General features: G+C 40.1%; 1 protein-coding gene across 9 annotated transcripts; it reads right to left on the reverse strand.

Moving 5' to 3' along the window:
* Positions 1-5,475: 5,475 nt before the first annotated feature.
* Positions 5,476-60,604, reverse strand: ptpn12 (protein tyrosine phosphatase non-receptor type 12). 9 transcript variants are annotated; one of them, XM_042222987.1, is made up of 18 exons: positions 60,012-60,604; positions 35,697-35,805; positions 34,199-34,275; positions 33,957-34,052; positions 32,315-32,353; positions 31,944-32,015; positions 31,601-31,660; positions 30,643-30,785; positions 29,821-29,887; positions 29,658-29,735; positions 27,863-27,961; positions 25,121-25,206; positions 14,536-14,725; positions 12,458-13,412; positions 9,075-9,146; positions 8,074-8,124; positions 6,184-6,267; positions 5,476-5,868 (listed from the first exon to the last, which is right to left on the reverse strand). In XM_042222987.1, exons 1-18 carry the CDS (start codon positions 60,111-60,113, stop codon positions 5,807-5,809), a joined length of 2,442 nt encoding a protein of 813 aa, XP_042078921.1. In that variant the 5' UTR covers positions 60,114-60,604; the 3' UTR covers positions 5,476-5,806. The 9 variants fall into 9 exon arrangements, with proteins under 9 accessions (XP_042078921.1, XP_042078923.1, XP_042078925.1 ...); XM_042222989.1 differs by having other exon boundaries at positions 6,180-6,267; XM_042222991.1 differs by lacking the exon at positions 9,075-9,146.
* Positions 60,605-61,872: the final 1,268 nt, after the last annotated feature.

Genomic DNA, 61,872 nt, shown 5'->3' on the forward strand with positions numbered 1-61,872 from the left:
GACCTTGTTTCTGCTAATGAAAAACAAACAAACAAAAAGAATCAGTAATAAAAAAAAAAAACTTGCCATCCCTAAGTAAAAATTTAATTTTCAGTGATATTAAATCACTTTGAAGTTTTCAGACATGTCATTAAAAAGACTGCATTAATCCAACATCTTAAAAGGTCCTGCACAGACTTCACTGTAGTCTATGTGCTTATATTTTGGCAGAATGGCCATAAGCTGACTGGCAGAACTTGTAGGGAAGTGTACAGTAAGTGTCGACAGTGTAGGACTGCACATGCGACTGCTCCCATTAAAGAGATAAATATGCCCTCTTTAATCTTTACAACTGAATGAGCTTATCACTCTCCCTCGCACAACACATCATTAGACCGTGTCATGAATCCTCTGGCGTTGTTTACACTTTGATTTACTGAGATGAAAACATTTTCTTCAATCAGACTGGCAGAGTTCTCAGTACAAGGCCTGTCAGCGTGTGACAATCAACCATGAATAGCAAACATGATTAGCAGCTGCACGAGGGGAATTGTAAAGTTACAGCTGGTTATAAATATTGTGACAAGATTATTGCGTGATGCAAGTCACGAGCAGAGATTTGATGTCTGTGCATGCAGTGACAGAAGAGATGTAAGCATGTGCTGAGTCCAGCATCGACTTTATGTGACTCATATAGCTACAGTAAATCTGTATTTTAATATTACAGGCTTTAAAAGAGAGCTGACACAGTTTCTTCTGTGCAGCCTGCTGCTCACATATCCAACACTGACTGGCTATATTTATAAGCCATTACATAACATGTTAAACTGCTCATTGGGAAAACTGAGGTGACCCAGTTAAGACAGCAACCTGGCTTAATATTAATACTCAGAGAAACAGAGAGAGAAAGAAGGGTGCATGGTGCATTCTGTGTTAGTGTGCAGCCGAGAGGAAAACTTTGCACAGATAATCAGGTGGTAGTAGAAAGTGTGCATAAAGTAAATAAGCACTGGGGGTGAGAGACATGTGCACTTTATTATGCTGTGTATACAAATATCGTGCACGTGAGCCACAAACATTTAAAAAGGGTCAAGGACGTACTTGTATGCTGTGCTGTGTAATCTTTTCAAAGTAACTTTTTAAATATGTGAATGGAAGTCAAGGTGGAACCAAAAGCTACTTGTTTATTTACATTTCTATTCTATGAAAATATACAGGAAACATCCTCATGCATGAGCTATACTCACCAGCCACTTTATTGGATACACCTTGTATCAGGTTGGACTCCTTTTGACCTCCAGTTCTGCCTTCATGGCACAGATTCAACAAGTTTCTTGAAACGATCCTCTGAGATTTTAGTCCACATTGATGTTGCTGCATATTTGTCATCTGCACATTCATGATGTTAATCTCTGGTTTCATCAAATCCTAAAGATGCTCTACTGGGTTGAAATCTGGTCACTGTGGAGGCCATTTCAGTGCAGTGAACTCCAGAGATGTTTCGAGGTTTGTGACGTGATGTGTTAACCTGCTGGAAGAAGGATGGCTACACTGTGGTTATAAAGGGATGGATGTGGTTAAAGGATGCTCCATTGACACTAAAGGGCTACAATTGAACCCCCACCACCATTCTGAAGTGATGGCAGGATGGATCCACGAGTTTCTGTTGTTTATTCAAAACTCTGCCCAAGCAGCTCGAATGCTGCACTTGTTACCTGTCACCTTTAAAGGTGGTCAGCCAAGTAGAAGCTCCAGAGGTCCAGATGCCTTCACACAAGCTCTCAAGACTACCATGACCTGAATTACTGAATCTATATGGACTTCTACATATTTTGGTCATAATGAGTGGTTATTTGAGCTGCTGTTGCCTTCCCAGCAGTGCATTGAGTTACTGCCATGTAACTGGTTGATTAGATATACATTAACAAGCAGATGTACAGGTATAAAAGCAGCTGTGAGTATCACACAGCTACAAGGGTTTCATGTACTGCATGTGGCTCAATGTAAAGTGTTTTTAACCCTAACCCAGGATGACTAGAAAAACCCATCAGTGCCTGAACCACGGAAGTTGTACTGTCCATGATTGCATAATTAATTTGAAGTGAGCATTGACTACCTGTGAGCACCAGCGAATAATTATAGTACGAGTGCCCTCCTGCTGTGCTTCTCTGTGTGTAAAGTGAATACAAATGCAAAGCCCTCAAGGTCTCTGAGAAAGCCAGTGTGTGTTTATGACCCCTGCTGTGATTAATTGTCATATTAGTCTGTGTGCGTGCTTGAGTGAATACAGTAGTCTTGGCAGCTCCACAAGGTGTGTGAGCATTTCCTGCTGTGACAGCGTACACACAGACACACAAAACTCACACTGACTGAAAGTTCACGAGTTCATTTTGAAGTCAGTCACGTCTGAAAACATCAGATTACAAGTCAGCAGGCGACTAAGTCAAAGTGATGCATTAGCCATTTGACTGGTCTATAGTATAAAATAATGCTTCCTGCTGAGACGCACACATTCAAACTCACAATTATTCAGGAATATTTACATGAATGAAGGCGAAAGAGGCACATCTTTACTTAAGGTCATTTTTACTGATTGATTTCTGCAACATACAAACGTGTGTGTGTGGGGCTGAGGGGGCGTGGCTGAATGAGAGTCCCACAGGAGGCGATGAGCAAGCAGCAGCGAATCACATCGCTTATGGTCATGCCGCTAATGATGATTGGAGGGCAGAGGGAAAGGGTGAGTGCGGGCAGGCGGGCTCTCTCTTAAAGGCACAGGTGGGCTCTTTACTGAGATCGAGGCGTGTGCATGAGAGTGTGTGTGTGTGTGTGTGTGTGTGTGTGTGGAGTGGAAGTAAACAGAAAAATGAGGATAACGAATTATAAGAGAATCAATAAAGTTAAAGACAGTCTCTTCTGTTGTGCGTGGGCATACAGATGTGTTGGAAATGACAGCCTTTCTCAAAAAAAAAGAAAAGGGAAAAGGCAGAAAGGAGGGCAGGAGTGGGCGAAGATTAAAGAAGCAAAAACAAAATGGGAAGTAAGTAGGAAACGACAGATGCTCCTTGTAGAGGACAGGACATTCATCTCAGTTGCGCCTTTTAAAAAAAGAAAAAGTTCAAAAAGAATAAGAAATGATGGAGAGGAGAGTGAGTGAGAAACGTTGATGTTTGGGTGGGGAGGGGGGGCAGTGGACTTGTGTCACAACAAACAACTGCATATACAAAAATAACTTTTCAAATACCATTTACAAAAACAAACAACCAATATTATCATCATTATTAATATTATTATTACAATCTTGTTCAGAGCCCGTTGTAGTTATCTCAAAGAGGGCTGGGCTGGCAACCTCTGCTTTTCCTCTGCCAACCAATTAAAACTTTGTTTTTAATCTAAGCATATAATTCCAAAAAAAAACCAAAGAAAAAAAAACAAAAAAAACCAAACCCCTGAAATATTTGCCAGAAGCAAAAACAAGAGGGTAGCAGAATAATTTACAGTTTAAAGAAAAACATTGTGTAGAGGGAGGATTCATCATCATGCACTGATTTTCTTACATCTTCTGTTAATAGGAACATTTAGGAGATAGAAAAAAAGGAAATCTGAAGTATTTTATACCTAAACTGTCCTGTACAGCTCTTTATAAAACAATGCATATACTGTATAGTTATGGCAGCTAATGAAAGAGAACAAAAAAAGAAGAAAAAAAAAAAAGGAGTAAACAGTAGTAGTCCTGGGTCCCTGGCTGCTGTTGTCCTATTGGATCATTGTCTCAGAAGCAGGTAAAGAACAACACGCCGTCAGATGAGAAACCAAACAAGTCTGACTTATAGAGAAGGCTTGGAGGTTTAATTTCAATCTGTCGAGTCAAAGGTTCAAGCGTTTCAGGCGATGTGTAACATTCAGACTCCGAAACACCGGGGTTTGTCGTGAGCAAACTGGCAGCTGAAAGGAAAGAAACTTTCATGGTCGATCAGCTGAGGTTTGGTAGAAGGAAAGAAACCCGACAGAAGAACAGCAAATAAACGGAAGAAATACGAGTCCCGAGCAGACGAGCCAGAAACACAGAAAGAAGAAAAGAGCAAATAAAGGAGGGCTGCCATCAGCTGTCTTCTCTGAAAGGTGGACTAAGGCAGGCTCATGGTCCCAGTTGTGAGAGTCAGAGTCACAGAGCTAACAAGTTCGGCTTTTTCTGTGTTTAATGTCATTTTATCTCAAATGTGGGTAGCTTAGAAAAAAAAATTCTCCAATTCATTAATTTAAGGTGGGACTGTACTCTTTGGTTCAGCTGCTTGGAGCTCACACATATATACTACACTTTACACAAATTCATTGGCTTTAATCTTACCGTTTTTGCTTTCAGACTATAGACTGTATATAGAAGATGTAACCACCATCTGTTTTTGATTTCCGTTTTTAAAACCTCAACTTTTCTTTTTCTTTTTTTTGACAGGTCATATGATCCGTAAGTGCTTAGTATTAGATTAATAAAATGCTAGAATTTCACTCACTGACACTGAAGCACAAACTTCTTTGATATGTCTGTGCAACAAGTCAGATACAAAAATGCCCCATAAATCACCAGCATCGCAAAAATGCTTCCTGTTTGGGTAAACCTGTCAATCAAAACAACGCCCCCCACCCCAGCTTTAAGCCTCACCAGTACCCATGTGAATAAGTAATGTAAAAATCCACCCACCATATTCTTTATATAAAGAGGCAAATAAGTTATAGAGCCCAAAAAAATGCTGGAAATTCAGAGATTTTAATATGGGACTATGGACTCTATGAAGCCTCAAGTGGCCACTACAGAAACTGCAGTTTTTGCTAGTTCGTTCTCATTTTTTTTTTTTTTTTTTAAAGCTCAGTTAGTTGCCACTGAGACATTGACACAACTATTACTGCCCGCTGCCATAAAATCACCAGCTGCACTTTAATGAACACCACAATGGCCAAACTTTGTTAACCTGTCACTCTGGCAGAGAAGCATGGACGTGTAAAATAGCAGAGCTAACAACAGCAGTGAGAAACGGGTAACAGTGAGCTCTAGCGCTTTTGTTTCCGTGACGATCCTTTGTAATGTAGCACCAGCACTTTGAAACAGGGAGAGAGAGACAAAGAGAGAGCACCCTGGCAACCTGTGCATACCCAACAGAAATGGGTAACAGATTATCTAAGTTCGCTTTCAAGATTGTTGTTCGTTCAGTAGGAGGCAACAGACAACTTCTGGGAGTTCAGCCTCCCACAGTAGTTTTTCTAATTTAAGGTAATTCCTGATATAGGAGGGAAAAAAAATTCTCATTTGGCTTTAAACAAAGCGCTCAGCCTGAACACTTATTATTTATATTTGACATGTAACAGCCTTAAAAGTGAGGTGTCTACAGCTCATGGAGGAAAAACATGCCCGCTCTTAGTCTTCTCTCCAGTCACCCCCCCCAAAGAAAACAAACAAAAGAAAAAAAAAAAAAAAAAAAAAAAAAGGTGAGAAACCCCCCCCTCCCCCCCCAGGAATTATCCTTTATTAAAACAGGGAAATAACTGATCCCAGTTCAGCATCTAGAGTAGTCAAACCTGCCAACATCAGCAAGCTGAGGAGGAGAACATTCTAGCCTCTTGACTGTCCCTGCTCGGCACAGTGGCACTTTGCAGGGAGGACTGAGGAGGAGGAGGAAGAGGAGGGTACTGGCAAACAGTCACTCAGAAGGTTTTTTCTATGAAATGCGTAGCATCTATCATCTTGGTTTTTGGACCAGCCAGGTGAGGTCTGTAGACCCCATCTCCTGACAAGGGAGGACAGTGGTGGTGGACGGGCAGCTGGACTGTTCCATCATGTCCACTCCAGGGGGGGTTGTCGAGGACCTTTGGGCTGAATGCAGCGGTTACCGAACCCTGGAAGGAGAAAATGTCTTAGCTCAGTTTGTTTTACCTCAACACCAGAGGGAAAACCTGCCTGTTCTCAAGAACCATCAAACGTTTTCTGCACATGTAGCCCAAAGCGAGCTTTCTGATCAGCAAAATCAGCGGCACAAATCAAAAAATGATGACCTTAATAGAAACCATGTTTGTCAGCAATATTTCCTGCACAGATTCACCATTTATGTTCCTTCAAAGGCTCAACTAGTAGAGACTTGAACAACAACAGTATCCAATCACAATTACAAAATAAAAGCAGTCTACAACAAATGAGACAGTAGACTTACCCACCCAGCTCTGGCTTGCTGTTGTTGCTTGTTGTGGTGCCAGCAGATGGAAGGTCGGCTGGAGAGGTTGTCGCACAGTCAGACGCATCTACACATAATCAAATGCAACAAGAAAGACAGATTAATGGGGTGGAAGTATTCTTGAAATAACAGTGGTGTATATGCTACTCATAACTCAAGTCAATTACATTATAAAGCAGATTTTAAAATGAGTTCGTTAGAGTGATATAGGATCATGTGAGAAAATATAAAAAAAACCTGAAGTCAAGAAGACAGAAAACATGCTTAACAACAAGACAGTACAGGATAAACATACAAGACTCTTAAAATAACTGAAAACAAAATGAATTACAGTGAAACCTTAAATGTTAAAATAGTGTAATCATTAAAAACTACCAACAGCTGTAGAAAGCGGATGTAACAAGTAGATATATGATAGCTTACAGCATTTATTGCTCAAGTCAAAAGTATACTAGTCAAAATAAAGAAACTCAAGTTTTGTGTTTTAAATAGATTTTAGTTTAAAAAAATTTTTTATTTTTTTTTTAGGAGATATGGCCTCTGGACGTGATTCAAGCAGTCACTTGTCTGCTCACGGACCACACAAGTATTTTGTTTTGCTGTTGAGGAGCTGCTCTCCATTCCTGAATGAGTGCAGCCACCTGCTGTGCAAAGATCATTGATTGTGGATGCCTCTCATGAACACATTAACCCAGCATCCAAACACTTGTATTGTATGTTCTGAGACCACCGGCTTGAGAATACAGAAAATTTAACAAACACTACAAGAGAGGTTATTTGTATCGGGTAAACAATCATGACCAACAAAAGTAAATGCAGTAAGAAGATGTTGTGTTCTGGTCTAGTGGAGAATCTACATTATTGTTACAGCTAGCTGCTAGCCCATTATAACCGTTTGTGCACTTTGCACATCTGTGGTACCCAGCTGTATCCCAGAATGCAAAGCACACCTGACCACATGAAGGACTTAGCTCAAACCTGCAGCATACACGTGGATGCAGTTTGCTCGGATTGCGTTCACACCACAAACAAAGTGCTCTGGCGTTCTGAGACCACCTCAGGGTCTCGGTGGGGTTGCTTTGGTATGCACCCGAGCCTGATTACTGCGTTCACACCTGCACACCAAGAGGGGGAGGGACCGAACCAGAGAATAATTTAAACACACCAAATACCACAGGTGGAAAAAACAGCCTACCAGGTTAAAATGTTGTAGAGAGAAATAGATTTAAGACAAAGACGAACACACAAAATGTGTTTTTTTGACGAGGGCTTTAAATGTTTATGTATCAACATGTCCCACGAGACAACATCTGGTTCACTAGGTAGTGTTACATCTGTGCAAAAATTCAAACATTTCTCTCCCATGAAAGTTTGATGCTAAAAGCCCGGCTTGCAAAGCAGCCTTTTTATACTTAAGAAATGCTCCTAGTGAGTTATACTCATAAAAAGGTAAAAAAAATATCCCCACTGAATTAAAGTCAAATAAGCTGTCATAGCCACAGTAAAACTACTGAAGCAATAAATTGGCATTAACCATCATCACACAATCCTCATAGCACAGATAAGCATATGCACTCATTATAATTGCAGCTCTCTCTAGACATGTTTTATCTTTTTCACTCCCTTTTCCCCCTCCTCCTGTATCTCTGTTACTCTCATCCTCGCAGCGGTTTTTCTGACCAACGCTGTCAGTGTTATCATCGGCAGGCTAATTTGTAAATCACCAAAGGTCCCTTTCCTGCTCCGCTCTGCTGGCCAACTACTGTGAGCACAAAAAAAATATCGGGGAACATGCAGAGAGGCAGGGACGGAGAGTTCAAACAGAGGTGAGAGATGAAGAGAATTAGTGGACTAATGATTTGCGCGTTCGCACCTTTATGTGAACTCCACTCGGCTGAAGCTGATGTTTTCGCTTCCAAAGGGTCTGGCGGAGAGGAAGACAATCGGTGAATTTAACACAGGATGGGCGTTTGAGGACAAATGATCAAAAGACACACACAATACAGCACAAACGCACACGCATTCCCACATTCAGACACGCTTAAAAATCACAGTCAATCCTCAAAAAGGTGCTCCCAAGTTGTGCCTGCATTTATGTAAAACATTTGAAATAATTAATTGAACCATAATGATCCAGGCGCACACAGCGGACAGCCTCTTAAACGGCTTTCTTTAAATTAACCTCATCTTTCTGCCCTCTTGTATCCATGTTTCTATTTGTAACTCGCCTCCCAAAGCTGTAACTATGACCGTCTCCATCTCTGCATGGCTGAAATAAGCAATGCTGACCTCTAGTGTTTCAAAACTGCCAAAGTACCTCTCAGCAGTGGTTTAATTCTTAACACAAACACCTCCTTTTCATCTCATGTGCTCCCTCGTGGCGGAATATTTTTAATACTGTTTTCTTCCACTATCAGAGGAGCTGTGCAGGGAGGAAGGAAAAAAGAAGAAGAACAGCAGAAGGCAGCAGGATGGTCGCGCTAATGGCGAGTCAATCCTGTGAACGAGAGGCCTCCTACCTGCAATATGCGAGTCCATCTGGTTGTTTGAAGTGAGGATGACAGAGACTGAGGCCCCTACCTGTTCATACGCTGTACTAGGCAAGAGAAGCAGAACACAGAAAACCAGTTTCCTCCTGTTTCAGCTCACATCAGAGGCTGCCGACTGCATCAAACAACCACTGCTGCCTGGCTTTACTCTCACTACCAAGTTGGCGAAAATATGGCTAAACCACACAGCAGCACATGAATCTTTGATCCAACTGCCTCTTTCCCCCCCCCTTTTGTTAAAAGAAGGACAACACAATAACGTGGCCGCCCAGTCAATCCACACCACTGGGTACACACCTGTGGAACTTGACCAATGCAAACGCACCTGTGGCCAGTATGAAGGACTCAGGGGTTCGCTCGGGGAGAGGGGGAGGGGAGTCGTCGCTGTCCCAGCAGTCTGGGTTAAAAAGGTCAGAGGTCAAATGAGAAGCAAGGTTAACTACTGGCCGAGAAGAAAGGCAAAAAGATCGGCAGTCATATGGAGACAAAAAGGCAAGAATGTTAAATGTTATTTAATTTGTCTGCATATTGTTACTTTTTTATACAGATATTCACTGGTTCTATTTGGTGTATATCGTATTATCATTACTTCATTTTAGGGATCAGAGAAATGTCCGTATAGTCTCATGTTTGCCATGCTGGCTGCCACTGGACTACTGGCAGATAAGATGACATTGACCCTTAGTAGTGTCGCTTACTGATCTGCTCATTTTGTCCTTAAAAGATCTGGGATCCAGTTTTTGTTCAGCAAAGTTACATTTGTGCTTAAAGATTTTAAAACCGTTAATAATCTGTTAATTTCTCTGTCTGGCAAGAAACAATGAATAAATGAAAATAAAAACAATATCCACAATGGCCAATCTGTTATTTTTAGCGATGTTTTCAGTTTGTGGAACCGCCACACTTAAGTCATAGCTACAGTTTCTTAAAAATCTCTTCTTCAAAATTCAGCATCATCGTTACCCGGTTATAGTTAAGTTAGTGTGACATATGAAGGGGAAAATATGACACTTTAAAGTTTGGCTGGTTAAGATACTTCTGCTTTACACAAAGCCAGCAGTTATCCTTGCTATGAATTATAAATTAAACCCTTCTCATATGCCAACCAAGAAAGTTAAAAAAGAAATCAGCTGACTTTCTTGGTTGGCAAAAAGAGTCAAAGTCAAAATCTTAAGTTAAATATTAGGTGATGTCCCCTTCATCTAATATTCCACCATCTGGCCAAGGCCCACTGCCTTTCTGTGGATACTCCGGATGCTCGAGCTTCCTCCCAGAGTCCAAAGACATGCAATTAGTGTGATTAGGTTAACTGGTGATTCTAAATTGCCTATAGGTAGGGCTGTTCGATATAACGATATATATCAGATGACGATATAAAAACGTCTATCGTTTCATTTTACGCTATCGTTTGTTTCGTGGTGTCGTAAAATAAACCGTTTACGGCAATATTTTTTCATCGTTTTGATGGTCACTGTAGTGGCTATATTCATTTCTTAAAGTTCTCTCTTTCTCTTATATTTAAAATAACCACACTACTGACGGACAAGCGGCTGTTTTTACGCGTTGTCGTTAGCAACAACAACGGTAAAACCATCGCTTGTCCGCTTGTTTATTTTCCACACAAACCTTTCACAATAAAGCTCAAGATCCTGTTGAGACTTTTCAAAATAAACTGAATCACGCGAAAGAGCAGATTATTTACGGATGAGAAGTAAAAAAAGAGCCGCCAGGTGCTAAAAAATAAACCTTAGACTCAAACGTTAGAACAGGCTTTTCCCCGCAGCAGGCTGTGTAATAAATACTCACAAAGAAAACGGCGGCCGTTACAACTTATGTCTAAAAATGTATCGTTTCATGCATCGGTTAAAATACTCGACTCCAGGTACACGACGCGCAGCTGGAAACACTTCACGCAAGTCGAGCTGCCTGAGATTCACAGAATTTACATAAAATGTTACAATTTTGTGATTTATATGTTATCAGATGATAGATGTATTATATCGGGATATGAGATTTTGGTCATATCGCACAGCCCTACCTATAGGTGTGAATGTGAGTGCAAATGGTTTGTCTCTCTGTGTTAACCCTGCATCCCTGCAGGTGACCTGTCTAAATTAAAAAAAAAATCCCAAATGTTGTCTGAAGGTTTTTAGGTGTAGATGGGACACAACACCACCTCAGCATAAACTGTATGCTCTGGTAAATGTCATCTTGTTTGCAGACAGTCCAATCACAGTCAAAAACGCAAAAGCTTAAGAAATGTATTAGACCACCTGTGTTTAAAAACAAGAAAAACATTTTGTATTAGAAATGGATCAAAAACTGATTTTTTCTGTAAACTGTACATATAAAAACTCATGAATAACGTGATAATTATATTTCAGAATTAAAAACACTGTTTTGATTATTTTTATAATTATAAACTAAAACATTAGCTGTATATATATTTGATCCCTCCATAATTTCCTGCTCATTTTGCTTAATAATTCTTTGTTTGCTACAGGCTTGTAAAGCACTGTGAGCTGCACTAATCTCTCTAAAATGGGCAATTACAAAAGGTGTGAGTGATTCATTGGCAATGCAGTCAGCAAAACAGGCAGCCACCAGCTTTCTATTGACCAACCACAAAGCAGCAATTTGCTCAGTGCAACTCCTCAACAAAGCAGCCATTAGATGCTTGCAACCAATCAAACAGCAGCTGTTAGCTTTTCATAACTGAAGCACTGCTGCAGCCCAGACAGAGTGTGAGAGAAAGCCAAGCAGACTGAAACAGTCGACGTCAAAACAGACACATTTTCACACCCGATTTTAATTATTGGAAATACTTGAGGAGAGCGTGACATCAGGAATAATGCCAGAGATTCAATGGCATATCAGTATATTTTGAATTTAAACTGCACAGACGATTTAAGCCCAGTCCACTCAATTTCACGTGAGCTCAGATCAAAGAAAGAAGAGCAGCAGAAGTCTCAGTCCTCACACCCCACCAGGAGATTAAAACCCACTTCTCCTTGTCACAATCACATCAATCCCAAACAGCGTGACACTGTCTGTTTGACCCAACGTGCACCAAAGTGGCGTAAGTGCATTCATCAGTATCATGCAGTGTTGATCTTTCCCCATCCAACATGCACACAGTTTTCTCGCCAACACACAAAACAATTTCATTCATCCTTTCTCCCATTCACAAATTCCCTCACTTAGACAAACACACATAAACAAGCTGAAGGAGGAAGAGTTGTTTCCACACATGTCCATATTTGCAGCATTCCTCCCAAACCAACCAATTAGTCAAACAGTCATGCTTTGTGTGAGACTCACTGGAAACTATCTCTCTCCGATTTTGTCGTCATTTCCTCTTATTCCTTTCTTCCATTCCTCCTGTTTTGCCCTCTCCTGGCCTCTAACTCCTCAGCAGTGAGAACACAGTGTGTGTGTTGACAGATATAGCTTGTCATTAGATTGTTGTTTGAGACCTCTGGCTCCTTACCGACCCAGAAAATTACTCTACAGTGTGATTTTTTTTATTTCCTGAGTGTGCAGTAGTTGAGTGCAAGCTTACTTGGTGCCTTCATGTGCATTTCAGGGAGATTATTCTTGACTATTTGCCTGCTAAACCTCATTGTTTAGTTTTCATAATTTCTTAATTAATTTCACATATTTTAAAGAATTGAGAAGGAAAGCAGTTCAAGCAACTGATCGACCTACTTGCTAAGGATGGAGAGACCGTTGGTGTGATCTGCCCTGCAATTGACATCGGCGACACCTTTCTGACCGGCTGCTGGTCTCCATGTTGAGAGGATGCCGTTACGGTGGCAGTCGCTGTGGATACGCTTGTACGAAAAGCTTCCTTTCCTCCTCCAGACATCTCCTCGGACACCTTCCCCTCCTCGTCCGAGTTGTCAGAGTGCAGGGGGTTGGTGAAACTCAGGGCAGTCCTAACAGGTGTGGAGGAGGAGGAGGAGGAAGAGGAGAGGTGGGAGGAGGAGGATGAGGATGGAGCCACACGGTCTGAGGAGGAAGAAGAGGAGGTGGTCTTGGGGTACTGTTTGTCCGGGCTGTTGCTGTGTTGAGTCCACGCTGCATGGCCGGCTTTCAAATCCCCTCCCTGCTTCTCCACCTTCTCTCCACTCTTCACAGGAAGGTGGTTCGGCCTGGCGAGGCTGCCTCCATCTGCTTGACTCTCTCCACATCCACAAGCTCCTCCCTCTGTGCCAGAGTCCTCTGACAGAGAGGAGCTGGATGTCAGAAGGGACTGACCAGTGCGAGCTTTAAATGCGTGACTTCTTTGCAGTGCGCAGCTGTTGTTACTAGAACTGGAGCCTTGTCCGCCGGCTACTCCCATCGACGAGGAGGTGTCAAAGCTGCGAGGTCCTTCTTGCAGTGGCACCTTTTTAATCTCAATGCTGAGCTTCCTCTCGATTCGAGGAGCACCAGAACAATCAACAGCTGGGGAGAGGGGCGAGGATGGGGTCTGAGTCTGGCTTTGGCCTGATTCTGACTTTGAAGACATTTTGTTGTTGTAGTTGTCATTGAGATCCAGACTTGAGACCTGACTCTGCTGTTTTCGGCTTAGTTGCTCTTGATCTTTCTGCTCTGAGGGACTGGTCTGTTTGTTTGGACTGGGCTCTAGCTGATTCTGCTGCTGGTCTGTGTTCTTATCCTGAAATAAACGTAAAGTAGAACAAATGAGACATGTAATCTCCCCCCCTTCACAAAAAGCAAAACATTCACACGCCACCAGAAATCTTTGATGTTTAAGTTAGAGTTCAGAAAAAGCTGATTAAGCAGGCCCCACACACAAAACAAACATGAGCTGTAGGAGAACAAAACAACCTTATTTATATTCATGCATTTTCATACTTCTGCTGTTATTATAGACTGTGAGCCGGTTGTTTTCCCTTCTAGACTGAAACTTAATTCTTCTGAAATAATAATTTACTACATTTTACTTGCACAAAAACAAAAATCATCATAACAGACACATAGATCATGGAATCAGCTGCAGTTCTTTAGTGATGTTACGGTTTGTTTAGAACATAAATAATGTCAAAAGACAAAAATGCAACTTTTTCCACTGCTAAAAGATAAAGATTTCCTTTTTACAGCATCTCATTTTGATACTTCCTGTAAAGTTACACCTATACCTACATGATGGGAACTTTTCATTGGAACAAAAACAACTTAAACAACTCAACTTGGTAATGAACTTAATTTTCCACTTAAATGTGTAATTACGTGCTCCTAAACCAGGACCACTGTAATAACAGGGAGTACCCATGTCAGAGGGCTAACTCCTACTTTATGGTCTACGTACTGGCTGCGTCCTGCCCCATCTGTGATATCTTCACAACTATGTAACTGATGCCCCGTGAGCATGAACGAGTGGCACAACACACACACACACACACACAAAAAAACCCCAAAGCAAACAAAAGCGATGGATCAACGACAGAAAAAGCTCGAGTAGCCCACAGACAGGATGTACCACATATTTTTAACACTGCCCCTCTATCAGCCGTCCCTCCAAGTATATGGACATCTATAGCTGCCAACAGACTGCCCACGCACTATCGTTGCTAAATCACAGCTTCCCCATCATTCAGTCTAGGAAATTCCATAACCATTAGCTGACTTAATATATAACAGGTTTTACCAGACCAATTACTATTCTTATATCTGTGCAACTTCCCATGTACAATAAAAACCCTTTAGATACATACCATGCAGTTCTATACACAATAGTATCCTATAAGTTGCCAATTTTTAGTTTATGTCCAGCTCACCTCTGTCACGTTGTGCTGCGCAGTAGCGAGGACATGGATGACGGGTTTGGGATGGTAGCGGTCATTGTCCTGTCGCACGTTCGTGACAGTCGGGAAGGCTGACGGAGGAGATGGGGTCAGAATGGGTGGTACGGGGTGAGCCTCTGGGGGTTGGAGGATCTCTTCCTTTACGTCGCCTTCTACCTGCGTACTAGACCGAGAGAAAGAGGGAGAGGAAAAAAAAAAAGAAAAGCCCACAAGAGTTTGTTACTGAATAAATATTACAGTTGACAGTGAGAGTGACAGGCTTTTGATGATCTTTAATGAGACATTCCTGCAGAGCCCAAAATTCATAAAAAATTATTTTTTACTGTTAAACTAAACCCTGGATTTTCTAGCCTGGATAAAAAGTTAGTTTTGTGCTGCGGGTAAGAAAATCAAAATGATGCAATGGCAAGAAATTCATCCTGCTGATCAGGAAACGCCCAGAAATTCTGACATCCTAAGAAGGGCGAATTACAAGACTTATATGACGAAATTAACTTTTAATCTCATGTACGTATAAAACTAAAAGTAGGTCTGTGCTATGTTTTGTTCACCACTAGATGGCAGAATTTGAAAAAAAGTCTATACTTTTAGCCTTGTAGAGACAAATTCCATTTCTTATGTGATATTTTAAGACTTCTGCTCTCACCCATATTATGTGGCTTTAACAGTGACATAACCTGCCAATGTGCCAAAGTGAAAACGGATCAGTGCTAAAGAGTTTCATTTCTCAAAATATAAATGGTGCTGTAACCAACAGTCTAAGACAGCTTTCTTCTTAAAGTATCGAAAGTATTTTATTCTCTTCCGTGCAGCTTCCTCAGAGCACAGAAACAGAAAAAGACAAGTGTCAGTAACATGACAGCATCTATGGCTATTCAAGATAAGTTGTGAATGATTACTTCACCGTCCCACATAACTTTACCACATGTACAGTATTTTAGTAATGTAGCCTACTAATAAATAGTTCTGTAAAGCTCGCAGTGTAGGTGTGTGAGTTGCATACAGGATACAGTGGTTATGACAAAGCTAGCCACAGAGAGATGGAAAGTGACACGAGCAAATATTGTTCAATACATTTATATGCTGTACGCATGCAAAAAATATAGATACAGAAAAGCAGTCAAAGGAAGTGGTGGTGTACCAATTTAGGAGCACATGACCAAGACAAGAGCCAGCATACAGGCTGACAGCACATGATGCTGTGTGTGGATCAGAGGCAGGCAGACACAAAGTCAGACACTGAAGTCGCAAGCTAGAAGCTCGGGGGATTTCCTTTCATTGAGCAACTTTGGAGTTGCAGTCAAACCATAAAAGCCTTCCTCATTAAGCCTCAGAATTGCAGCACAGAAGACGTTCTTCTTTCACAGAGGCTTAGATCTGCTGTGTGTATTCTTGTTTACTTGCTCTTCCAGACAAACATTTGTTCACATTTTTTAATAATAACAGGCTAGGATGCACACTAGATTAAAGAGCCCAGCTGATAATGGACTCTTAAGGCCGGTGCAGTTTTGATGTTCTCCAGAAATGTACACTTCCCAACCCAAAGAGTCTCACACACTAGTATTTCAGTGGACTGCCTTTAGCTGTGATGTGGCATTGTTTCAACAAACTTACGGAGTGTTAGAGGATTTGGACCACTGTGTAAAGTCTTTTGCAGCACATCCCAAAGGATTCTCAGACGGGTTCAGTTCTGAACTCTGATGATTGATTCATGTGCAAAAATTATGTCTCATGCTCCCATGTGAACCCAATGAATCCTGGCATTGTCATCTTGGCCTATGCCCGTACTACCAAAACAAGACAAGAAAACAAACAAACAAACAAACAAAAAAAAAAAAACACTGATGCAAAATGTAAGCAGTGTATTCAAATAATCAGCTGACCAATAGAAGCAACCCAAGAATCATAAAACTGACCTCACAACCTTAGTAGGCACTAGGCACGCCCGTGATGTGCGTCTAGAATCCATGCTTTTTACATTGCCAAGCAAACTGACAGCTACACAGCTGTTTAGTCCCAATCTCTTGGGTTCTCTTCACATTTTGCATTTAGAAATGATCTTATTTTCACTAATAAACATAGTAATACTAAACACAGTAATCTCAAACAACTTTCCTTATAGATTTATTCCTGACCACACCTGACACTTTAATTGAACACTTCATAAGGTAGCATCAGTAGTTTCTGCTTCTTTTGCTTGATGCAAAATAATGTAACCTTTCTGAAACATCTTTTCCACGATCCCGGGACATGTCTTCTGACATGTTTTAAGCAATTATCCATTGGAAGACTGTTTGCATTTGCTTCCTTAAATTAAGTAGCCTTTTTGGCTAAATTGTGTATTTCACAAACTAGTTAGAAACTTGGGCTCGTGTCAAAATGACCACATCCACAAAAATATGACTACTTGACATTTCCTAACAAGAAGGCTATGGACATACAAACCTCCAGTATCCCAAAATAACGGGCTAATATCAGCTAATAATATAGGCCACTGAATAAAGCCAAACTAAGCTGATTGTATTGTAAAACTAGAACTCGTGTGCATAACTTTTCCTCCAATTCTTGGAAGGGTGGGCTGTTCCAGAACAACAGCATATTTAGCTTTCAGGCTCAACATAACTTAAACTAGACACCACTATCTCTTTGTTTTCTTTAATGAAAACTTTAATTACCCATGAGAATTTCTTCTTCTATGTCATCTTTGTTGCCTGAGCAAGCATGAGATATTTAACAACACAGATTCCCAACTGGATCCGGTTATTTCCATGGGGGATTATAGACATTCGGATGCCACAAAGATTTTTTTTTTGGGCCCTATAAGATGAGATGAGATGAAATTTTAATGATTCCTAAGGGGAGGTTGAGCTGTTACAGGAGCAAACACTAATAAGTCACTGAAAAACAAACAAGGCGTAAAGAGAGGAGAATAAAGAAAAAATGAAGCTGCAGGCAACTCGGTGACAACTGCAGCATGTATGACGAAATGTAAACATGTATTACAAAAATATAAGAGTTTAAATCAAATGCAGAAAGTACTAGTACTGCTGCTTTCCTGAGGGATCTAATGATTAAATAAAAAAGCCCAAATTATTCTGTTTAATGATAAAAGATGAAAAAGATCCAAGATTTCTCTCGTTTTGTTCAACAGAAGCAACAACACTTCAATTCAGCTCACTCTAACTTTTGCTAAAAACTGCTAAAACTATCCTGCAACAATGTCAGTATACAAAAAATGTATTAGTGTCATGTTGTCAACCAGCACAATGTCAAAAATCAGTCCTATCATGTTAGGACACTGGTGACACAATCCAGAAGAGTTCATTGTGACTATACCAGGATCTGCCCACAGTGTTCTTCATATTGTGTAGGTAGTAGGGGTGGGGGGAAAAATCGATACTGTGTAGTATCGTGATATTTTGTTTGCTAATAATGTATCGATACAGGGACAGCAGAAATCGATATTTTGTTACAAAAAAAGTTTTTGTGGAGTGGAACATGCTCTGACTTCAGAGCATGTTGATCCTTTTTCTGAGCAAGAATCCTGACATTCCTTCACTGTCCAAATGTGTTTAACTTTTTTTTTGGCAGCAATAAACACGACAGTTTACTTATTTTAATTTAAGACATGTTTTATTTTAATTAAGTAAACATTTTTATTTAATGTAAAATTATATTTTGTTTTAATTTACTTTCAAATTCTTCAGTTGCTGAACGGGCTGCATAGTTTTCATAAATTGCATAGTTCAGAATAGCTATAATTGTACCAGATGGTTGCATTCAGTTAAGTTGGACTAGACTGTAATACAAACTGTTCAGTTTGTCAACAATAAAACTGACTGAAATGAGAGACTGAGTGTGAGACTTTGATATTAGATAAAATAAATATTGATAAAGTTTACCTTTATGTACAGAGTCTGAATGTCGCAAAATATTTAAAAAAAATTGCAATAATATCGTATCGTGCGTTAAGTATTGTGATAATATCGTATCGTGGGATGTATGGTGATTCCCACCTCTAGTAGGTAGCTCCCTTTTCGCCTGCTAAACAACCACTTCCCCATTGTGTCCTTTAAAGATGTCCTATAGTGACTGGCACCGACACATGAGCAGCAGATCCAGTCGTGCAGGGTGTAAAGTGGGAGGGTCAATGGATCAGACTTGTTTTTCCAGCACATCCCAGGGATGCTCGATCAGAATGAGATCTGGGGAATTTGAAGGCCATTTCAACACCCTGAACTCTTTGTCATGGATCTCAAACATTCCTGCTGAAGACTAAGGAGTGTATGTAGCATGTTTGCAAGTTTAGGTAGGTGTAACAGTCACATCAGTGCCACAGCTGCTTCCACTGGCTTGTGTTCTTTCTATTATCTTTTGCCATCTTTCCCCCAACATGCACCTAGCCACAGAGACAAGGTAAAAGCGGAAGTGATGTGTTTTAGCAACCAGCAGTAGAGTTTTCAGAACTTTGGCTTAGACTCCCTTCAGGTCTTGTGGCATCATTGAGTCATGCTCAGTTCTCCTGTTTTGGTAAGTACTAATCATTGCTTACTGGGAACACATGACATAATGTGTTGGAGATGCTCTAATCTAGTTGTCTGGTCACTACCTTGACAAAGTCACTCACTTTAGTTTCCAAGTTCAACACATCAACTTCAAGAACTCTTCACTTGTTGGTTAATAGTGATTATCGTGGCCAGTGTTGGGAAGGTTACTTTTAAAATGTATTCCATTACAGATTACAGAATACATGCCCCGTTTAGATCCTCTGTGTGAGGATCTAAACGTATTCTACGCTAGATTCGACACAGCGAACACCATGAGACCGGACAGTGTGCGCACCGCGGATGACGTCAGTGCGCACACTGTGTCTGAGGAGGATGTGCGGAAGTGCTTCAGGAAGGTGAACGCACGCAAAGCTACTGGTCCGGACGGGATTCCCGGCCGCGTCCTCAAGTCATGCGCGGCTCAGCTGGCTGGAGTGTTCACGCACATCTTCAACCTTTCCCTCTCTCTGTCTGTAGTCCCAGCCTGCTTCAAAATGGCCACCATCGTCCCTGTACCCAAATCCTCCACCATCTCCTCATTGAACGACTGGCGACCTGTAGCCCTGACCCCCATCGTAAGCAAATGCTTCGAGAAGCTGGTCAGGGACTTCATCTGCTCTGCACTACCCGACTCACTGGACCCTCTACAGTTCGCATACCGCCACAACAGGTCCACTGATGATGCCATAGCCCTGACACTACACACTGCCCTGTCACACCTGGAGAAGAGAGACACGTATGTGAGAATGCTGTTTGTAGATTACAGCTCAGCATTCAATACCATCGTTCCCTCGAAGCTGGACAGGAAACTGCAGGATCTAGGACTGAGCAGCTCCCTCTGCAGCTGGATCCTTAGCTTCCTGTCTGACAGACGCCAAGTGGTCAGACTGGGCAGCATCACCTCATCCCCCATCACACTGAACACTGGTGCTCCACAGGGGTGTGTACTGAGCCCTCTCCTATACTCACTCTACACCTACGACTGCACAGCCACTAACAACTCCAACATCATTGTGAAGTTTGCGGACGACACTACAGTGGTGGGTCTTATCACCAACGGTGATGAGACGGCTTACAGGGAGGAGGTCAGCGCCCTGACCCACTGGTGTCAAGACAACCATCTCACCCTCAACGTCGCAAAGACAAAGGAGTTGATAGTGGACTTCCGGAGGTGCAGAGAAGTACACACCCCCATCACCATCAACGGCGCTGCTGTGGAGAGAGTGAGCAGCTTCCGGTTCCTTGGTGTACATCTGGCTGAGGATCTTACGTGGTCAGTACACACAAACAAAACAGTGAAGAAGGCGCAGCAGCGCCTCTTCTTTCTCAGGAGACTGAAAAGATTCGGCATGAGCCCCCGCATCCTCAGGACCTTCTATCACTGTGCCATTGAGAGCATCCTCACTGGATGCATCACCACCTGGTATGGCAACAGCACCGCCTACAACTGCAAAGCTCTCCAGCGAGTAGTGCGGTGCTCTGAACGGATAATTGGAGGTGAGCTTCCCTCCCTCCAAGACATCTACAGGAAGCGGTGCCTGAGGAAAGCGGGGAGGATCATCAAGGACTCCAGTCACCCCAGCCATAAACTGTTCAGACTACTTCCATCAGGAAGGAGGTTCTGCAGCATCCGGTCCCGTACCAGCAGACTGAGAGACAGCTTCTTCCATCAGGCCATCAGACTGCTGAACACGTCATAGACACCTCAGCTTCACTACTGGAACTTTAACATTATGCACTCCATACTGTACAGTAATGCCACTGTTTTGCACATGTCTCAACTCTGTATATTTTTATATATTTTATTTATTGTTTACTCTATTTAATTTGTAAAATATGTGTACACACACACACACACACACACACACGTAGAAAAATATTTAGTATACACATCCAGAAATGCATATACTATTATATATTGTACATATATTTATTAGTTTCAGATGTAGCCATTCTTGTATTTTGCTTGTTTACGTTATTGTATTTTGCACAACTCTGTTGCTTGTGAAGCTCGCACACAAGAATTTCACTCACATGTGCTGTACCAATGTACCTGCACATGTGATGTGACAATAAAAGTGATTTGATTTGAAAATGGATTCTGTAACGTATTCCGTTATGAGAGTAACATATTCTGAATACTTTGGATTTCTTAATATATTATCATGCTGTTTACAACTACGTGAATGTACTATTGCTGTGATTTATTACTGTTACCGAACCGTAGTAAAGGGACCTCTGGCTAATACGTGGGGTTCGTGTCGGGCTCGTAGCCGGAAAAAAGCTTTACTTTGTTGTCTGGGTCAACTTTTCTTGCAAGAGACAGAGAGGCGTTGAAAGGCTGCCCCAACGGAACTTATTGTTTCGGAGGAAAACACAAACACAGCGTACAGTCTTAATAGCTTACTTACACCTGGGCTCGTCAGGCACTCTTCTTGGCTGCAGTGGTTATTATTATATTTACATGCTTCCAGCTCCTGTTTTTGCCCGATGACAACTCGTACTTTTCCTTTTTCCTCCCTCCCTCGCTCACAGACACATAACGGGTATGACAGTCCATTCTCCCTGCAGCACGGACTACACTGCCTATGATGCTACATTCTTTAGAGCATTCTGCCTGTTAGCTTAGCATAACAACAACAACAACAACAAAAAAGTGCTCTCTCACCCAGGAAAAACGCAGAGAGAGAGCGTCACCCTGTAACCATGGCAACCGCAACGCTGCCGCCTGGAACAACATAACGTAGCTGTCAAACAAAACCCAAACAGTCCTGACCCGCGACAATATGAAACAGGGAAGTACCGCCGTGTAATCCATTTATTTCAACAAAGTAACTGTATTCTAAATACCCCCTTTTTTAAAGGGTAACTGTAACAGAATACAGTTACTCATATTTTGTATTTTAAATACGTAACAGCGGTACATGTATTCCGTTACTCCCCAACACTGATCGTGGCTCATAGGTGCACACACAAGATTATTCGCTAATGCATACATTTCTCCTGTAAACCTTAAAATCCTTCATTTTCACTCATAAATCAATCCACAGACACGCAAAAACAAGTTTGGAGCAGCAGGTGGTTGCGGCTTTGGTGGTCACAGCCAGAGCTCTGTGCCTGCCTCACCTTCCTCAGCAGAAAATAGAAGGTAGAGGATGCTTTGTAAAATTAAAAGCAATTAGAGGAGTCACTACACAGCATCACCCATCTTTTGTTCCACTGGGACAACTAAAAATGTGTATGATATAATGTTTAACACTTGAGTATCATACTATTGCTCACATTTTACTACCTCAAAAATACAGATGTCAGTTTTGTTACGTCATAGGTTACATCACCAAGATGCTACTGACACATTTAGCCAGAAGCCCAGAAGTATTGAGGTTTTAAACCCATCCCTAATGGCAGAGCATGAGTAAAAGCCATGACTCCCTCGAGTTCCTGCAGCATCTCCCCTCCACCCTTCTCTCTCTCCCTCTCTCACAACCAAAGATTCTTCTACACATTTACACCACTGCAGGACCCACTGGGAGTGTGGCCGGCAGAGTGTGGTTTATGTCTGTAAAAATAGCTCTCGCCATCAATAGAACACTCTCAGGCTTAAACTAGGCCTTGACATCATTTCTTTATAAACACAGGGATGATGCAGAGAAAGAAAGGAACATACTGATAAGAAAGAGAGAGGGAGACAGCATACACTCCTCACAGGGTGTCCTGCTTCAAGGAAGTGTTTCTACTTTGGCAGCTTCTGCAAGTTCCCATTTGTATGTTTTACTAAGAACAGGAAAGAAACCGTCCAGTAAACGGATAACTTGTAGGTACACACTAAGATTAGAATGAGCTAAAAATGTCTGCTCTCTCATAAAACTGCCTTGTGCAGGAGACAAATTAAAGAAAATGAGAAATTTAGTGCAGTAAAAAGGATACATTGGCTCTTAAAAAATGTAATAACCCCAAATGAGTACTTTCCTCGAGGTGCAGCTCAATCTGCATAATGTCTAGAGGGGCTTTGGTGGATCCTTTTTCATGTGCTTTAGCTCAGGTATTTTGTTAGGCTGTCTAGAGGATACTCTGCAGGCATAGCAGCTCTTCTTTGGGCTTGTTCTGTGCCCTTCAAATGGAATATTTTCTTTATCTAAAATCATCCTGTAGTAGATCTGCTTTAATGTTTACTTACAGTCATTGTTCTGCTCCATCACCCCTAAAGAAAACTTAACTTGGGAAATTATGTCACTATCAGTGAGAGAGCAGATGTCCATAAACATCAAGATTCACTTTGATGATATCTCCACTATGCATCAGGCTTGAATACGCCTATTTAATGACATGGTAACACAGATGGAGACCAGTTCATTTATGCTGGGGGACTTTAACATATCCCTACTGATTACTGGAGAAGGGAAATTCCTTCTCTCCAACCCTACCCATTCTAAGGAGACATGGGTAGCCACTGTGTGGTGCCCAGGGATTAATTCCAGCTGTAAGCCAGTGCGCTTCAATCAAGGACACTGTGACAGGAGAATTATCCTAGCATGTCATTTCTTTGGAAAGAGAGAGAGCACTAAATCATCTTCACATGCATTAAGGCTTACGTACCTACTAACTGATGCATGATTTGAGAACCCACTTCAGCTTTATGCAAATTATGTGTTCACAAAGACAACCCTTTGAGGTTTGATTTTTATCATCTTTAGCAAAATATTTGTGTGTTTTGAAAAAGATAATTATTTATTCAGGACAAAGAGTAGCAGATCACTTTACATCTTCTTGCCACTATAAATGTAATCACGCTGATAATCACAGAGCCATTGTTTCTTACATTAGCACAAAAAATATGCTGTCAAAACAGCAAATCTTTAGAAAATGCTTCCATCCATCCATTCGCTTCCACTTATCCTTTTCAGGGTTGCGGGGGGCGCTGGAACCTATCCCAGCTGTCATAGGGCGAGACAGGGGTACACCCTGGACAGGTCGCCAGTCTGTCGCAGGGCTAACACACAGGGACAGACATCCATTCGCGCTCACATTAATTAGACGGTGGGAGGAAGCCGGAGTACCCGGAGGGAACCCACGCAAACACGGGGAGAACATACAAAGTCCACACAGGCAGACCCCGGCCTGATGGTGGAATTGAACTCAGGACCTTCTTGCTGTGCAGCAACAGTGCTAACCACTGTGCCACCGTGCTGCTATAGAGTGCAGTTATAAAGTGTTTTGCTGTGTTAACGGGGAGAGGATATTTCCAGGTGTGGATACATCATGAGTAGAAAGAAAGAGGGCTGTAAGAAAAGTGCACACCCCTGCAGGCCCGAAAGGAAGAGACAAAAGACAGCAGAGAGAAGCAAGATTTAAAATAATAATAATAAAATAATTGAGTAATAAGATGGAGGAAAAATGTATAAGACTGAATGACAAAGAATAAGAGAAAAGAAATCTGTATTTATGAATGCGGCAGATAAAGTGTGTGTATGTGTTTGAAATAAATTCCCTGCATTTGCATAAAGGACTGTTTGTTCTCAAAGAGGAGGAGATGAAAAATGTAACAGTTCTACTTTAACTAGCCTTGGGTTGTGGTGTGTTCAATGCCATGTTGTGTTGCAGAGCATTGCAAAGTGTTGCAAAATGATCTATAAATACAGCTCCTCCTCCAGCAGGAGCAGCAGCCAAACAGAAGTTAACTTTGGTAAAGTGGAGGCTGTTTGTAACTTTGGGCTGATGGGGAGCTACACTGTAACAAAATACTGGGATATTATTTCTTTTTTTTCTTTTTTTTAAATATGTTTTCTGTGTGTTTCGTGTGTTCACAGTGTTCTCCAACAAGCCACCTCTCGCCTGGCGTGAACGCCTGTGTGGGCTTGTTAACTAATCTGTGTTGAGGACGAGGTAAAGCAGGTGAAAACTAAAACGCAGAGTCGACCAGTTGCAAACATCCTTAATGAAAAACAGGCCGGAACGATTTAACGATATAAGGAGATAAACTGAAAAAAATAAATGTCAGACAAATGTCCTACCTGCGAATGCGGGGAGGTTTTGGAGGTGGAGTGTCCCATGTATCATCCGATAATTGGTTGCTTGCTTTGTCAGGACTGCTTTCATCCTGGACAAACACACAAGAGTAACAAAACAGTTGGACACGACATTTGTGAAAAGTGGAAAATAAGGGAAACCCTCTTATTTTTCCTTCCTGTCATATTTAGATGCTGGAAAGCAACTACCATCATCCCTACTTTTAGTTAAACGATATAGTTTGTTTTTTGTATATGTGTTTGCATATTTACATGAAAGATGAAGCTTATTTTTCAGCAAGGCCTCTGGACTAACCCTCTTTCTTCTCACCTAAATGTCCCTGAAGCAGAGGTAACAAGTTGCTACAAAGTTGCTTCACCAAACGATGAAAGACTTCTTCTGAAAGAAGCCCTCCCAGCAACAACAATTTTTCTCTCTTCCTCCCAGCTCTCATCTTTCCTCTTCTCCCCTGTGACTCATTAGTTTGACTCCCTCCCCACTCTGGTAATGAGAAGATGACAGGCCAACTTCAGTTGTCAAACTCATGACATAGGGGCAAACCGGGCCATTTGAACGCTCTAGTCTGCCGAGGAACTAAATTCTGATCTAAGAAAAGAGGGCAGGAACACAGCTTCTTTGGCTCCGTATGTCCACGTATGTTGTGAGAACCGATCTAGTGGGACGGTTTCCTGTGAACAAAGGCGGGCGTGAGCGTGCGGAGAAACATGTGGGATGCGTGTATGTGAAGGCTTATTGTTCCCAATGCCACAGAGATCACCTATGTGGGTGTTTTAGTCACCAACAATGGCTGACTGGACATGAGTCAATGCATGTATGGACTGAGTCAGTACAGCACAGCAATACTGATGTGCTGTTTGTGCGTGCAGCGTTCTTCTTGGACTTGCAACTAAGTGAGATAACAACAGGGTCACGATCAGCAGCTACAGACTTGTGCTGCAGTTTATGTCACGCTTGGTGCAAACCACACCTTATCCTTAAATGATTAATAGCATAAATTTTAAAACAAGGGAAGTAGTGATACAGTTTGTCCACATTTTAGAGCCGCTCAAAGATATATTGAGCTCCACTTTACAAAGTATGTCAGCAGATTCTTTTCTAATGTCAAAAACAGTTGTGTCCGTCTGTGTGACCGTGTCTTGCGAGGGTCGCCCTTTCCCAACGGATGTGTTTTTCTATTCTCAGACTCAGAGTGCATTATGGGAGAGAAGTGATGTCACCAAAGCTTCCTAAGCAGGAAGTGAGCTTCTGGATTGCTGCCAGCACACTGTCTCATCAGCTCTGTATCCCCCCCTCCCCCCACACCTCCCACAGTCTTAAGATTTGCCAGTCTTAAAAGCTCTCTCATTGATTCCCATTTCCACCATGTCTGTGTTTTCACAGGTCAGGTGGAGCACTCATTTCTTGATGTTACCTCACCTGATGCTGCTTTGCATCATTTTAATTTCTCTTTAGGATTAAAAGGCTGTGAAATGGCACCACCTCAACACAGCTAGCACCTAAAGCTTCCCATCTTCTTCAGGCAGAAACGTTTGACACAGAAACTGGTTGCATTACTTCAGAGGCCACTGGTGTAAAATGCTGATGGGTATTTGTATAGCATGTTGCATATGCTGCACTTAAACTTGCATTTGTGAGCTTGTTTCTCTTAAAAAGCAACTGAAGCAAACATGCCTCAGAAAGAGGCAGCAGATTTATGGTCTGGTATTTTATCTGCTCACAATACATTTATTATTACATGCAATTATTCTTCACTTACAGTAACAGCAGTTTCTGTTTATATCACTTAATGTGCTCTACTGATTTCAGCCTCTTACAGTGAAGCTTGTGCAGTCCTTCTATGGTCTAGCTCTCTAAATATAGAGCAGCTTGTAGTCTCTTTAAGGCTGCTTGATGGGATGACAGGAAGAATCTATAGTTAAATGATCATTTGTGTTCCAAAACCAGATTAGAGCATGAATATTTAAAAACACAAAGTTTTGGTGTCTTTCAAGTTTGGGAAATAATATTTGTCCCTCTTTTTTTGTGTTGTTTTGTTCTTTAGGCTGGGTATATGCTGTGCACTGTCCTAAATGAAAGGTCATTGTGAAAAAACTGGTGGCATCAGGTCATATCAAAGTGTCCATATCTATGAGCCATCCATTCCCAGTTGTAGCAGCCCTATTCAAACTTGAGGACAAAACACAGAAGAAGAAATTCTCATACAGTCTACATACATCAAGCTTTAGTTTCAGTTTATTAGACCTATGTTGTACAGTGTCATTTGCAACAAACTTTGATCATATGAGAAAAACTTTTTTGGCCATGGGAGGAGGACCAGAGACAATTCAGGACACTTTGTATAGAGCGCTTGTGTATTTGGGGGCAATAGAGGATAATGTAAAGCAATTTAAAATGAGGTCAGTGGTAAGTGTCAGAGCAAAGCGCTTCCAGTTGTTTTTAAATAGCTGAAATTGTCTGCAGTCCTCAGAGTACTCTGTACAGAGATATCTCTCGTTTTAAGCACAATCACAATGACTCTTCTTTTTCTGTCTGTAAACAAAAGTTTTCTTTAGACCTCTCCACACCATCTTCTCCCCTGTGACTAATTATCTGTATTTTTTTCCCCTCCACTCCCAGTAAGTTACTCAGCGACATCCTGTCTTGCTTTAACACTACAGAGCATGCACTGTGTGTGTGTGTGTGTGTGTGTGTGTGTGTGTGTGTGTGTGTGTGTGTGTGTGTCATACCATGCCATCATGGATCTGTGTGCTGGTGGGACTCTCCAGCTGCTGTAGCTGTTTCTCAAACAGTTGAGCGATGGCTCTATGAACCAGCTCATACTGCTCCTATAGATAGAAAGAAAACAGACACATGATGAGGCAGGAGGGAGAGAAAAAAAACTGGTGCATGAAGAAAGAGATAAGGGTTAAATGCACAAGATGTGAGAGGAAAGAGAGAAGTAGAGGAGTGGGAAAAAACAAGTTTCAGCAAATCAATATCAAATCAAATATACTTTCCACTCTATCAAAACAGATTTCATTAGTTACAAGCTTCCTACAGGATGGCGGTCTGAGACTTTGAACTCAAACCTGTGTCAGCGTTTGGCAAATCAATTCTGTAATTCAATTAACCGAGCTCATTTTCACTCCTGGGAGAGAAAAAGAAACAGCTCGGACTAAAGGTACAAATTTGACTCTGTCAAAGTGCAAAATGCCTCCTGGCGAAAATCACACATTAACTACAGGAAGTAAACATGAAAACACACCCATGTTAAAAATTGTGGCAAAACAACCTCAACCAGTTACACGCAGCGATGGGAACGTGAGACAATGAAAGAACCTTTTCAACCAGGTATGTAGCAAAACGAGATGAGAATGAAGGGGCGACCTTTAGCAGGAAATAAGCTTATTATTACAGCTGTGCATTCGAACATTATAACCTTAAAAGAACAGAAGGTTAACAACATCTCTTTTCCAAATCTTGCAGAAATACAGTTTAACACTTCAGTTATATGATAACATGCCTTTTTTTTTTTAAATTTACAATAAAGGAAATGAAAATCTACTTGGCAGCCATTACTACACATACATTTCAGCCAGGCAATCAAGGTTCACATCGACATTAAACAAACTTTATCCTGCAGACACAGAACAAACTGTGTGGTGTCTGTCTGGTTGAACCCATGTGACAAAGGAGCAGAAGACTGTCCAAAGAATTCCCACTGAGGGAGTGTTCGTGCTGATTTTAATTACCTCCTGCCTGCGGCACTCTACCTAAGTGCCACTTCTCGTCTAAACCGAACAGATTATTTCCCACGACCGAGTATTAGGGCCACATTAAGAAAAATATTTAAAAATTGTGTGCATTTTGAGAAAAAAGTCAAAATGTGGAGATTACAGTTGCCAATGCCACGGCTCATATACACTCTACAAAACGCCTTGTGTAGAGGAGTCAGTGAAACTAACTGATCAGCTGTCCTATCGCCTCTTGTGATTCCACTAGTATCCTTTCACCTGCCCATTTCATTTTGGACAAATCTGGCCAAGTCCTCCAACTTTGTGTTTGCTTTTTTTTTTTCCTTCAGTGTTCTTTTACTTATCACACCACTGTGTTTATGTGCTAAAAGAGAAATTACTTCCTTTTAAATGAAACCAAGTACGATCTCACTAACTCATCGACACAAGGCATTTTGTAGAGGGTATAGCAGCCGTGGCAGTTTGTCTTGAAACACCTGTAATCTCCATATTTTGACTTTATTTTCAAAATGTAAATGTTTTTCTTTAAGTGGCTCTAATACTTCTACATAATTTCCAGTAACGAGAACACATCTAATACAGAAAAACCCTATATATAAAAAGGGTGTTATATATGACGACGTCTAGAGTTGGTGACCTCAGGGCCATGGTTGTGCGTGGCAGCAGTAAAGCTTCTGAGGACTGATTAGCATTTCTGTGCTGGTACGGAACAAGTAAATAAATTATCGCTCTGTATAAACATCCGTTTCGTTAATTTACATCTGTAATGAAAGCTAAGGCAACAAACCTTGGTTTGAACAGCCGAGTGTCGCTGTGTCCTCATCTCTTGGATCAACCGGAATACATTAAAATCTTCTGGAATTTTCTTTACAACGTTAAAAGAGAATTAAAAGAAATGTTAAAATCGATCGAATGTGTACATTTGCACAGGTAAGTGTGTGTTGACATACCCCGGCTTTGAGGAGGTTCCATGTGTAGTCAATAGCACAGATAGCTCCTGTCCTCCCACAGCCCGCACTGTGATTAGTGGAAACGCACACATATACACAAATAAGCTTTTGTTGTATCGGTGCACTAGATAACTAGATTTCTATCACTGAGAAGTATCTGCTCTTTTTGTATGTTGTTTGCATGTGTGTAATAACACCTCATCCAGACAGGAAGGAGACAGGAGCCTCACAGAAGCACACGCACACACACACAAAAAAGAAAAATCATAAAAAGTGATCTCACGCTGTCAGCAAGCATTCTGCTACTATAAAGAGTACCGTTTCTCCACACAAACAGTGCACATCAACCCACACAAAGCATCTTAACAGATGCAGAGATGCAGCTTTAAGTCCTGCTGTGTAACAGAGGAACCAGGAAATGTCCTCAGGCTGCTCATTATAGCTGATTACACACACATGGAGATGAGTGTGTGCGTTGTGTGTGTGTGTGTGTGTGTGTGTACACCCATGCATGTGCGCAGCAGAAAACTAGAAACTGTGGGCTTGTAATTATTTTGCTTTTGTTTACACTCAAGTTGATAACTTTACCATTTAAGCTTCTTACTGTACCATACTGATAATATTTACATTTGTAGCCTAGAACTTTCTGTCAAGTCTCCAGCTTCAGTAAATTGGGTAAAACCTGCTTTGTTTAAAGCAATTAAGTATTTCACATTAATCCATTTTTAGAAATTTCATATATTTCACATATTAGCTGAATTTCACCAAAACAACAAAAACACAAACTCAATTTCAGCTAAGAGTAGATGCATGCATAACTACCTGCAGTGTACACATATTGGGACATCATTGTTCTCTTGGTATTCTCTCATCAGCCCAATCATATCCAAAATGGAATCAAATGATGAGGGGACGTCATGATCTGGCCAGTTCATATAATGGAACTGCGTTATCCTACGGGATTCCTGCAGGAAAACAAACGTTGATAACTGAGTGGAGAGTCAGATGAAAGCTGGTTCAGTGGTGAAGGAGTGAAACTATGATATGCCATGAACAATGTTGCCAAACTGAATCTTAAAAAAACAAAAAAAAAAACAAAACTTTATTGACACAGAGTTTAAGTATAATCCCACCCCACGGACCTCCAACTTGTACACAAAGGAAACTGTTTTTCACACTAACCCAAACAGCTCTCTCCAGATGCATCTGTAGTCTGCAGTATTCAAGCCTGAAGACGGTGCATCAGATCTGGAGCATGACCAGTTGTTTTATTTTTGTTTGGATGTTTTTTAAAAAAAAAAAAAAAAAAATCCCTCACACACACAAAAAAAACCCCTAAACAAACAAATAGAAAAAAAAACAAGAGTGCAGCGTGACTGTCTATGCAGACCTGTCAGGATATTGCACTGCAACAGCCTGAGACGTCTGAAGGATGTTTGTGGTCATTCAGCACAAACGGGAATTTTTTTTAATGCACCAATCGTCCTGCGTGCAACATTTGGCTCCTGGTCAAATGGCTCCTTTTTTCCTCAAACTCAAATTTAAAGGTTGGCGTTTAGATGCATGCAAGCAGTTGAAGGGGGACTTTGGGTTTATGGCTGCAAAAAGAAAACCTAATTGTATTTGTTGGAAACATGTGGATATGAAGTTTATTTGTAGGCAATCTTGTCGCTATTGTGATAGGCTGTAGCGTTATCTGAAAGTTAACACTTACTTTAGACTGGTTTCTTGATAAAGTACATTAGGTATTAATGAAGAGGTCTCGAGAGAAAGCACTTACATTTTCATACTGTGCTGTCAAAGTCCTGATGAAGTAGTCTGTTCTGGCCTGCTCCGATTCCTAGAAAACAAAAACATGTGAGAAAAGAGGCAGTCCCAAAACCCAGACCTGCTACGTGCCTCCTTTTTGTTTTTAGACACTAGTCTCTCTCTCTCTCTCTCTCTCTACACACACACACACACACACACAACACACACACACACACACACACAAACACACAACACACACCACACACACACACACAAGAACCTAAACACACACACACACACACACACACACACACACACACACACACACACACACACACACACACACACACACACACACAGATTTGTCTACTTACATAGGAGATTCTGAAAGGGCCAAAGCTCATAGGCTGCTCCCCCTGCATCGGGAAATACCGCTCACACTTTTTCTAACCAGAGAAGAAAAGTTAGCTTTGGCTGAGAACAAAATACGAGACAGACACCACAGCTTCCTGTGAACACACACTTTCAGATTCAAAATAAACAATTAATGTGACATGTAGAACATAGATGGTGACAAATATAAGTGACTAATTATGTGCTTACTATAGCCATACGTGCAAGCAATATAGAGCTCAAAATAAGTGATCAGTGTGAATTCACATCGTCTCTTTCCACAAAAATTTTTTTTTATTAGAAAAAAGAAAAGCAGTTGTGATTTTACATGTGCAAAAATGTGCACACTTACTCTTCCCATCTCAAACTCTCGACAAGCCATCACAATAACCTGCGAAGACACAAAAAGGAAGGATTACAATATAAACATTTAAGCTCTCAAAACTAAAAACGCAGATTTTTATTCATTCCTGCGTGCTTAGATTTAAAAGAGTTAGAGAAACTAAGCAGAGCATCCTTCACGTTTGATCGCACATTTCCATGCAGCTGCATTTCAGGTCATTCCCTTTGATCCTACAGGAGTAATTATCAAAGCTGCAGACTCATCCCTCTTCATAGCACTAGTTAAACCTAATCATAGCCCTCCTCCCTCTTCTCATCTTTGTCCATCTGGTTACAGCATAAGCACTCTCCATCTGCCTCTTAATTCCTGACGACACAATTAAATATTTATTTTGAGTATCTTCATTATTACAGTCTTACTTCGTACACTTAATTTATTTAACCGCCACTAATGTCAACATTTTTTCTCCAATTTGTGTGATGACGCAAACCTTTTGTTCTTCCAAATCTGCACTCTTGGAAAGAGTAAGCGCTCATTTAAAAGAAAACAAACAAACAAAAAAAGGAGAATTACATTTTACATTAAAAAAAAAAAAATCTTCTGTTGGCTGGGGCTAGTTCTTGCAGCATTTTGCAAAAACACATTAGGTAATAAACCCTCTCTTCCTCTTCAGCCACCCTGCTAACAAAAGATCCTCCGGCAGCACAGCAGTTTTTATGCTTTTTGTGGCTAGCTTGCCAAATACTTGCACTGTTAAGGTGCCATTTCCAGCTCTTGCAGCACCACCTCTCCCTTGCTATTGTGCTCTTCTAGTGGTCACTCGCAGTACTGCAAAAAAAACAGTCAACAACGCAACACCCCGAAGCGTTTTCCCCCCCCCTCTCATAGAGCTCGATTACTAAAAAGACATCTTTAAACTATTGAACTGAACTGCTTTACCATTCCCGTTATAGAATATAACCTAACCTTAACCTTATATATTGTAACCCTTACAGAGCCTAGAAAGGTTTGTTTTACTGGCAGTATATTAATGTAAAGTAACATTTCGAGCAAGCCGACTCGCTCAGAGACTAGTATAGCATCAAAATCGACAGTACTATTTACTGATTTAAGAATCCAACATTCTGATATATCAGCTGATATTTTGTATTTATGTGTGACATGTGCAGTTATTTTTTTGCTTGTTTATGCTCTGCTCAGACAACTTCGCCCTCTGGTGGACAAACTTCAACAAGAAGGTTGAAGGGTGTTTCTTTCATTTCTTCATCACTTTTTAAAATATTTTATTTATTATATATTATAAATACCATTATTTATAAATTGGCAAATAACCAGGTTCTAGTTTTAAAGACTTTTTAATTCCATTTAAATCCTCAGTAGATAAAAGTTTACATTGCTGAAATTGCATCAAATCACTGCAAAGAAGCCAATAATCAGATATCCAGTCTATTAATGAAGACGGGAAGAAAAAACCCCCATCAAGTACATCCAAACTGTAAGGATTTACACATCAGACTTTTCCTGCTCTCTTTACCTTCAACGTTTTAGCTCAAAAACAGCACTTAGATACACGATTCAATTGTTCACAATGAGAAAAACAAAAAAATATCCCCATCCACTGACTTCCAGTCTTCTAGTAAGGAAAACTCACAGCAACATTGTATTCCCAGATCATCCTCCAGAAGTCGATGACAGTGTTCAGCAGTGGACCCTGAGTTGCAATATAGGCCTCTGGGCCATCCATACCCTGAAAGCAGAGAAAACATGTTCACCGATCAATTATATTAACACATTCAGCGAGGATTAATCACATGACTCAGTACACTATGAGAACTTTTCCACTAAACAGTAAACAACATGCCAGAGAACATGGTAAAGTAACCTGACATTTACCTTAATGAAGTTAGCATTGATGTAATCTGTGTCCTGATTGGTTGTTTTTAGCTTCAGCTTCACTCTACTGTGATCAACTGGGGAGGAAATGGAAAGAAATATTTTCTCTATTAAAACATTTTCTTCTTATTGAAACAAAAAATGAATGAGGATATAGGTGGGAACAAGTAAAATATGTGATATAATGGACACAGTATTATCCTCCATTTTTTATGTACAGTGCGTGTGTGTGCATACACATCTGTCACAGATGAACCAGTTTTTCCTTTGCCTTGTCAGCAACCCATTCACTAAAAGCCTTAATGAATGAATGGACAGAGGAGAAAAGCAGGATAAAGGTATAAAAAGTAGGACAGATGTTGGATCACGTAAGCTTCCCCCGAGGTTATTATTAAGTACCGCAAGACCTCTGTGTAGGAAACCATTGCATGACCTACGGTAGCTGTAGCTGCTATAAATGGATCTCTAAATATATTTTCTGTTATTTTCTAAATTTCATTCATTTAACCAAGTAGTTAGAATAAAACCCTCAAAGTAAACACGAGCAGGTGACAATATCTAAAAAGATATTTGACATTTGTTGGGGCTGTTACCAGCTTTAACTGAACACTGTTTTCTCTGGTGTACAGTGACCTTTAAAGCTGAGCTGATATGTGCGTGACGCAGGTGCGTTTATTGCTGTGAATCAACTACAGTCATGAAAAAGATGCAGAATGATAAGCTAGTGCAGCACATTTGGCCTTGATCTATGCATATATGTGCGCATACATAAAGGCCAGATGTGCATTTTGATAAACAAGATGCCAACCGGAAGGAGTAAAGCAAAAATCGTCCACAGATATTTTTACCTACTCATAGGCAGCACACAACCACCAAAACCTACAACAATGCTAAACATTAGGCTCCATATAAATCCTTGTTTATAGCAGCATTGTAGCGTAGCAAGGAGGCACATTAATGCAAAGGCCAGGTGTGACCAAAAAGTTTCCATAAAAATCAAAAGTTAATTTCTTGTGCACCTCCAATTCTCCTCCCACTTTTCAGAGTTAACTAAGTAAGTAGCGTCTGAAGGTTTGGGCATTCCAAATTACCAGAATTTGCCCATTTTGTCCCCTTTGTCCTCCCCATGTCTTCTTAGTATGAAGAAGCCTTGTCTATTAATTTTTGATTGAATACATTGAAAGTTGAAAACAAAAAAAAAAAACAAGAGAAATTTGAACTAACTAAATCACGTGGAAGCTATGAGATAAATTATGCCACTCTAAGCTAAAGAAAAAAAGTTGGCATCTTTACATACCAACCCCAACTTTTATCCTGTTTTCTTAAAAGAAAGTGGATAAATCAGCAGTGGCTCCATTCACCGAGTTGCCAGTATAACATACAAGAAAGGTACATCAAAAAGTAACATGGCCATAAATTTTTATTAGTTTCACCTGTTTCTGATAAGTTCAAATGTGTCCTGTGGGAAAGAATCTTTCATCTGTGGAACATGACTTACATGGCAGTATATCTTTATATCTGTTCTTCTTCACATTCTCCTCTCTCTCCCCTATGTTGGTCGGGTAGATCTTCTCTGTCCGGTATTTGGTAGATAACCGTCGTAACCGCTAAAAACAAACAAGAGAACAGGACATAGACTGTAAAACACTGCTTTTCTCTTTAGCAGTTAGACATGTGAAGTGGTTAAAAGTATAAACTGGTCTTCAAATAGAAGAACTCAAACATTGATTATTGTATTATATGATAAGACAGCAGGGTCAATCAGTGATACAAGTCAGACACAAATCAGCCTATCAACATCAGTATCACTCAAGAGAGAAAACTGGTGAGCTCGAATGAGAAAGCAAGCACTAGACAACAGCGCTAAAACCCCCAACACAAAACAAAAAAATAAAACTTACAGATGATGGTTAATAGACAGTGTTCAGTGCTCCCAACATACTCTTTCTTTAGGCTGTCAACTGGGGTATATACCCGGCAACTCATTTCAGCATTTTCATTTTTAGTTTTTATCTGTCTGAGAGAAGACCACCCACAATTCACATATTCGTGGGAAATAACCTCGCTCTTGTTGTGAAAGTTTAATTGTTGATAACCAGCCCACATTCCAGATCAAGGCACCAAAAACTGGTTTGCTAGCACGTTGCCTGTAGTTCGTATGGAAGATGGTGAACTGTCTGCCAATGCTTGCCTTCTACCTGCCTACTAATACTAACCAGGCCTTCAAAGTAAAAAAGTCTCGATTTAACACTGCAATCAACACATTTCATTCTTATTCTGAAGGCCACCTGTCACGTGTCACACTTTTCACATTCTCACCACCACTTGACGAGTAGTTGCCAAGTCACTGAGGACAAGTCTGCATTTTTCATGCAAACTACAGGCAACGGCAGCAACCACAGCAATTGCAAAGAGGTTCTCAGTGTACCAGCATTTCTCTTTGTGACCAATTTTACACAGTGACTGCGAGTTCCCCAGGTGTTCACCAGTAATGATCAAGGCACATACTTTTCCAAAGAAGGGATTCGTGAGATTCCCGTGGTTGCCGGTAGGTAGCATAACAACAGCAATGACTGCAATGACTTTAGACATGCTCGCAAAAGTATGGGTCGACTATCGTAGGACATATACCATGCGTCCAGAGGGGTACACATCGAGCACTTGTAAACACTGCAATATATTCAGCCACGTATTTTAACCTTTACTGCAAGCTTTTAGGTCCACAACTTGTTTCCGTCAGCTCCACTCCAAGCCCGAGTGCGTGCAAGGAGCTGAAAAGGTTGGATCCGTGCATCCTTGTTCATTTAAGAAAGCATGTTTGCCTCCTTTCATTGCATCCACTCGCGCCAGATGGAAACTAAATCTGTGGGAAACATGTTTCACTTCAGTGTTTGTCTTAGCTTAGATACAAGCAGGTTATTCCCATTTATAACACAGAAATGCTATTTTATCAGTCCTACGCTGACATCACTATTAATACCATTACACCACAGTCTAACACACGAACTCCCAGTCCTCTCTGTGTGACAGTGCATAAAGTTAAGTGTGTCCAAATCTAATAGTGGCTGACACTGATGAAGACACACTCGGTTAATGGGAAATGGGAAGAGCACAAGTACGTGGGTCTCTTGTGTGACAGCAGCCCAGAGCTTAGCTAGCTGTCCTTGAACACTGCAGGCAAGGATGAGGATATCTTTACAAAAGGAGAACACTATACAGGGGCCATATTTTCTTCTGTTTACTCGTGTAACTACAGTCATTATGTGTTGGGCTTCGGGCGTTTGCAAAATGAAGGTGACCTACACTCAACACCGAAAGCGCCATTTGTGGCCACAGAAGACTGAATCTGACAACGTAGGCAAAGAGCTGAGCTAAAAAAAAAAAAAAAAAAAGCAGCTTAATACACTATAAAATGACTTTTCAATGAGTCTCTTTATTGTCAAGACAACTGCTACTGTGATAGAAAATGACACCAGGAAGAGGAAAAAATTTTAATTTAAAGAACCCCATTTTATTAAGCCTATTCTGAATCCTCCTTTGTTTTTTTTTAAATCTTCATTCTGGTCTTGAGTTTAACAGTGAAAGTCTAAAGAAACTTCAAAAGCACAGCAAAACTTTTGTACCATTATAAAACTCTTGCTGCTGAAGTTAGATAGCATTCGCATGGTGTCACTCTCAAGGGCCTTAAAAAAAAAAAAAAGATATTTCTGAAGTCGGTTTAATCTCTTTCCTCTCGGTTATTCAGACATTGAGGAAATTAGGAATCTCTCCACTTTTCCTGCCCCTCTCTCTCTCTCTCTCTCTGCAAGTCTGAGAAAGTCGGCGTGGGCGTTCAGGCTTCTGGAGCCTCGTGTGAAAAATGGTCCCACCTCTTCTCTCTGGCTTTCCTCCTGTTACTGTAGCACGGCACTGCACACCCCAACTCCTTGTGTTTCTTCCTCATTTCACTTTTGTAACAACTTCAGTGCTAGTGGACATATTATCATAGAATAAATGTGACATTTCAAAAAAAAAAGACTACACTTGATTTTTCAAAATCTACAATGCTTACAGAAGTATTAGATAGCGGTTTCTGTGCATCCGTTTTTTCTTCATTCGTAAATAATTAAAGCATTTCTGATTTCCAGAAAGTTGTCTTTTGAATCTTTTTATATTTTCTGAGCACAGCACACAAGAATCCCCCCAATGACATGATCAGTTTTTCAAAATTTAATTTTACGAACTGACGGAGAGAAAAGGAGCGCGAAACAGAGACCGTGGGCGGCAACACAGCTGTGCATGTGTGTGAGAGTGTATGTGTGTGTGTGTGTGTGTGGTAATAGCGTTAGAGCTCCTCTGGCCTCATGTGAATTACATTTGCAACAGAGGTCTGCTTCTGTGTTGGGCCACAGCCCGGGCAGACATGCACACAAACACACTCTCACATAGACACATACACAAAATGAGTAGAGAAGTCAGGCAGTAATGATGATAAGTAGCTTCCCTTTGTAGCCCCTTTTGTTTCATTTACAGGAAACCCGGGGAATCAAATTCATTTTCCCATTAAATCCTGTGGATTTAGACATTCGGTGGCACCTGGCGTACAGATTTTTGCCTCCTTAATCACCCATTTTAATCTTGAATGACAGAATATATTATCTGCCAGTTAGTTAGGACAAATCAAGCAGCAACATCAGCTACACTCAAAATTTCTGCAAAATTAACTCTAGGGCAGGGGTGTGCAGCATAAGGCCTAAGGGCCAGAATCGGCCTGGCACAGACTCAATATCGGCCCACTGTATGGCTTTGGAAAATGAATTTTTTAGGTGGATAGTTCTGGTATCTTCTGTTTTATAGTTACAAGACAGTCTGGGCAATGAGCTACTTCCTCTATAAGCCCAGGGAGACAAGCTGATAGATTTTTTTAATTTACTACAGCAGTATTTCTTTATCATGTAGAAAAACGGAGGTGTAATGTTGAAATTACAAGTCTTCTTTTTCTTTAAATATATCTGAGGGATAGAATGTGTAGTTAAACTTTGAGTTTTTACTCCAGTGAATAGCTTTGCATCGTTCACAGTTCGATGTAACTCATAATCTTATTCTGTGAGATGATAAAAGGTCCTTAGTTCACTCACTGTCTACCATGCTGCTATAAGGCAACCCTACCGTTAAGCAATCTTCTTATGATAGACACAAAAAAGGTGTTTTTTGGACAGCAAGTGGGCGGGGCTTCTTGATTACATTTTAAGGATACCTGTTCAATGACATAACGCAGAGCCAAAAGTAGTAAAACCTGCCTGAAACTAAGTGTCAAGAGCAATCTGAAACTTGAGCTTTTAGCTAACAAGGATTAGCAACACACAAATGTACTATAATAACAATCATAAACATTTGTAACTGATACGTTTTATTATCCCAGGTTTCACACAGTCACTGATAACAAATCTGTAAATTATACTGATGTTCTTAAATATAATTAAAAGCATGTATGCAAAACCAGTAGTTCTAAGTCATGAATGCACCATAGAGCGCTATCTTCAGCATCACTGACAGCGCCTTTATTTATCACTTGTTAATCTGCTGATAGAGCAGGGCTGACTTGTCTGTGGAGTGTCACTTACAACAATTACAGGAATGGCAACTAGGAACTGCTTCCAAATTGTCTACTCCATCAAAATATATGCCTTTAAATGTATCAGTTCCTTTAATCAACGCTAGCATATTTTCTGAGAAGTTGTGCAACAATGGATGTAAACTCAGCATGGCTTTTTTTCCTGTCTTCACCACAGAGACAACTGAAAAGGAATTAATGAAACAACCAACAAAAGATCAACCCTATAAAGGCACTTGTTTCAATATCAGTCCTTAGTTATAATTACTAATATTATTACCAGTTAAAACCACTTGTTTAATTGAAAGCCTATGTGATTTAAGGCAGAGTAAAAAGATACCTCTATAATATTAGAAGATTAGATGAAGAAAATGTTAACAGTACTCCAATCAGTCCTGTGAAAAGCTGAGCTCACACCCGCACGGCTTCCATAGTAATTAAGAGGTTAAGTAGCAGCTATGTGTTGCTAATCAAATATACCTGATTAATTGACTAACTTGTCAATTAAGGCAAAAGTTTCATTTGCAGTTTGTAGGTCTGGGGCATTCTGGTGGGTTAACATCTTGCCACAATCTTCTTAGGAGGAGATGTTCCAGAAAATTCCCCACATGATTAGACAATGCTCAGAGAAATTGGAAAAAACAAAACAAACAAACAAAAAGCCCCAAGTGCTACATCTCACACTCACACTCTGCAGGCCTCGATTAGCTTGTTAAATGTTGAAGTTCACCCCAGTATAATTAAAAACAGCTTGAACAAGAATAGCCTGTTCGGAAGGGTTGAAAAGGGGAAGTCTCTTCTTATTATAAAAACAAAACGAAACATAGCAACACAGTTTAGGTTTGCAAAGTTGCATCTGAACAAACCACAAGACTCCTGGAACAATGACCTTTTACAGACCAGACCAAAGTGGAGATGTTTGGTCATACTGCGCAGCACCATGTTTGGTAAAAACCAAACAGCATATCTGCACAAACAACTCATACCAACTATAGAGCACGGCGGTGGAGGGGAGATGATTTGGGCTTATTTTTCCAGCCACAGGACGTGCGCACCTCGCAGTCTCACTGTCGACCGTGAACTCCTCTGTAAACTATTCTAGAGTCTAGACTGAGAACACCAGTTCAAAAGCTAAAGCTTAAATCAAGATTGTATCATGCCACAAGACAACGTTCTCAAGCACATCAACAAATCTACAACAGAACGGCTGACGAAGAAAAGAATCAGGATGTTTCAATGGTCCAGTCAAAGTCAAGACTTCAACCTGACTGAAATGCTGTGGTGGGACCTTAAGAGAGCTGTGCATAAATAAATGGCTGTAAACCTCAATGAACTACAACACAGTAAAAAAGCGTGAGCCAAACTTCTTCCACCAATGATGTGAGACACTCATAAAATCATATGATTATTGTTTCAATCAATTTCAATCAAAAGGCAATTTGTGCAAAATATTTAAGCTCAGAAAAGGGAGTAAGCTGAAAAAAAACAAAAACAAAACAACTCTTGAGCTTTTTGTTTCTTTTACACATAAACTACAGATGTGGCAGTTTAGGAAATTTCAAAAAAACAGCCATAACTCTCCATGATTTATGTTTACTGTGAGAGATATGTGTTTGCACTGTTTACATATTTCTTTTGTCGTTCAAACTAAGCATGTTTCTTTCACTGTCATTTATCACTCAGTATCATTACAGATTAACAAAAAAATACTGCTTTACCTTTACTTGTCCTAAATTTTATTTCCAATTATTCTTACATAAAACACAGAGATACACCAAAGCATGTGTGTCCTCTCACAAATAATTTCAATGTCTGAAGAATTGAAGAGTGTGACGTTTATAAAACAAACTAACAAGAGAAGTGAAGTGTAAGAAAATTCGAGTGAAAAAAGAGGAGATCAGAGCTTGCGTATTTCAGATAAAGGAGAAAAAGTGATCTGAGGTCAAATATAAAAAGAAAGCGGAGGCAGCAGGAAAAGATGGGGGGAGAAAGGGGAAGCAAAGGACAAGGAGAGAGTCGAGGCTTTCAAGAGGCTCATGATAACTAAGCTAATGGGTTCTTTTATTGTTGTGCCCGACGTTTATTCACAAGCTCCCGTTGTACTCCGTCACTTCATACTAGCGTCTGTTCTGAATGGAGAAGGTGGGGGCGAAGAAAAGTAAATATCCCTGTTTCTATTGGGATTCAAGTGCACTCCTCTATTCAAGTCTTGTTTGTTATCTAGCAGACGGTGGATGTATCGTTTCTGCCAAAGAGCACCTCTGGGTGGGAAAAATTAAGCAGGAAAAAATAAATAAAGACAATTTTGATTTATTGTAACAGTAATAAATATAAATTCAACAGAGAATAATCCATTTACTACCACATTTAAAGAAATGAGAACCAGGATTCAGCGCTATTTGATATATCCCTTAAAATGAATCAGCTGTTAAATAAACTTCATGCAAACTTAAGAGTTTCAGCAGTTCTGTACTGATTTCATCCCAGCTGATCACAACAATGACTGGTGGCAATTTTAAACCAAGAAAAATACAACTGCCTATAACTCTTCTACCCTCAGGAAAGATGTCAGCACAATGAAAAACACAGGTACCCAACACCACAGGAAACTGCTGTGTTCTCGGAAAAACTTGTGACAGGTCCTGTGGTTTTCACACCCTTAAAGTCATCACATCATTCTCGTGTACAAAGTTGAAATTTTAAAATCACGTAATGCTTTCAATACATTTCTGTTTTAGCTTCTGCCTTATTATAAAAATAAAAAAAAATTAAAATAAATTGATCACCTACTATGACATTTACGTGCTCTGATTGTTTAGGCGCCACTCACCAAGAGGTGCCAGCTAGCAAAACCTTCACCTGCAGATGTTCGAAGCAGAAGAAAGCGAGGCTACGTTTTGACAGTACATGCTTCATCATCGTTCACAAGCTGGGTTGCGTTTGTCAAGATTACTCAAAAGCTTCTAATTTGATCCTAATGAAACTGAGAAGCGGTGCATGCACAAGTAACATAGTAACCCACACTCAGTGCATGTTTAATGGTTTCTATAACTGACACTCGGGTTTATGCACAACTCCGGCCAAAGCTAACAGTAATTTCATAGCAATCTACTTTAGTGGGAAGGCCATGAAAAATAACAGTAGTAAACTTCTCAAAAGCTCGAGATGCATGGAAACGTGTGTTTCCTCTTGCAGCCAACAACAGAACATCTGATGTACTTTGGTTTACAGTTAGAAAAGCACCTCTGGCCTTGAAGTGCCACATTGTTGTTTGTTAAACTAATTGGGGATGAAGCACATCTTAAGAAATGATGTAGATCAGAGAAAAGAGCACTGCAAATGGGGCAATTCAGCTGCATTTCAAAGTAATTAAACAGTAATTGCACCTCTTGAATCAAAGTTATTAGTTTGCACTCTAATCACATGTTTATTGTTTCATTTTAAATTTACTGTGGTGGTGTACAGAGGCAAAAATTGCGTCAGTGTCCACACACTTATGGCCCTAACCACAAAAAAATAAATTATCCCCCCCAAACCACTTATACAGGAAAGAAAACCACAGGCAGAATACATGTGAGTAATATGAACAATTTCTAGGCAAGACCACATTGAAACCACTGGATGGTTGTGGCTCTGACTGCAAATGGATGTATCTTGAAACCTTACCTAACAAAAGCTCATTAGCATTTATTTGAAGACAACTGTCGAATTGCTCCAATATCTACAGGGCTCCAATTTCCTCCATTTTATCATGTTCTTTGGTGCAATAAAATAAACTTCAGAGCAATAAATTGTTTTCTTCTTTTTTTGCACATTTATCATTGTTACCATACTACTCATTATTTTTCTAGTTTTCCCAGCATTCACATGTCTCCCGTTGCTCAGTTTCCTTCCGTACTCTGTTTCTACCTTCTGTTAATGTCCGTTTCTATCACTTTCTTATTTCCCATCAGTCTGAGAAGTTAAACAGTGTGAATGAGCTGGCCAATTTCCTGTGAACGCTTGACTTCCACTGCCATGCACACGCAGGGCGGTGCCCCCAGCAGCCCAGGGCTGACTTCACAGACCCTCTTGAGGGTGTGACTGAATCACATGTGCTCACAGACACATTTCTTCACAATGACTTGGCCTAAAATGGGTTAAAGATGCCAGGGCAGTTACTGGGATGAGAAGCAGACTGAGGAAGTATAAATATTAAGAAAATGATTTTTTTTTTTTAAAAATGCCAACAGAGATCATGATGGAGACGGAAAGAATGCTTTAGATGTAGTTGTTAGTGGATCTAACCTACTTTCTGTTTCCTGGCTGAACAAGTCAGCATCAATGTACTTCCCTGGTACACTGAATAATTCACACACATACATAGAGGCAAGCACATTCTGTTTCTTCAACTCTTCTTCAGCTGATTGGCAGAAAATAAGCTCTTCCTGCTACAGCAAAGGGGAGAAGGTTTTTGAATGTGTGTGGCCAGGAAATGCGGTTATTGAGCGCTACTGGCAGAGAGGCAGCACTGACGGTCACCTTCCATGCAGACACACATACACACACGCCAAAATAGGTCACTCCTCACAATGTTCTCAGAAAAATCCATCTCCCGCGCTGCGAGCATGCGGGGAAAAGATGCACTGCTACAGCATGGAGACTAAAAGGGTCTGTGTGAGTTTGTTGCTGTGCTTCCCTCACTCAGACAATTCAATCAGCCTGATCTGTGTGCTCTCTGCCTTTCTTTCACTGTGGCATTAATGTCCCCGATCAGTAAAAGGCTGCACAAGTGCAAAGTCATATTCAGTTATAAAGAAAGATGTGGCTAAGACAAAGCAACAACCGCCGAAATATTAAAGGAACAGCTTGACATTTTGTGAAAATATACCGTCTCCGTCTCACTGACTTTCTTACCAAGAAGATCATTACTAAGCTAATGGCTTTAGCCGAAGCTAAAAGCCAACCCCTAATATAAAACAGCATGTTGATGTTTTATATACAAGCTTTTATATTCAAGTTTTTCTTTGAATAAAAAAAAAAAATGAATAGAAAACACTTTGTGAGTTTTGCCCCAACTTTTTTTCATGTTAATAATAGTGCTGTCAAAATTAACACTTTAACGCGGATTAAGCAGTCATCACGATTAACTCGATACAAAAAACTTTTCACGGTATTGGCGCATCTTGGGTGCAGAATGACTCAAAATTCCTGAAATGTTTCTGTCAACGCATTTCGGGCAGTTTGTCCAAGTAGAGTTACCTTTCCACATGCGCAAATGGGCAGTTGATCTAGTAGTGACGGACAGCTGGACCAATCAACTCAATTTGAAGGAGGATAAACGCAGATTGGCCCTCCAGGGCTCTAGAGTGCGACCAATTTGGTCGCAAATGCGACCAAATTTTTCAGTGGTGCGACTAAAAATAAATAAATATTTGGTTGCACCTGTGCGACCAACTGTTCGGGTAGCAAAAAAATAAAAAAAGAAAGAAAAAATCTGCAAAATTCCCTGTGGTCAACAACAGACACACATTATGCCCCTATCGTGGACTAAACCAATCTGAGATAGTCAGGGGCGGGACCTCTCTGATTGGCCATGGTCCAATTGAAAGTGCAGGTGGAAGTGGGAGGTGAGTAGCTTGAATAAAGCGATATCAATTCATTAAATCCTGAATCGACTTTTAAACATAACTGTGTTTTGCCAGAAACGCCAGATTCTCAGATTAAAGCTCACAAAACCATTTCAACAACAACCAAACAGCAAATGAGAGCAGGTACACGGATTCCACACAAAGACGTAAACACGGAGGACCGACGCATCAGAATCAGCTTTGTGTTTCTCGGCTTTCTCACCCGACGGCCCGTAGACGGACACGCTGTCGGAGCTTAGCGATTCTGTTGCGTCGGGTCCGCGCTGTGTTTACGTCTTTTTGCGCTGATTCTGAGCTGCAGGTTTTGTCTCTCTCTAACCAAAATCCACCGAGCCAGCAGCAAAAGAAGCAGCAAACTGCGCTTCACATTTGATCAATGTCGTCGTGAATTTTGCTGTTTTGCTTCCACGACTATTAAAATCACACTTCATGCACAGCTAGCTCTCTCTCTCTGTACTTCAAGAACAGTTTTCCGTCTCCAATCTCAGTCTCCGTCCATTCTGGCCCTTCTCCGTCTCCGGGACTTTGAAAACCGGAATCGAATGGATTATAGAAATCAGTGATGATACCCAGCCCTAGTGAGCAGCCTAGGCACGACAGAAGTGGATGTAGCTGTAATAGGAAAAGAACTATTGCTAACTTTTCTGCTAAGTTAAGGCCTGATCCTTCTGAAATTCATAGCCAGTGCTCTGACACGGTGTCATCAATCTTTGAATGCTGAAAAAGCACAGTGTATCCAGAAAAACACATTATATTATATAAATTATTATAAAATTTGTGTACGCCTAACTTTTGTGCCGTACCGGTACGCCCATGGCAAAAAGTTAGTCTAGGGCCCTGCCCTCTCTATGGGAAATTTGAGCATTAAAAAAATAAAATAAAATAACAAGACGGAACAGTTGACCGACAAAGTATTATGCACATTGTGCAGGAAGGAATTTTCTTTTCACCGAAGCACTTCCAGCTTAAAATATCACATTGACACGATGTATAGGTTAGCCGGGGATGCTGCTAGCACTTTGGCTAACGCGTCACCCAGCTTGCAACCAGCCACTCACGGAGCATCAGTAAGTCTTGACTGACACAGTGCCAAGTGGATTGCAACAACCTGCGACCTATTAATATTGTTGAGAACACGCGCTTTACATAGCTTTGGTTCCTCGTTTCAAGGACTTGAAGTGCCCATTATTCTGTTAACACTACATTAATAAAAAAGCAGCAGTAATTATAATGTTTGCTACTCATGTCCAACATGAACATTATCAATCATTATTAGCCACAGCTGCTAGCTGCTACCTTAATGACAACTTAACAAAAAGGCTAATGTGGCTATCAGGTTGCTGTTAACTGTTAAATGGCTGGTTAACGTTTATTTCACTGTTGTTGAGATAAGACCTTTGCTGGCTTCTCAAAATATCTCACATTGAGATGTTTAGTGTTGAAAATGACAACTTCAGCTGGAAGTGAGGGGAGTGGCTGCCTATCTGCAGTGCTACTATGTGTTGTGCATCTACTGTGGGAGGCAAAGACGGCACTGTTGACACAGTTACAAATGAGAGTAATCCTTTATTAATTTGTTAGTATTGATTAGTATAAGAGTATTGATTTTTTAAAAAAAATTTTTTTTAAAAACAAACCTTGTCAAGATAAGCATTTTTGCCGTTGCCATTTTCAAACCAGATGAATGGCTGAGAAGCTGCAAGCTCACTGTCTAAAGATTTGTGACTGACAAGTCATTAGCCAACAAGCATACTCTGGACAGCCCCCCTTATTCCTTGAGTGACTATAATTTACACAGTGGCCATTATGTTGTATTCAGCATTACTTGAAATTAGTGAATGAGCGTATCAAGTAATCAGCAGTCTTTTTCCAAGCACAGGAGTCCCCATTAAAAGGATGACTTCAGTGCTGGTTTCACTTTTCAGACCCAGAACCAATTTCTGTTTGTTATGCTACTATGAGATGAGCTCATTTCAAAACTGCAACAATTAAATTATTAACTGTGTGGTTGATCAGATATAACAATTTCTTCATTTCAAAGGCAAAAACATCTATTATTCCCTGGTTTCATCGTCTTAAAATTGACAATATACAGCTTTTGTTTTAAAAAGCTCAAATAGGCTTATTCAACCACCACCTTTATCTCAGAAACTATCTATTGGTATTTTTTAACATTTTATACTCTAGGCCAGGGGTCGGCAACCTGCGACTCCGGAGCCGCATGCGGCTCTTTAGTCCTTATAGTGCGGCTCCGCGTGGTTTGGGAAAATAAATTAGAAGTATTTAGCTGAAGTGTATTTTATTATGTTAGTTCTTTTTTAACTTGGAAAAAAAAAATTATATTCTATTATTTTTTCATCGCTCAAAATAAGCGCCACACTCAAGCGGTACGGCGGCTCACAACAGTTTTTGTTTGCTACATGGATCATTTTAGTTCAGCTGGGTGTCTTTCCTTTTGTTATATTTCTTTAAGAGTTCAAAATGTGTTAATTACATAAATAAAATGTAATTTTCTCTGTAGCACTTCATGGATTTCATAAGCAACACACCTTAGTTGTTCACACAAAGCATAAAGGTAAAAAAAACAATATATACAGTGTTATCTTCATTTTAGATGTCAAAAAGTATTTGCTGGCTCCCAGTGTTTTCTTTTGCGTGGAAACGGGTCCAAATGGCTCTTTGGGTGTTAAAGGTTGCTGACCCCTGCTTAGGCAATTCACAGAGGAAAATAAGTAGATTAAAACAACATTTCAAAAGCCAAAATACTAGTTGTCACCATTTCCCATATTAATAATGGGGAATGGCAGCAAAAACCACATCACCTAACTATTCAGCTGCTACTTAAAACTAAATACAGTGGTCCCTCGCTATAACGCGGTTCACCTTTCGTGGCCTTGCTGTTTCGCAGATTCTTTTATTGCAATTTCACTGTGCTCTTTTTTTTTGGCGTGGGGGGGGGGGGGGGGGGGGCGCTACACAATGTTTGTGTAGACCATTGTCAATCAATCTCGTGCCGTGTCTCCTGTACAGTACAGAATGCGTTAGGCTTGTCAAATTTACATAAATCTTTGATCGCAGTGTGACTCTGAAGTGCTGTACTGTATGTTTGTAAGTTTTCTCCCCAACAAACACAACAATGTCAATGAACCGTTTTGCAGAGTCAGAAGGCACCTGCGGGTGCCTTTGGTTTGATTATACAAGAGAGAAAAGTGTGAAAATGTTCATGCCTGTCTGAGAAAAGCATATAAAGTGTGTAGTGAGGGGCTTTACAGTCTTAAAACATCTATAATAATTGTAAAAAATAAAGTTGGCTACTTTGCGGATTTCACATATCGTGGGTTAGTTTTAGAACGCAACTCCTGCGATAAACAAGGGACCACTGTAACTGAATTTCTGTGGATGTTTTGCAGTCAAAGTAATAAAAACTCAGCTTTCAGAGAATAAGTGAGCATGTCAGGTCCCTGCTATTAGTTGTATAGTTAAACAGAGCTTATAAATCATGCTCATTAACAGAGGAAATAACATCAAACCACACCCTGAGCACTGGAATGAGTCAGGGGTTCGGACCTCAATGTCAAAGATCTCAACAAAGATAACGTCAAACAACTTAGCATGAGAAACCAAGTTCAACATACGCGCTCATATGCACAGTGCACTCATTTACACTTGAAGGCAACTGGCCAATATAGGTCAGTGGAGCACTGACAGAATCAGTGCATAAACAATCACACAATGAAAAACAGTGGTGCGACAAGAGTGACTTTTAGTAACACAAAGCAGAATGATTTTTTTCAGTAGCCATTGGGCCTTCCTTTTTTCCTGTCACACTTTCATTTTCAGTTCTAATGTATCTGACTGAATAAGTGGGGTATACCGTGCTTTTGCAAAGGTCCATCATGACGATGCACAAGCATCATGTAATGTTAAAGGAATCTCAAGTAAATATTTTGTAACCATATATGCGATTCTAACTTGTACATGCAGTTAAAATGATTGAAATGGACTGCGGGAAGCACCTGTGCTGAACTGAGCACACATTTAAAACCACCATTACTTCTGAGTGCCCACTTCCTTTGGGACCGCGAATGCCACCCATGCATGTACAGTACAGAGATCATTGTAGACAGACATGCACCAAAACCTACTCACACTTCTTCCTCCAATTTAATGAGTCACCGTGTTAGTGGCTTTGTGATGTCAAAAGACAAAACAAAAGTGACCAAACAAAATAAAAGCAGAAGCGGAAGGAAAAGAGACTGGAATACAGTTGGACAACCCAATGAAGGAAGTGGAAAATTAAATAGTCGAAAGACAACTTTTGAATGTAGAAAGATTTCCTGAACAAGTGTTTAGATGTTTAGCTGGTTCATGCACATTTTAATGGCAAAAAAACCCTGGGAGACAAACCTTCAATAAATATGTAATTAAAGGAAAAAACAGAATGAACAGAATGGTTAAATTACAACTTTCAGCTCTTGGTTAAGTGTATTCAAAATGAACACTTAATGGCCCCCTCAGCTCATATTCTGTCCTGAACAGGGTCTTTTAGCTCCTCCATCCTTTCTTCTTATTGGCTGCCCCTCACAAACAAGATTTGAACAGGAGATGGGTGGGGCTTTGTGCTCACAGCCACAGTTTTGTGCCTGACATATATGACCATATTAGGGTCTGAAGCTGAGTGAGAGTGAACTTAATTATCAGCATGACCTCTCCTCTGCCTTTAATCTATTCTGTTTCTCTAAAAGTAATCTGAAATTTAACCAAATTCTTAAGATTATTAGATAATAAAAAATTAAAAGAAAAAAACCCCCCACATCATTGTGAAGGAAAGTGATAATGAAATAATTCACACGAAAAAGCAATGAGATCAGGTACATTTGTAGAGTCCAAACACAACCACATGCACGCATAAATGGTTTGCATTTACCGGTATCGGCTTGTTGGTAGTTTCCCACCCTGGATCAAAGCTTACAGCAGGAAGCAGATGTGAACAGACCTCATAATCCCAATCATCTGGGACAGGGGCTCATTGTGTGTTTCGTGTGTGCTTGGTGCCTATGTGCACGTATTAATCAGCTCCCTGCTCAGATACTGTATTCACTCTCTATATTAAAGGTCAAGCTGCTGACCAAATCTGCACTTTGCTGTGCGATTCTGTGGATTAAGATGACATTTTGGATAGGATATTAATAACGATAATGAAATGCGGGATTATTTTCTTCCATAACACACTATACATCAGCAGGGCAGAAGCAGGATAGGTGTGAGTGCAGGTAAACGAATGTGGGTGAGGTGCTATGAACGATATGACTCGTCCCCATTTCCTTTCACGTTAGTCACACATTGCACACACAGGTCATCATTTCCTGAGTATTTCACTGTGTTGGTCCCTTATCTTGATCAATTAAGATGTTCTGGGTTGTTGGTGGGTAAGCTAGCTTTCATACACACACACACACACACACACACACACACACACACACACACAGCAAAAATATTGCGTTGCATCTTCTGAGAAACACCCAGCTTAGAGGCAAAAGGCTCTTTTTTGGGTTAAGCCACGGAAAAAGGGCGGTTGAGAACGAAGGAGGCTTGTGACACGACAAGAAATTGGGAAGTCTTGTTTCTTGTTGTAGTAACATAAGGCGGGCTGATGGCGATTGCCACACAGACAAAAACAGCAGCAGACCCCTGCTGTGTAACCCTCTTTGACCCATTCGCACAAACAGGCTTATAAAAGTTAATTTACAGCAACCATTTGAAAACTTCTTACCAAGAAAGTGCAAACAAATCAATTTAAATGTGTTAATTACCTTTTTTACAATATTGTTAAATGTTTACTTAAATATTTGAGATTTTTGTGACATTTCTCTAAGTATTTCTCCAAATTAATATTTTCAACTATTTGTTCATTAAAAATAAACACCAGTGTGCAGTTGTAGATTTGCAGTAGCCAGTTGTGGACTTAAAATATTATGCATGTTCTGTCATTCAGTGCTGTGCTATAATTATTATGTTTACAGCTCAGTTGCTCCAGTGGCATTTTATTTATATTCAAGTTAAAATAGCACAGCTGTAACACTATAAGCGACACAGGACAGTTGGGTTAGCGATCTTGGTGGAGAATTTGCATGGCTGATGCTCAAGCCCAAGTAATCACTCACTTGTATTTCTAATGCAAGAGTAATGTTTTAACCTTCAGCATTGTGTGTGGACTTCACTAGTGCCTACTATGCCTGGTGTATTATTGGTTAGTTATGTCACCCGCCTGTTAGTATATTTTATTTGCATTTTGTGCTTTATATTTGTATTTATTATTGCTCTTAACTCATTCTGTGAAGCACTTTGGCATACCTGTGGTTTTTTAAATGTGCTATATAAATAAAATTTTATTGTAATGAATGATTGTTTCAGTATTAACATTAAGATTGTAAAACTTAAAAAAATAATCAGCTTCCTTAATTTCTGAGTTCTCTAAACTTGGGATTTACAGTGTACATGCACTCTGTGGATTAAAAGAAAATTGCCTTGGCTTTGGCAGAGAATATGTGTACTGGATTGTGTAGACATATCTATAAGGTAATCAAGTCAGGTTATCAGTTAATGGTGAGACAACATTGGCAAAAAAATGCCTTTTGACAATATAATCAAAGCAAAAAACAGACCACATGTCAAATAACAAAAAAGCTCTTTTACGCAAGTTTAAGAAACCACTGCTAAACAGCCGTCGTAAACAACAGCATCGGAAAGTAGCACCTGATAAGATAAACCAGTTGTATCACTCATTCTTTTCTGCTATAAATGGTAGAAAGACCATTTAAAATTATCTGTACCTACATGATGGAGCCCAGCAGACTCTACATTGAACCGGCAGTAGACTGGTACAAAAAGGAGACTGGTTAATGGCCTCACTTCCAAAAGTTTTCCAGGAGAAAAAAAAAATATTTTGGTATTCAACAAATTTTTAAAAAGGAAGAAAAGCATTTTATCACACAGGGTTGAGTAGGCAACCCACATGCCATAAAGTTGAGGCCTGGCTTTGATTCGGCCCCATAGCCATTTACTGCATGTCTGCCCCCAGGGCTTTCTCCCAGATTTCCCATCTTCTCTACATCATCTGATCAAACAAAAGCTGCAAATAACCCCCAAAATGTATATATAAATATTTAAAATATTGACACCAGTCTTAAACCTTGGGTTAAGGCCACAGACGACATAAAAGATGGACATAGACATTGTGATGTCACCTGCCAGTGTTTCCACCACAATCACCAATGATCACTTTCTAGAAGCCAGATGTTACCTTAAATGGATAAAATGGAGGAAATGCTAATTTATCAGCTAACACTAGTTAGCTTGGTGTATTCATACATAACCCAGGTGCAACAAAGAGACATGCATATCGACTAAATAGTGCTACGTAACAGACTAATAAAATACCTGAATTTCACTCAAAACTAAAGCAAATTTCTTGGATGTTCTGTACCACACAACAACCCATAATAATGAGATACTCCATTAAAAATGCTTCCAAAGGCTTCAACAAAACACACTTAGTGAAATGTTTAATGTCTAATAGTTGTGGATGAGGTCTTGCAGACTGAGCAGGACACCTGGCAATCAGCATAGCCATACTCCTAACACAATTATCCAGGTGGATTAGCTTTAAAAAATTAATTTAAAAAAAAATCCACCCCACTTGGATATTGGATCCAGTTGGATATTTTATTAATAGGAGAGTCTGTGGAGACTGAATAAGTGTTGCCAGTCTCAGGATGGCACCTTAAGGAAACAGAGTTTCTGCCATTTTCACCGAGGTAACCCCTTGGTTAAGACTGATGGGTCATTTGTTGTTAACATTTATATAACTTATCAGGCCAGTGTTTTCTCTTTCTCTCTCAAAAAGAAGTCACACTGTGCAAATACCTGCTGAAGAATTTGTGTGTTTGTGTGTGGGGGTTATACATAAGCAAAAAAGGCTTTCAGATTCTACACTTAATATGCGAACACACACAAACAGACATCTACACACTTCACATAAGGGAAAGCCCCCTCGGTGACACTGGAAATTGTTGCCACACACAATCATAAACCCACACAAACACACACGCATTGTCACATCTCCTTTTTTTCGTCTCCTTGCTGAGCGTTTAATGTCTGTGGCCTGATGAGCACTATAGAGAAGCATGTGTGTCTGCACTTTTTCACTTTCTTTGATGTGCTCCTTCAGAGTAATCTGCTTGCAGGAAAGAAAACACACACAGAGAGAGGCTGAACTCCAATTTCTAAACCCCGTCTAGACTACAAAATTAAGTCCAGTGTTCCCAAAACAGGTACATGTGTTTTTATGAGAGTGTATTTAGAAATAATATCACCCCAACACAGTCCATAACTCACACTTCAACTTTTTCCTTGTACTGAGAGGAGACTAACAGACTTCCAGTAGTGTAAGAAGCTCTGGTTTAATTCTGCACAACTGATGTCTGACAGCATTTGGAGACGCAATGTTACCGAGGACAGCTCTGCAAAAATCCATGCATATGACCCCATGAGGCATTTGGATCAAACTGTTCACTAAATGTTTTATCAGGCTGCATGGTGGCCCAGTGCCCTATAACACAGAGGTCACAAGCTAAACCCCTGTAGCTTCTATGTCAATCAACCTGCCTTGAGCTAAACTCTATATTCTATAATCAGACTTTCTCACCAAGTGTAGTCAAAGTGCAACTGTTGTCTGTACAGAGGTCACGTAATGGGTAAATGCGCTTGGGAAAAAAAAAAAAATGCTACTCACAGCAAAGCCCATTCAAATATCTTCCTTTCCCTTTAAACCCAAATGAAAAATACTTTCAATTAGAATTTTTTATTGGCTGATTAAAAAGGAAGTAAAGTGGAGGCACTACTTTAAATAGGATCCTTCCTCTGCCCACAGGAAGTTACATATAAAAACTAAATCGTCTCCAGGAAACCAGTGACAGCTTACCATGTAGAAGTTGAGCTCATTTCACCACGCCAGATTGTGAGTCAGTGATGCAACTTTAGTCACAGCATTATTTATGACACAGCTATTTCCAGGTAACTGACTGATTATTACAATCTAAGGATCAAGTCATAGCAGCAAAACAGAAGCGATCTGATTTTAAATGTGAATACTAAAACATTGACCTTGTCAAGGGGGCGGTCATGGTGTAAAATAAATAAGTAAATAAATAAATAAATATTAAATTAATTAAATTAAATTAAGGTGCTCTTCAATTCACTTTTAGTTCAACAGATGAGCAGCTTGAAGCAAGGCGAGTTAAAGCAAGGCCAAAGCAGGTCTGTGATCTTCTCCAGCCTATGCAGCCAAAACATTTTGCCATATGTTTAACATGTATGCAACATATTCGTTGCAATAATTTGTTAATTTTAAGGTACAAGGTGATGGGTAACATAGGTGCTGCCAAACATAGATTGTATAATTGTATAAAGAAGATGGTAGTAGGTCTGAAAAGTGAAAGCAATGATAACTGCTTTTTAATAGTCAGCAGAGGGAGATCTGCTGGTTTCAAAAATACTTCCAAAATTACAGACGTTTATGGGAAAGTGGTCCATGCTTCCTTGCTTTTTGACCTCTAAGCTGTAAGCACTTTCCTGATGACTTTATGGGCTTAATCTCAAGTTCTGGGTCATACTGACTAAAACACGAGGCACCATCATGGGACTTCACTAACCAATTGGTAACATTATTTTAATCTTTTATTTACAGTCTATGTCATCAGCGTGTGAATGGGTTGTGAAATTAAGTTAGACATGTTAAAGGGATTTTTCCCCATTTCTCTTTAAAAGCCTTTTCTGCATTATAGTTAAAATGAATTTTATTCCTGGGAAAATCCAAAGTACTGCTTCCCACACAGAAACTTTACTTAGGCACACTACGCAATAATAATAATACCTGCTCAAAGAAATCTGAAGACTCATTGTGGCATTTTACATTTTGCAATCTGTATGAGAGAACTATGCCACTCCATGATCACTTTACATTCCTGCTTTCTTATTTTGAATGGTCACTGCTAACCAGCTAGGCTGCCTGATGATTGTGCTGATCGATACTGATCGCCGGACTCCCCAGAGACATGCGTCCATGGCTGAACGTACCCATTCACCCATCTTTGATTGTAGCTGGCAACTGCAGTCTCTGTTACTCTGAAGATCAGGTCTGGTCTGTAACTCTAAGGAGAAGCAGGTGGAAAACGACTTTGTGTTCCCAAACAGAGCTCACAAGAACTGCCAATTTCAGTAGAAAAGGGTGGAGCTGAAGAGCACCGGTGAGCTGGTACAGGTGGCTTTTAAAAATATTTAGTCATTTATATGGCACAAAAGGTTTGTAATGATATATTATATATATTTTTTTTTTTTAAATTTAGAGCTGTGAATCATGCAAAGCTTTTTAAGTAGATGCCAAGTGAAAAAAAATATTGAGCTGCAATTGATGAGAACAGGTCAACTTTAACAACAAGGCTTTTCAGAAATTTGCACAGAGAAACTTTAAATCATAATTTATGCCCACATAAAGCCTATACTTTAAAAATAAATGAATTTCAATATTTTTTCTCTTTTTTTAAGTAAACTCGATGGTTCATCTTAATTCCTCCCCTTCGTGTCTGGTTGACCAGGCTATTAAAAAAGTAAATAAATAAATAAATCTGGCTCTCTTACATAAGCACTAATAGCTGGTTTGAAAAGTCGTGGGTTGAGAGAAGCAGCTGATAACCCCCCTTTATCTGAAACAATTACAATTGCCATTGTTGCATCTGCACAGATGGTCCAAATAACAGCACATATTTGACCTTTTTTGCATGTGTACTTTTTGGATTAAGTCACCATTACAAAGCAAGAGTGTTTACAGTAAAAATGCATCTACCTTTTACTGATGACATTGCTTAACCTTAAAATGGACCAATCATGCTCATTTCCACCTCCATATTTTTTTTCCCTTGGGCTCTAGTAGAGTAGCTTTCCATGACTCAAAAGAACCCCAAACTTGTTTATTCTATACTTGGTCTCAGCTTATTACCTGGCTCCTCTCCCTTTAAGCCAACAGTCTTCTGATTGGCTACCTCAGCAAACAGATGGTTTGAACACCAGATAGGTGGAGCTTCTGTGCTACTTCTTTCACATCATACAAAGCCAAAAGTAGGGTATTCACCATTGCAATAGTTTATATATGACAGATGGAAGGTGAATCGCTTCAGAGCTGACATAAAATGCTCTTCAAGAGCTCAGTCATATCTACAAATAATGTAGGTCGTTGGAGCAAACATTCTATTCTCAATGTACATCTTTATCCTCCACTTCATAAGTATGCAGACATGCATCCCATGTAATCAGCCTCTATATGACTGCCACTGAAACAGCTCACTGTCAAGTTTTCTAATAAGGTCAAACATGGCCAGATACCCCACGATACTTTCCAATTAGCGTCCCAGGTGGAAGAAAAACCTGAAGCTTCCCCACTGCATCAAACAGCAAAACAACTACTGAAGAAAACGTATAATCTCTGACTCTTTGGCCCACTAGAGCCTGTAATTATGTCAATAAAACACATTCTATATATAAACAACAATAGGCAGTTAAAGTGGGTGTTATGTCAGGGTGTTCTGGTGACTCACTTCATAGTGAAGCACACCCCATGTGCTTGTGGTATTGAGAGCTTGACTCCAGCAATTGAAAGCCTCACAAGACTTTAAATCAACGCCACAGACTAGCAGCAACTGGCTAAGACACTTACTTACATGTTTGCTGCGGCTTGTGAGCGTCAACAATGCTCTGTACACTGGCACACAAGCCACATGTGCTCAATCAGGACAAATTTTCTTGACTGCTAGCTGGTGCGTTTGCTAAATAATTTAGCTGAATCTCAACATTCACAAGCTGCTGCCAGCTGTTAAGAAAATTTAGCTTGAAGCCCTATTTTTATAAGCCTCATTCAGTAACTTTGCATGTACAAAAATAACCCCGATTACCATGACTAACGAGATAAAGGATAATTGATTTAATGGAAGCACTTGAATGCCCCAGCGATTAAGTTTATATGAGCTGCATGATTGTCAAGGGACTGTCTAGAGACATGTGCGATAGCCTAAGGCTAACAGGAAATATATTGTATTTCATGCCAATGAAGTTCATTTGAAAGGAAACCACAGACATCACACAAATAATCAAGAGTTAAAGCCTGACAAGCAGTCAGTAGTGTCCTACAACTTCTTAAAAACACCACATTTAATAGCCTAAAAACGCTTGGTGGGGTGTTTTGCTGGAAAAACTGACAGGAAGAAACACTTTCCGCTTTAAAATTGTTCTCTTCCCATACAACGTGTGGTTGTTGTAGGCAGTTTGACAAGGCGTGGACGTGTGTAATCTATGAATGGCAAGTATAGTGGTGCTAAAAGAAGAACCTGCATTTAACCAGTTGAGTCTAGAAACAGAATTTAAGGGCGAGAGAAAACGGGCAGGCAATAAAATCACAAACATATGGACACTGTACTGAGTCTACCGCGTAAAAATTCATCTCAAGAGGGCATGCATGGTGAAATGAATCTTCTGTAAATAAGCCAAAAGCAGACTAGTTCCAGCTCCGTAGCTCTCGTCCACCATGCACTTCCTTAATGCCTCTCACATAGCTGAGAACTAATTTTTTTTTTTGCCGAACATCTCCCAGCTCCTTGTTTTCTTCAACTCTCACTCAAAAGACAAGACAGAAGGCTAAGTCATGAGCACAAAATTAGACACAGATTCGCTTATTATAGAAACTGTTATGTACTTAATCTGAACGAGAAAGAGAGGCCTCGATCCAAAGTGTGCCAAAGAGTTGCATTTTTATAGCCAGGACAAAATGTTATGAAATGGGCCAAGAAAGAATGTTGCAAGCTCCAGCAAGCAGCTTGCATGAAGTAGGGAAGTGAGGAGAGTCTGTGTGTGGGGGAAAAAGTTAACCATTCTGGTGCTGAGGAGCTTAATTCCCACATAATCAAACTGCAACATGATTAACATGAAACTAGGCTGGACGATAAGGCTGCTCATGAAGGAAAGTAAACCTGTTAAACTGTAAACTTGCTGTAAATTAAGATAGTAAATCAATTTCCACCGGAACATTTCTAAATTAAAGTTGACTCAACGACAAATGTTTTTATAGGAGTGACATTCCTGTTGTGGCATTTTAAACCATTTCACAAGCCTTGGTCCTATTTTGAGTCCAGACTTTCAACACAGTGACATCCAGTTATGTAGTGAAGGCAAACTAATGGACTGTGGGTCAGCAGTCACCGCAAAATATGTAATCAAAATCGCTTCAACAGCAAGCATCTCTAATCTCAAAAGATCCTCTCCACATGTAAGAAAGTTGCCAGATTAAAACTAATGCTGTTGTAAGGTTTAGTTTAAATCAGGGATGTCAAACTCATTTTAACATTGGGGGCCAGATACAGCCCACTTTGACCTAACTACATGTTTGAACTGAATGATAGAAAAATAATTTTGTCTGTCAGCGTGACTCTTAAATTGTAAGAAAAAAACCTGTAAAATTACATGCTACAATTAGGTGTATCCATTGCACACATAAATGACCTAAAAATAATCAAATATAGCAACCATACATTTCTATAATAGACAAAAAACTGGAACCTTTCAAACATTTAATTTTTAAAATCTTTGGTGTAGCTTGAATCTCCATGTGGGTGCCTTTAGAAGTAAAGATAAAGCTGTAAAACATTTGAAAATACTGTTAAAAGTCCAAAATTTATACCCTCAATCATGTCTTCCAAACTTTGTAGTAGGGTCTGATTGGAGTCTTTGCCTGGCCTCCAAGCCTTAGGTTTGACAACCCTTGTTTAAACGGTCTTTTTTTTTTTTTTAAATATATGGGTCCAGTGTATGGGGAGCTCTTTGCAATTTGCTTTCCTTAAACTGGAAATGTAAATAAAAGTTTGCAAGTGGCCAGATTTATCAATGACCACAATAGATACCTGCTAAAACTTCTACTAAAATTGAAGTCATTTTATAAATAGTTGACAGGATTTTTTTTATTACTGGAACACAGAGAAAACCACAGGAAATAAAGCATGCAATCAAGCTTAGGTTTGTGGATATTTAGTGCTTGTGAGGACAATGAATCACTGCACTGTCTCAATCAAGCATATAGCCACAATAAAAGATATACCTACAAGCTGCTCCAGCAACGTCATTAAAATAAATAAATAAATAAATAACCAAGAGCTAGAGAGACAATAATATATCTTGTCTTTATCATTTGCCCTTTTTAAAATTTTTTTTAAAGAAACCGGAATCGGCTGTATTTCTGTGGCATGGGAGACAATGCTAGGCCGCCATGTAAAGCCTGGAAATGGGAGGAAAAAGGAAGAGGGCAGTGTGGCCACCCCTGCCTCACCTCCTGGGGGATACACAGAGAACCAGGAGACGGGGGGGGAGGCTGGGTATGATATGAAGGGTCAGTATGGAGGAAAAGGTGGAGGTTATAAAGGGAAGAGGGTACATGTGAGACAGATATAGGATACAAGCGGCTAGGTGGAGGCGCCTGTTAATTTTGACCCACCATAAAGTCGCTGCCGAAGTTATCCTCTCCCCTCTCATCGTTCCCGTCGCTCATGGCCTTCACCCCCTGGATAAACTTTCTCAGGATGCCGGCTTGGTCCATTTCTTCAATCTTCTTGTTGCCTTTTCCTTTAAAAAATCTCCCAAACTGGCAGGGGGGTAGGGGAAATGTTACAAAATAATAAAACAAAAGCGGACACAGGGAAAGAGGGAAGAAGGAAGGGAGGGGAATAAATAAAAATAAATAAGCTTCACGGGTCCTCCCAGAGAGTCATCGTCCGCTCACAACACAACACCTTTTTTTTTTATTATCGCCCCATGTTGATTCTCCCTTTCCTTCTTTCTTTCTTCTGGACTGTTTTCACAACGACAGCGGTTAGTCCCAGAGAAAAGCAGCAGCGGCCGGATTTTCTGCCCCGTAAACAACTTCACAACCGCGGCGGTGCACGAACTGTAAACACTTGGCTATGCGAGAAAAGAAAAATAAAGGGAAAAAAGACAAGAGCCTGGGTCTGGCCAGCTTATGTACCCCTCCCTGTCTACCTCGGTTGCCACATTCACACACTGCTGCTCGTTATTCGCTACTGGGGAACATCCGGACTGGGTAAAGCCAAGGAACAATTAGGCCCGCCCCTTCCAGGATATACTTATATCTGATTGACTAACGCTGACCAGGAATTAAAATTCAAGTGGCTAAACTGGGTGTCGCTCCACCCAATAGCGTGTTCTCATTGGATAGAATCTGTGCCTGTCGTTTTGACGCTATTCGTCATTGGTGAGCTAAATTACGATCCAAAAACGTAAGGTTTAAATAAACGGCGTTACTGTTTTGCTGTAATTTTTATCGATACTTTAAAAAATTATTTGTTTTTATTCGATGATATGCTGCTTCACATAAAAAATGTTTTTTCTTACAGTCTGATAATTATATATCTAAATAGGTCATCAGTATTATTACATTTAATTGGGAAAACAAACACATTTATATCTTCGTGAACGATATAGTCCTACTCTACTGTACATTTTACATAATTTCATTTGTCTAAAACTTTGGTAACCAAATTATTTCTCAATCCTATCTTAGTATTGTAATACTTCGCACTTTACGAGTATAGGTAGCCTATATATTGCAATTCACTCTGCGTGTCAGCGCTACTTAACAAATACTAATTTAATGGGAACTGTTTATCAGAATGTACAGATACACCTTTCTAGATCTGTCCTGGTAATTTGAATTACTATAACCTTCTCTATAACCTGCTCTCAGAAAATGCCACTCACTGAATATTTTTCTTTCTTTTAGACCATTCTCCATAAACCCCATTTAAAAAACTCAGTAGATCATCAGTTTCTGAAATACTCAAACCAGCTCATGTGACACCAGCAACAATTCAGAGTCACTGGAATCAAACTTCCTCCCAATTCTAATGCACAGTTTGTCTATGTCATGCGTTAAGTTGATGCCAAATGAGTGGCTAATTAGATATTTGTATTATAACAGGTGTACCTAATAAAGTGGAGGTGAGTGTGTATATATGCATGCATTTCTGTTTATTCACATCGGTGGAAAAACATTGTTGGATGATTTTTTTATTTGTCACTTTCTTAAATCAGTGATCACATTCATTATTAGAAAAATAGAGGACATCAGTAAACGTTTGCATACATTTGCATACATGTATTGTAATGAAATCTATTGGCCTTCAATATCTAACTATCCGTGGTCTAAATCAGAAAGAATAACTATAACAAATAATCCTAAAACTAAAATAGATAGATAGATAGATAGATAGATAGATAGATAGATAGATAGATAGATAGATAGATAGATAGATAGATAGATAGATAGATAGATAGATAGA

The sequence above is a fragment of the Haplochromis burtoni genome, unplaced genomic scaffold, assembly GCF_018398535.1.
Source record: "Haplochromis burtoni strain Fernald_Lab_line unplaced genomic scaffold, NCSU_Asbu1 Contig_98, whole genome shotgun sequence".
Lineage (NCBI taxonomy): Eukaryota > Metazoa > Chordata > Actinopteri > Cichliformes > Cichlidae > Haplochromis > Haplochromis burtoni.

What these genes read in the sequence shown, in the direction of transcription:
- ptpn12 (XM_042222986.1), bottom strand. Translation starts at nt 60,113, where the DNA reads ATGGACCAAGCCGGCATCCTGAGAAAGTTTATCCAGGGGGTGAAGGCC. An exon ending in ACTTCGGCAGCGACTTTATG is followed by an intron (nt 35,806 to 60,011) that starts GTGGGTCAAAAT and finishes GTTTGTTTTTAG; the next exon opens with CGGTTACGACGGTTATCTAC. An exon ending in TCAATGCTAACTTCATTAAG is followed by an intron (nt 34,053 to 34,198) that starts GTAAATGTCAGG and finishes CTCTGCTTTCAG; the next exon opens with GGTATGGATGGCCCAGAGGC.